At 36.4% G+C, this 70,432-nt stretch overlaps 7 protein-coding genes and 2 pseudogenes across 7 annotated transcripts; 2 read left to right on the top strand and 7 right to left on the bottom strand.

Annotated features, from left to right (window-relative positions):
• Positions 1 to 12,050: 12,050 nt before the first annotated feature.
• Positions 12,051 to 14,107, bottom strand: LOC132172647 (pentatricopeptide repeat-containing protein At5g46460, mitochondrial-like; annotated as a pseudogene).
• Positions 14,108 to 17,289: 3,182 nt separating this feature from the next.
• On the bottom strand, positions 17,290 to 20,161 carry LOC132171475 (pentatricopeptide repeat-containing protein At5g46460, mitochondrial-like). The gene has a single exon (XM_059582795.1). It carries the CDS (start codon positions 20,159 to 20,161, stop codon positions 18,083 to 18,085), a length of 2,079 nt encoding a protein of 692 aa, XP_059438778.1. The 3' UTR covers positions 17,290 to 18,082.
• Positions 20,162 to 21,284: 1,123 nt separating this feature from the next.
• Positions 21,285 to 22,703, top strand: LOC132172401 (membrane protein PM19L-like). The gene is made up of 4 exons (XM_059583888.1): positions 21,285 to 21,514; positions 21,962 to 22,181; positions 22,285 to 22,330; positions 22,423 to 22,703. The coding sequence occupies exons 1-4, from the start codon at positions 21,388 to 21,390 to the stop codon at positions 22,510 to 22,512; spliced, it is 483 nt and encodes a 160-aa protein (XP_059439871.1). The 5' UTR covers positions 21,285 to 21,387; the 3' UTR covers positions 22,513 to 22,703.
• Positions 22,704 to 23,401: 698 nt separating this feature from the next.
• On the bottom strand, positions 23,402 to 30,381 carry LOC132171869 (uncharacterized). Its single transcript, XM_059583280.1, has 4 exons — positions 29,835 to 30,381; positions 28,252 to 29,159; positions 28,066 to 28,164; positions 23,402 to 23,913 (listed from the first exon to the last, which is right to left on the bottom strand). The coding sequence occupies exons 1-3, from the start codon at positions 29,920 to 29,922 to the stop codon at positions 28,072 to 28,074; spliced, it is 1,089 nt and encodes a 362-aa protein (XP_059439263.1). The 5' UTR covers positions 29,923 to 30,381; the 3' UTR covers positions 23,402 to 23,913; positions 28,066 to 28,071.
• Positions 30,382 to 36,899: 6,518 nt separating this feature from the next.
• LOC132171706 (SH3 domain-containing protein 3) lies at positions 36,900 to 44,734 on the top strand. The gene is made up of 10 exons (XM_059583093.1): positions 36,900 to 37,122; positions 37,962 to 38,084; positions 38,720 to 38,789; positions 38,958 to 39,103; positions 40,069 to 40,170; positions 40,328 to 40,525; positions 40,610 to 40,672; positions 40,761 to 40,850; positions 43,452 to 43,526; positions 44,348 to 44,734. Exons 1-10 carry the CDS (start codon positions 37,063 to 37,065, stop codon positions 44,465 to 44,467), a joined length of 1,047 nt encoding a protein of 348 aa, XP_059439076.1. The 5' UTR covers positions 36,900 to 37,062; the 3' UTR covers positions 44,468 to 44,734.
• A 1,176-nt stretch (positions 44,735 to 45,910) lies between these two features.
• LOC132169386 (ABC transporter B family member 9) lies at positions 45,911 to 54,032 on the bottom strand. Its single transcript, XM_059580424.1, has 12 exons — positions 53,745 to 54,032; positions 53,205 to 53,259; positions 52,169 to 52,344; positions 51,824 to 52,045; positions 50,983 to 51,221; positions 50,119 to 50,644; positions 49,749 to 50,022; positions 48,404 to 49,067; positions 47,919 to 48,147; positions 47,501 to 47,767; positions 47,160 to 47,423; positions 45,911 to 46,717 (listed from the first exon to the last, which is right to left on the bottom strand). The coding sequence occupies exons 1-12, from the start codon at positions 54,030 to 54,032 to the stop codon at positions 46,070 to 46,072; spliced, it is 3,852 nt and encodes a 1,283-aa protein (XP_059436407.1). The 3' UTR covers positions 45,911 to 46,069.
• Positions 54,033 to 58,378: 4,346 nt separating this feature from the next.
• LOC132171115 (E3 ubiquitin-protein ligase AIRP2-like) lies at positions 58,379 to 62,049 on the bottom strand. The gene is made up of 5 exons (XM_059582344.1): positions 61,778 to 62,049; positions 59,725 to 59,887; positions 59,548 to 59,614; positions 58,977 to 59,211; positions 58,379 to 58,864 (listed from the first exon to the last, which is right to left on the bottom strand). The coding sequence occupies exons 1-5, from the start codon at positions 61,867 to 61,869 to the stop codon at positions 58,654 to 58,656; spliced, it is 768 nt and encodes a 255-aa protein (XP_059438327.1). The 5' UTR covers positions 61,870 to 62,049; the 3' UTR covers positions 58,379 to 58,653.
• Positions 62,050 to 63,491: 1,442 nt separating this feature from the next.
• LOC132172313 (oxoglutarate-dependent flavonoid 7-O-demethylase 1-like) lies at positions 63,492 to 66,388 on the bottom strand. The gene is made up of 4 exons (XM_059583790.1): positions 65,957 to 66,388; positions 64,746 to 64,993; positions 64,055 to 64,379; positions 63,492 to 63,962 (listed from the first exon to the last, which is right to left on the bottom strand). Exons 1-4 carry the CDS (start codon positions 66,206 to 66,208, stop codon positions 63,696 to 63,698), a joined length of 1,092 nt encoding a protein of 363 aa, XP_059439773.1. The 5' UTR covers positions 66,209 to 66,388; the 3' UTR covers positions 63,492 to 63,695.
• A 3,977-nt stretch (positions 66,389 to 70,365) lies between these two features.
• Positions 70,366 to 70,432, bottom strand: part of LOC132172312 (protein SRG1-like) — a 2,493-nt pseudogene continuing 2,426 nt past the window's right edge.

The raw sequence follows: 70,432 nt of genomic DNA, 5'->3' as shown, positions 1-70,432 counted from the left end.
TGAATCTTTGTCCTCTTTTTCCACCAAAACCAATATGTCTCACATAAATCTCTACTCTTCCTTTACCCTTTCCCTTTCCCTTTCCCTATTTGCCTAAAAAAAGAATTCTATTGTTCCCGCTTTTATCCAAGCATGAAAAAAAAAAAAAAAAACTATTTTATAGTCTATATTAGATTTTATCGTCTCGCTTACACCTTTGGAAAGATTACTTTGGTCCATAAATATCGCCCTTACTCAACCTTGGAAGAGTCATTATGGCTACAATACAATATTCAACTTGGTGAAGTTAGGCACCAAAACATCAAATAAGTGAAAGAAAAAAGATTGCAATCAACTTCCACCTCCCCCTCTCTTTTATTCTTTTGCTTATAAGCCTCCGCCTTCCATTGCTACCCACACGCGTATTTTGAATCGCATTGGTCAAGAGCCTCTGTACGTCGCCTTCCATATTGGTACAAATTTCTTCCCAAGGAACCGCCAAGAAGCTTGAAATAGAAAAAAGAAGATTACTGGTTTTCTTGAGAGAGTTGTTTGGAGGAATGGGAAAATGAAATGGGTTTGGTGCCAATAATAAAATGAGCTTTATAACGACTATGTATGGGCATTTTTGGAAAAAGGAGTGGACCAGAAGATAAACCATACAATAAGTTAGGGGCAAAAAGGCGGGTTGTTAACCGCTAACCGCCTATATATATATATATATAGGTGTATGTAGTATGATATTATTGTATTACCATACAAACGACATCGTTTTGGTTTTTTTTTTTAAAAAAAAAACAAAACTTAAATTTTTTTTCTTTTAAAAAGCGGTTAGCAGTTATTAGTGTTACTATTTGCTAACCGCTGGTTAACCGCCTAGGCAGTTAGCGGAGGCCGTTAGTGGATTTTACTAACCACCTAGGTGGTTACGGTTAGCGGTTTTAGCCAATGACCGCTAAACACAACTGCCTTTTCACCTTTACAATAAATGCAATTTGGTTTGAGTTCAATCTTTGTTTCGTTTGGACCAAGTCCGAACAATGAGAGAACTCGAGAAGCTCAGTCTGTAGTTTGTTCGACTACATCCTAACGAGGTAAAAATTGACTAAAAATCAAAAAACTCATTCAATAGAGTCGTTTGAACCACGCCTGAATGAGCTACCCATATTTTGAGAAAATATTACTTTTTTCGAGAAAAAATAACTGTTGAAAGTCTGGTAAAATCTTAAGACGCAAGAAAAGCTTAGAATCTAACAAATAATCATAATATAAATGTAGATGATGGACAAGGGCAATGATTTCTATCATTTTTCTATTTTTATTTGCTTAACCTCATAGATGGGTTAGTCTCTTAACCTCAAAGAGGTTACTACTTCACATAGCTTGGGTGAAAGATTTGAAATTTTGGACCTGTTATTTGAGTATAGGGAAAATGAAATTTGCCCCCTCTAACTATTGTCATTTTTGCAATGTTTTTCAATGTTTCAATTTGTGCAATGACCCCCAATTGAACATTGGGGTAGTATACCCCTCCATGACTCAAAATAACAAAAATATACTCTATAAGACTAAAAAACAGATCACAACTTATCAACAACGACTAGGCCTTGTCATCATGACGATTGGGCCTTGTTGTTGCTAATATTAATAATAATCAACTATGTGTCATTGCTGAAAATATTTATATAAGATTTTACCAAATGACATGTGGTGCGTTTTATGGTCAAACCGCATTTTTAAATTACATAAATAATATATTTTTATAGATTTTACCAAATGCTCAATTGAATTGAAAAAAGTTACATTTTCAAATTACTATTTTTTCAATTCGTACATCTTGAAACCACAAAACCAAATGGAGACTCAAACGTGATTACCTCTTTTTATTGAAAATCGAAAGAATTGGACTTCGGGGTTTTATTTTAATTTTCATTTCTTGTATGCATCCTGATAGGCAAATTTAACATTTTTCCACCTTTCGGTTTTCTTTTGCTTATAAGCTAAATTTGACATCCCCGCCTTCCATTACGGCCCACATGCCCCACCTAGTCTCCTCGGCATCTCCTCCACCCCTTGCACCCCCTTCCTCCGCACGTGCGACTTATGTGCAAAGCATTATATATGAAAATTATAAATATAATCTAAAAACCAAATTAAAACGAGTGGTGGGTTGGCCACTCGAGGCACCCCCATTTGCTTAGTGTGGCTATACGGTAGGTGTGTAGAAGCGGGTGGTTATTAACTTTCTAATAACTGCTAATCGCGCTACCACTACAAAAAATAATTTTTTTCTCACTAGAGTTTTCTAATGTGTCAGGGTGTCTGACACGTTAGAAAATTTTTCTAACGTGGTGCTTCTGACGCGCGTTGATTGTTAGAAGCATAGGTGTCAGTAAAAAAAAATTTCTGACGTGTCAGTAAATAGAACGTTAGAATTTTCTAACGTTCTACTGTCTCACACGTCAGAAAATTTTCTAACGTGGTAGAACTCCCACGTCAAAAAATTGAAAAATTAAATAAAAAATTAATTTTTTTTTCAATTAAAAAATTTATTAATTTAAATTAAATTTAAATTATTATTATTTTTTTTTTTGGAATTCCTCTGCATGGCAGCTCCCTCACACTGAGGGAGCTGCCGTGCAGAGAAATGCGTTTCTCTGCACCATGGCCACTCCCTCTCTTCTTTTCTCAATTTTCTCTCTCTCTCTCTCTCTCCCTCTTCTTTACTCCAGCTCTCCCTTTTCTCCATTTTCTCATTCTCTCCCTCTTCTTTTCGATCTCCATTTTCAAAAACTCAAACTGAAAAAATCTTCAAAAAATTAAAAACCCAAGTCAAAAAATCAAAAGCCCAAATCAAAAAATCAATCTGAAAAAACAAAAACCCAAAAAATCTTCTTATCTTATCTTCTTCTTCTTCTTCTTCTTCTTGTTCTCTTCTCCTTTTTTTTTTCTTCTTCTTCTTCTTCTTCTTCTCTTCTCCTTTTCTTTTTCTTCTTCATCTGCTTTCTTCGATCTGCTGCTTCTCAATTTTTTCTCTTCACCTTTTGTTTTTCTTCTTCCTCTAGAGGTGCTGTGCAGAGCGCAGAGAAGGGAGATTGAGACAGGAGAGAGAGTGTGTGGGGAAAATAAATGAAGAGGTAAAGAATAAGAAGAGGGAAAAAGTTGAGGGGGGAAATAAAAAATGGGAAAAAGTTCAAAATCCTGCCCATTTTCTGAAATTGGGAGGGATTTGAGGTGATTTCCTAACCTGCCAGGTGTCGCACGTCAGGAATCTACTCAGAAAAAAAAAAAAATGATCTATATATATATATATATAGTTATGACGTGGCAATGTGCCACGTCAGAAAAATTCTGACGTGCTACAGTGCCACGTTAGAAAAATTCTGACGTGCTAAATGTGGCCACGTCAGAAAATATATAATTTTTTTAAGTTGCTAAATCTGTAATAATTTTCTGACGTGATACTATTCACACGTCAAAAAATAATTTCTTGACGTGGTAAAATTCCCACGTCAGAAAATTAATGACGTGGCAACAAAATATGTACTGTAACCACGTCAGAAAATGCTATTTTTTTTGTAGTGTACCCTTATATATAATAATAATACTAGATGCTCAATGAATGCCTAAAACACTAGAATAGGCCTAAATGGTCCATTCTAAAAAAGTGGTTATGCGATACAGTGATAAGTTTTAGTAACTGTTAACCAGCGATGCTACAGTTACAAAAATTTGATAACTGCCTAAAACACAACTGATGGTTAGAGACAATAATCACTAATCTCAACCGCTTGTACACTTTACCTCGCGGACCACTCCCCAGAGGTGAGGGGTGGCCTCACAAAATCACCCCTATTTGGCCACTGCCACCAAATGGGGGTTAGCTACAAGGCCACCCTTAGAGATTCGGGTGGTCAATTATTTATTTATTTATTATTTTTTTTAATTTATATTCATTATTTATTATTTTTATATTAAAGGGGCACACATGTTGCCTTCTAATTCGGTACGATGTGGTAGCACCATAAGGTTGACAAAAAAATTTATTTGATATAACAATTAAAACCTTAGGGGAGAAAATTGGCAAAATTTACACCTTAGGATCTGATTTAATAAAAAAGTCATACTTGAAGATATTCACTCGGGATAAAACTTGATATTTAGCAATATTAGCAGCAAGCTATAGCAAGTGAGTTTGACAACTTTTAGGGGGGGTGTTTTTTACTTTCTATATATATATATGATGATGTTGGCCCAAAGTAAGTCAAATTAGGGTTAAGATTTTTGTCTCTCTATTTAAGTGAACTATTGTAATAGTTTAAAAATGAATGAAGAGTTACATTTTCTCATTGAAATACTCTTATTAGAGATGCGATTTCTTTTTTTGAGGTCCAACTTCTTTTTCTTTTTCTTTTTTTGTGGTGAGACTCTACCAAACTCTATTGTTGTTGGGTGAGACGCTGTTCATCATTGATTTATTTTTATTTTCTGTCATTTTCCTTTTGTGTTGCGTCACTTCCAAAAAAGCATTCGGTACTCTCTTGTCTCAGGATTGAAATCCTTTTAGAACTTGTAAAATTCTTCGGTCAATTCATGCTACTAGATAATAGATTGCTTTCAATATCAAACAACCACAATCAATCAGAAAACAAGATTGCTTATTCTGCTCCATAGCTAAAGAACATATACTCAAAGTTGGTCCCTGTTTGGAGTACAATTGAATTCTGTCTAAGAAAAACTAACCAAAAAGCAGAAATATGGCTATGAATCTTGACTTAATTAAAAACAATAGCAGACCTTTGATGGCGTCTTTGATTCTTTCTCCACTTCAACCTCCTCCCCTCCTGGTTCTTGCAAATCCACACCTTCATTCAAGCTAGGCTGTACTTCTACAGAAGATCTCATCTGATGATCAACATCATCTTCAACGACATCGTTTTCATCATTCATAGCAGTAACATTTTCTTCAAAGTTAGAATGTATTTCCATTTCTCTGGTTATCTGGTCCTATGAACATCCTGCTCTGATGAATCCAGTAATCCTATCCACAAATCATATATCTTAGGCGCCATGGAATTCAAAGCTTCCGCCATCTTTGCATCCTCGAACTCTGATTTGAATGGAAACATTGTCTGCAATGCAATGATATCCTGTCTTAACAATTCCACAACCGTCTCACAATGCTTTACATCATGTTCTATCATTGACAGCGCTTTTTTCAATCGCAACCCCGAATCGGGAAGTTTCCGATGACTTGTAATGAATTCTAAGCACAGAACTGCTTCAAGAAATTGATCAAAGATTTGATACAGAATTTGCTCGAAGAATTGATCGACGAGTTCTTTAACTCGAATTCTTTTGTTTGATCTTTCATCCCGATTGCTGCCCTCAATTACCAACTTTCCTTTATTCTTCCACTCCTCGGATCTTCTCATCTTCCTCACTTCCCTGTCAGCCATTTCCAGCAGATTGACAACCTTCTCAATCACCATGGAATCAAGCTCAGTGGCCCATTTGAATGCAGCCTTGAATTTTCCAATCTTTTCTGCCAATTCATCTCGCCTCGACATCATAAACACAAATTCAATAACCAGATTACTGAGCTGAATCCCAGCTTCAACAACTCGATCCTTCATTGCGATCACAGCCATGGAAGAAGATTCTTCATTGGATGTGTGAGATGCTTTCATCCACCCCATCGAACTCTTGTTTACAGAATCTCCAGCTCTTCTGATTAATTGCTCTCTACATTTATGCATCATTGCTTCCATCTTTGTTTCAAAAACCGAAATATTGGTCTGAAATTCAAGCATCTTTTTAATCGCGTTGGTCAACCGCCTATGTACCTCGCCTTCCATATTGGTAGAAATGTTTTCCATAGGAACGGCCAAGAAGCTTGAAATACCAAAAAAAGATTACTGGTTTTCTTGAGAGATCGAGAGTTTCTTGAGAGAGAGAGAGAGTTGTTTGGAGGAATGGGAAAATGAAATGGGTTTGGCGCCAATAATAAACTGAGCTTTATAACGACTAGAGTATGGGCATTTTGGGAAAAATGAGTGGACCAAAGGATAAACCACACAATAAGTTAGGAGTGAAAAGGAACGCAGTTAATAACTACCTGCTAACCGCTAAGAGCATTCACAATTGACGAGTCAAATTTTTATGCAAAATGGCTCTTCAAAACTCACTTTATCTAATTTAGCTAATGAATTTTTAAAGGCCCCCTACATCTGATTAGCTATATTTTTATCTATATCATTTAAATATTATTTTTTTACCTTTTATTGGGAAAAAGTTATTGGAAAAAAGTGTGAAAACTTTTGGGAAAAAGATAATACAAGTGAGAGAAACAATAAAAAATAAAATGGCTTCCTTGAAAAGTGTGGCTAAATTTAGCTTTTTTTTTTTTTTTTTTGCTCTTCAATCAAATATCTATTTGCTTTCTTTTTTTTTTTTTGCTAATTTAATGTAAGGTTTTTTTTTAAATTTAATTAGTCATTTTAGATAAAAGTAACATTTGACTCTTTCATTGTAAATGCTCTAACCACCTATATATATAATACATGAAATGATGTCGTTTTTGTGTTTAAAATTTAAAATATATATAACAATCTAGAAATGATGTCGTGTGTAGTATGATATTATCGTATTACCATGGAAACAATATCGTTTTTTTGTTTTTTTTTTTTTTCTTTTAGAAAGCGTTAGTGGTTATTAGAGTTACTAAGTGCTAACCGCCGGTTAATCACCTACGTAGTTAGCGGAGGCTGTTAGTGGATTTTACTAACCACCTAGGCGGTTACGGTTAGCAATTTTAACCAATAACTGCTAACTGTGATTGTCTTTTCACCATTATAATAAGTGCAATTGATACTAGATATTTCAGTGGATCTGAGAAATATTTACCAATTTTGGCAGTCCACGTGCTCGCACACGCCTCCCGAAGGTGCTACTATTCCGCCCAAGTGCCGCCACCTTCTTCCGATCAGGGTTGTTGCCGTGCCTTTTGAAAGATCCTCTGTTAGTCGTCTCAATTTCGTCCAGCACGCCGCCAACGGGGCTCATACGTGCCGCCACAGGTGGGCAGAAGGTTCTGCGCGTGGGCTTCACGCACCCCAGCGCCGCTCCACTTAAGCGCATGTACCACACATGCTAGCTCTTTTCCTTTTGCCACGTGTCACCCAAAGAGATTGCCACATCAGCCCTAGCTGTACATCAGCTCCTCTGCCATGTCAACGCACTCCAACCCGGTCCAAAACCGGTTTCTAACTGGGTCATTGGGGTTTAAAACCGATCCAAAACCGGTTTCCAGCTGGCCCAATCAATTCGGTCCAGTTGCCCAAGCCAGCCCACTCACGAACCGATCTAGAAGGCTCAGCCAAATAAGCCAGTCAGTCAACCGAGTTCACTCAGATTCGAAACAAATTGGATTCTACTCGGTTCAGTCAAGTAGGCCAACCGGGTCAATTCCTCCAACCGGGCCCAAAGTAGTTAATCGGGTTCATCGGGTTAGACTCGGGTCACTTCTTTTTGGGTATGACCATATTCAATGGTCCATGGATTTTGGCCAATATTGGCCCAATCAAACTGGCCAACCACTACCAATTCAACCCATCAAGCTCAATCTAATAATTTTCCAGGCCAAGTTCATGGCCCAAATCTTTCACAGCCCAACTGCAGCCACCAACAGCCACTACCGGCAACCAGCAGCCGCCATAATTCGGCCACCACTTCGGCGGATCCCCTTGCATTCCATAATTTTTCTTTCTTTTTTCCAAACTCAAGCTTACACCATGAGTTTGAGAATTGATGTTAGAATATTTTATATTATTTTCTAGGGTTTATCCTCCACCTTAATTAGTCTAGGGTTTTTTGCTTATCACTCATAGCCTCTCTATAAATAGAGGTCCCTATAACACTTTAATATATATACTACTCAATACAATATAGTTCTTATATGATTCCGCTCTCTCTCTTCTCTCTCCATCTTCCGCTCTCCAATATATATTTAACACAATATATTTAACAGGCCCAAAGTAAACCAAATTAAGGTTAAAGTTTTTGTCTCTTTTTGAGGTGCGACTCCTATTTCCTTTGGTAGAGAGACTACCAAAATTCATTGTTGCTCAATGAGGCTCTGTTTAATATTAAATTAATTATTTTTATTTTCTATCGTTTTTCTTTTGTGCTGTATCACTTCCAAAAAAAGCCTTCGGTACTCTTAGATTGAAATCCTTTTAGAAGTTGTAATATTCTTCAGTCAATTCATACTACTAGATAATACATTGCTTTCAATATCAAACAACCACAACCAATCGGAAAACAAGATTGCTTATTATGCTTCATAGCTAAACAACATATATTGAAAGTTGCTCCTTGTTTGGAGTACAATTGAATTCTGTCTAAGAAAAACTAACCAAAAAGCAGAAACATGGCTATGAATCTTGGCTTAATTAACAACAATAGCAGACCTTTGATGGCTTCTTTGCTTCTTTCTCCACTTCAACCACCTCCACTATTGGTTCTTGCAAATCCACACCTTCATTCAAGCTAGGCTGTACTTGTACAGAATATCTCGTCATTCACATCATCACTTTTTTCTTCTACAGAATAATCATCAATCGCAATTCTCCGCGATTGATCTTCAGCTTTCTCAACAATCTCAACATCCACTTCTCTCTGTATTTCCCTGATCTCCTCCATTATATTTCTTCCTTCTTGAACATCAAGGAAACCCCATTATCATTGTCATTATCCCAATTTACAACAGAAAGCAGAATTCTCCGGTGCAGATCGATAATCCTCATCCTCATTCTCATCACTTCCAGCCATCGAAACTCCACTCAGGGCTTCATTTTTTTTTACCCATTACAACCAACGGATCTTCCATTCTTCTTGACCCCTTCAGCATGTAACATCGAAAATCCCTACCATGGGCAATTGTGATCTTGGCTAATGCTTTCATTTTCTTCTGTCCGATGACCCATTTCCAGTCAAAAGAAGGATGAGTTGTATAAATACTAAGAGACCTGAAAAACACCCACAAAAAAGAAGAAGATTGATTACCCAGAAACTTAAAAGTGTAGAGAAAGAAGATGGTGATGGAGATGTACTTGCTTCAAGGATATTGGTCATGTTTCTCTATTGTGTTGTGTATTTATATAGGAAGTTTCCCTTATCTCCATTTTTCTACCTTTTGGTTTTCTATTATTTTTCTTTTGCTTATAAGCCATTCTCCGCCTTCCATCGCCGCTCACACGCCTCACCTCTAGTCCTCTCGGCATCTCCTCCACCCATTTCACCTTGCTTTCTCCGCTCTCCCACCGCCTCCATTTCCTCCATATGGCAAATTTTAAGCCCAATTTGTAGTCATTGTTCTCAACATAATTAGAGTAATGCTAGAAACTACATTACTATCGTACAACTATAGACAATCAACTAAAGACCAAAAACAATCAATCAGAAAACCAGCTTACAAATGATTTTCTTATTATGCAACAATTCATAGCTAAACAAACAGATTTTATTGAAAGTTGGTACAATTCAAAAGCTTAGGAAAACGAAAAAAAGCTGCAGAAATCTCAGCTTATTTACAACAACAACAGCAGCACTTCTTTGATGGCTTCTCTGCTTCAACCTCCGTCTCTGATGCTGATTCTGGCAAGTCCTCACCTTCATCATTCAAGCTAGACTGCACTTGCTCTACTTCCGCCCTCGTAACACCAGCTGATCTCATCTGAACATCTCCGGGCTTGGTCTCTGATGCTGTATTTCCAGTTTTTCTGACGTATCTGGTCCAATGAACATCCGGCTCTGATGAATCCAGTAATCCTATCCACATTTCATATATCTTCGGAGCCACGAAATTCCGAGCTTCCGCCATCTTCGCTTCCTCGAACTCTGATTTGAATGGAAACATTGTCTGCAATGCCATGATATCCTGTCTTAACCATTCCACCACCATCTCACAATGCTTTACATCACATTCTATCATTGACAGAGCCTTTTTCAATTGCAACTCTGAATCAGGAAGTTTCCGATAACTTGTAATGAATTCTAAGCTCAGAACTGCTTGAAGAAATTGATCAAAGATTTGATACAGAATTTGCTCCAAGAATTGATGGACGAGTTCTTTAACTCCAGTTCTTTCGTTTGATCTTTCATCCCGATCGTCATCAATTACCGACTTTCCGTTATTCTTCATCTCCTGGGATCTTCTCATCTTCCTCACTTCACTGTCAGCCATTTCCAGCAGATTGACAACCTTATCAATCACCATAGAATTAAGCTTAGTGGCCCATTTGAATACAGCCTTGAATTTTCCTATCTTTTCTGCAAATTCATCTCGTCTCGACATCATAAACACAAAATCAATAACCAGATTACTAAGCTGAATCCCAACTTCAACTACTCGAGCCTTCATTGTGATCACAGACCCGGAAGAAGATTCTTCATTGGATGTGTGAGATGCTTTCATCCACCGCATCGAGCTCTTGTTTACAGAATCTCCAGCTCTCTTGATTAATTCCTCCTTACATTCACGCATCAGGGTTTGTATCTTCTTTTCAGAAATCGAAATATTGGTCTGAAATTCAAGCATATTTTGAATCGCATGGGTCAATGGCTTGTCTGACCCGCCTTCCATATTGGAAGAAATGTCTTCCCAACGAACGGCCAAGAAGCTTGAACCAAAAAGAAGATTACTGGTTTTTTGGAGAGATCGAGAGTTTCTTGAGATTGAATGAATTGTATTACTATCAAATGTGTATATTTATACACGTACAGTGAATCAAATAATATCTAGCTATGTATACATTTGAATTTAAACTATAACAATAATATTTGAATAATTATCTTCTGCACTATATCAGCAACTGCAGTATATCAAGTAACAGAACAGATCTTTGACTTGGTTGTTGAGATAGTGTTGGAGTCTGATGATGTGGTAGAAGATATATTGTTAACAGTCTGGAGGAACGGGAAAATGAAATGGGTTTGGCACCTAGCTATGTATACATTTGAATTTAAAATATAACAATAATATTTGAATAATTATCTTCTGCACTATATCAGCAACTGCAGTATATCAAGTAACAGAACAGATCTTTGACTTGGTTGTTGAGATAATGTTGGAGTCTGATGATGTAGTAGACGATATATTGTTAACAGTCTGAGGAACGGGAAAATGAAATGGGTTTGGCACCAATAATAAACTGAGCTTTATAACAACTAGAGTATGGGCGTTTTGGGAAAAAAGAGTGGACCAAAGGATAAAACATACAATAAGTGCAATTTGGTTTACATTTTTAAAAGGAAATAATAATAATAATTTTTTAAAAAATACGAAAGTAGGTTGGCCACTCGAACCACCCCCATTAGCTTGAAGTGGCCACGCAGCCCATATCTAGAGGAGGGGGGTGGCCATGCGATCATCCCTATTTGGCCAAACCCAGCAAATGGTGGTGGTTGCAGGCCACACCTAGAGGTAAGAGTGGTCAATATTTAAAATGTTTTCTTTTTCTTTTATTGTTTTTGTATTTGTATTTGTATTTTATTTATTAAGGGAGACACATGTTGCTTTCTAATTGGGTGCGGCATGCTAGTACCACAATGAAAGAAAATAATAGAAACCATAGGGAGTAAATTGACAAAATTTACACCTTATTTCCTATGCCACATAAACATGGATCAATAGAACTCCAACTTGCCAGTTTGAGAACTCCCATTTCTTATCTCATAAGCATCACCATTAAAATGTCTATTTAACTGATGAAGAGGACCATCTGGAAACAAAGATCTAGAAGCAACTCCAAATATAGAGAAAGTTTTTGTGGACAAGACAAATCCACTTCTCTGTTCAAATTCTGACAAGGAAATCACTAAATGCCGCAGTATCTACATCCAGGAACCTTAAACTAGCTAAAGTGGTGTGCTTTGTCCTCAAGTCATGCCTAAAGATGGCCAATGAATTTCTCAATCTCATCAATCCTCAGATAGTTTCTGATTTTATGGGCATGATATGATATGATATGATATGCCTAAACATGCTCTACTGTAAATTATTTCAAGCATTATAAAGCCCCCCAAAACAATTTCACATAGTTTGTCCCACAAACCCATGAGTAGCACTACCAATAATCTCCACAAGAACAAATGCCATCCCTGAAGTGATGAAAGCGGCTAGAATGTCTTACAGTGATCTCCCGCCCAACAATCTTCGCTATGAGCTTAATAGCAGAATGAAAGTCGCCACATACACGAAGATTCTTCATTACTGTTATTGTACTCCCCTCAACAGTACTAATCAACCCAAATCCAATGGCAAGCCTCTCGCTATGATAAGACAACATCTCTTCCTTTTGTTCAACCTCAACATCATGCAAAGCAAACTGTTGATCAGGAATATAACCAAATTCCTTCAGCTTTCCTCCCAACCAGACCAGTTTTTTATATATTTTTTCACTGAGTGGATGGGACCTATCTCCAGAAAGAAATTCATACCTTAGCCCCTTATAAACAACCCAACTGGATCCTGCTTGTTTTACAATTCCACTATGTTTCATCTTCCCCCGTATCCTGGAGACATCACCCCAACTTTTTGCAGAAGCATATAAATTAGATAAAAAAACATATGCTGCACTACAATTTGGTTCTAGATCAAAAACGCATTTTGCAGCTCTTTCGGCCACATATAAGTTAGAATGCATCTTACAGGCACTAAGCAAAGCTAGCCAGACTCAGGAATTTGCTTTTATAGGCATGTTTCTTATGAACTCCCTCTGCTTCTTCCAACTCGCCAGATCGGCCCAAGACATCAACCAGACATGTACAATGTTCAAGCTTCACCTCAATATGTTTATTTTGACTGAAATATTTGAAAAAATACCTCCCTTTCTGTAACATCCTGTAATGGCTTCACGCAGTAAGCAGCCCTGTGAATGTGATTTCATCTGGTTCTACCCCTGCGCGTATCATTTGGTTAAAGAGAGTTAGAGTCCAGAAGCCACACCCATGTTGTGCACATCCAACAATAATTGAATTCCATGAGACAATATTCTTCTCCCAAATTCTTTTAAATACAGCAACCCCATCATTTATATTTCCACATTTAGTATACATGACAACAACAGAATTACCTACAAAGACATTGGTTTCCAAACCCAGCTTAATAGCTCTTGTGTGGACCTCTTTGCCTATATCAAGAGCCTCTAATTCAGAACATGAATTCAATGCACTTGTAAAAGAAGATTGATTTGGAAGGACACCCATCTTTATCATATCCCCAAAAACCTTCATTGCATCCTCATGCTTACAATTTAACCATATCCCGTTACAATAGATGTCCATACGGCTACATTTTTATGCATTACCTCATGGAAAACCTTGCCAGCATCCTCTATTTGCTTGCAATTTGAATAAAATGCAATAAGTGAAGCAGATATAAATTCATCAAAGCAGTACCCTAACTTAATAATCTGTCCATGACTCTGAACACCTAGATGTGAAGCTAATATATTTGCACAAGCTGTCAATACACAAACAAATGCAGTCGAAGTGGGCTCAAAAGGCACAAAGCTTCATTGCTCTTCCCATTCTGGTCAAGCCCTCCAATCATCGAAGTCCACGAAATCACATTCCGACAAGGCATCTCCTCAAACAATCTCATACCATCTTCAACCTTACCATTATCACAATACCCATAAATCATCGAATTCCAGGCCGCCGCATCCCTCACTGCATCTCCCGAAACAAGCGCTCGGCCATCTCAACATTCCTGAATCGTAAAAACCCGTTCACCATCGTCGTACAAGACACAACATTGCTCTCCGGCATTTCATTAAAAAGCTTCACAGCCATACCCAAATCCCCATAATCGAAACTCCCTTTTATCATAGAATTCCCGGAAACCACGTCTCTCTTCGGCATTTCGTCAAAAAGCTTCAAGGCCTCTCCGAGCCTACCATTTCGCGCATACCCATTGATCATCAAAAAGCTTTCTGCCGCCATAATCCGGCCACCACTCCGGCGACCTTTCCGTCATAAACCAGTTTCTAACCGGGTCATCCGGGTTTAAAACTGGTCCAAAACCGGTTTCCAGCTGGTCCAATAAATTCGGCCTACCTGCTCAAGCTGGCCAACTCTCAAACCGGTCCCAGAAGGCTCAGCCGAACGGGCTAGTCAATCAACCCGACTCACGGGATAGACCCGGTTCACTCAAATCCGAAACAAATTGGAACCGAGTAGGCCAACCGGATCAATTCTTCCAACCCAGTCCAATGTAGTCAACCCGGTTCACCGGGTTAGACACGGGTCACTTCTTTTCGGGTCAGACCATATTCAATGGTCTACGGGTCTTGGCCAATTTTTGCCCAATCAAACCGGCCAACCACTAGCAATTTAGCCCATCAAGCTCAATCGAATAATTTTTCCAGGCCAAGTTCACAATCTCAACATCCACTTCTCTCTGTATTTCCCTGATCTCCTCCATTTCTTCCTTCTTGAACATCAAGGAAACCCCATTATCATTCTCATTATGCCAATTTACAACAGAAAGCAGAATTCTCCGGTGCAGATCGATAATACTCATCCTCATTCTCATCACTTCTTGCCATCGAAACTCCACTCAGGGCTTCACTTTTCTACCCATTACAACCCACGGATCTTCCATTCTTCTTGACCCCTTCAGCATGTAACCTCGAAAATCCCTCTTCATAGGCAATTCTGATCTTGGCTAATGGTTTCATTTTCTTCAAGGATATTGGTTATGTTTCTCTATTGTGTTGTGTATTTATATAGGAAGTTTCTCTTATCTCCATTTTTCCACCTTTTGGTTTTCTATAATTTTTATTTTTCTTATAAGCCATTCTCCGCCTTCCATCGCCGCTCACACGCCTCACCTCTACTCCCCTCGGCATCTCCTCCCCTCCTTTCACCTTGCTTTCTCCGCTCAGGCACCGCCTCCATTTCCTCAATATGGCAAATTTTTAGCCCAGTTTGTAGTCATTGTTCTCAACATAATTAGAGTAATGCTAGAAACTACATTACTATCGTACAACTATAGACAATCAACTAAAGACCAAAAACAATCAATCAGAAAACCAGCTTACAAATGATTTTCTTATTATGCAACAATTCATAGCTAAACAAACAGATTTTATTGAAAGTTGGTACAATTCAAAAGCTTAGGAAAACGAAAAAAAGCTGCAGAAATCTCAGCTTATTTACAACAACAACAACAGCAGCACTTCTTTGATGGCTTCTCTGCTTCAACCTCCGTCTCTGATGCTGATTCTGGCAAGTCCTCACCTTCATCATTTAAGCTAGACTGCACTTGCTCTACTTCCACCCTCGTAACACCAACGGATCTCATCTGAACATCTCCGGGCTTCGTCTCTGATGCTGTATTTCCATTTTCTTTGCCATATCTGGTCCAATGAACATCCGGCTCTGATGAATCCAGTAATCCTATCCACATTTCATATATCTTCAGAGCCACGAAATTCCGAGCTTCCGCCATCTTCGCTTCCTCGAACTCCGATTTGAATGGAAACAATGTCTGCAATGCCATGATATCCTGTCTTAACCATTCCACCACCGTCTCACAATGCTTTACATCACATTCTATCATTGACAGAGCTTTTTTCAATTGCAACTCCGAATCGGGAAGTTTCCGATAACTTGTAATGAATTCTAAGCTCAGAACTGCTTGAAGAAATTGATCAAAGATTTGATACAGAATTTGCTCCAAGAATTGATGGACGAGTTCTTTAACTCCAGTTCTTTCGTTTGATCTTTCATCCCGATTGCCGTCATCAATTACCGGCTTTCCTTTATTCTTCAAGTCCTGGGATCTTCTCATCTTCCTCACTTCACTGTCAGCCATTTCCAGCAGATTGACAACCTTCTCAATCACCATGGAATTAAGCTTAGTGGCCCATTTGAATACAGCCTTGAATTTTCCTATCTTTTCTGCAAATTCATCTCGCCTCGACATCATAAACACAAAATCAATAACCAGATTACTAAGCTGAATCCCAACTTCAACTACTCGAGCCTTCATTGTGATCACAGACCCGGAAGAAGATTCTTCATTGGATGTGTGAGATGCATTCATCCACCGCATCGAGCTCTTGTTTACAGAATCTCCAGCTCTCTTGATTAATTCCTCTTTACATTCACGCATCAGGGTTTGTATCTTCTTTTCAAAAATCGAAATATTGGTCTGAAATTCAAGCATATTTTGAATCGCATGAGTCAAGAGCTTGTCTGGCTTGCCTTCCATATTGGAAGAAGCTTGAAATACCAAAAAGAAGATTACTGGTTTTCTTGAGAGATCGAGAGTTTCTTGAGAGAGAGTTGTTTGGAGGAATGGGAAAATGAAATGGGTTTGGCGCCGATAATAAACTGAGCTTTATAACTACTAGAGTATGGGCATTTTGGGAAAAATGAGTGGACCAGGGGTTAAACCATATACTAAGTCTCGGGGGTGAAAATGCGGTTATTAATAACTACACTAACTGTTAACCGCTACCTATTTTTGAAGGCGGTTAGCAAAAACGCTAACCGCCTAGGTAGTTACGGTTAGTGATTTTAGGTTTTTTTAAAACCCCTAACGCTAACCATATATATATATATATATATATATATATATGAAATGATGTCTTTTTTGTGTTTAAAATTTAAAAAATATATAAAAATGTATATATATATATTAAAATTTTTAAAGTTTTTTCTTTTAGAAAGCGGTTAGCGGTTATTGGAGTCACTAACCGCGGAGGCCGTTAGTGAATTTTACTGACCGCCTAGGTAGTTACAGTTAGCGATTTTAGCCAATAACCGCTAACCGTAACCACGTTTTCACCCCTACAATAAGTGCAATTTGATTTATATTTTTAAAAGGGAAAAAATGCTTCGGGATCTTTTTGTTAAGAAGAAACACACACACAAGATTTAGGTTAGCCACTCGAGCCAACCCATTTGCTTGGGGCAGCCACGCAAGCCAATCCCTAGAGGTGGGAGGTGGCCTCGCGATCACCCCTATTTGGCTACACCCAACAAATGGTGGTGGCTGCAAGGCCACCCCTAGAGGTAAGAGCGATCAATTTAAAAAAATTAAAAATTAAAAAAAAAAATCTGTTTTTTTTATTGTTTTTGTATTTTTATTTTTTATTCAAGGGGGCATGGGTTGCTTTTTGATTGGGTATGGCATGCTAGTACCGTAAAATCTGAAAGATCTATTTGATATCAATTGAAATCTTAGGGAGTAAATTGACAAAATTTACACTTTATGGAGTGATTTGATATTACCTTCTGAAGTATTTTTCCACTTTAAAAAACATAAAATTTTCACGTTTTCAAACTTCACTCTCTTTTCTAACACACACACAAAAAAATCACCTTCAAATGGAGGTCCTTGAGGAACATTCCTCTGGGCATCCACATTTTCACAACATGTAGAGAATGATTTGTAGCATAAGACTCTTCACTCCCATTGCTGATACAGTCAACATCCAAGGAAAAGTTCTATAATTCATAGTTGAATAACTTGAATCTCTCAACTATCTACCACATTATCACAATCACCAGAATTGGATTTGCTTCTGACCACTATGAATAGCGTTTTGCCCTTTGAAAATTCACTTTCTATCTACAAAACAATTCTTGCATACCTCCTTATGAGATTGCCACAGAAACATGGATCAATAGAACTCCGATTTCTTATGTCATAACCATCACCACTAAAATGTCTATTTAACTGATGAAGAGGACCATCTAGAAACAAAGATCTAGAAGCAACTCCAAATATAAAGAGTTTTTGTAGACAAGACAACTCCACTTCTCTGTTCAAATTCTGACAAGGAAATCATTAAATGCCGCAGTATCTACATCCAGGAACCTTAAACTAGAAAGTGGTGTGCTTTGTCCTCAAGTCATACCAAAAGATGGCCAAAGAATTTCTTAATCTCATCATTCCTCTGATAGTTTCTGATTTTATGGGCATGATATGATATGCCTAAACATGCTTTACTGTAAATTATTTCAAGCATTATAAAGCCCCCCAAAACAATTTCACATAGTTTGTCCCACAAACCCATGAGTAGCACTACCAATAATCTCCACAAGAACAAATGCCATCCCTGAAGTGATGAAAGCGGCTAGAATCTCTTACAGTGATCTCCCGCCCAACAATCTTTGCTATAAGCTTAATAGCAGAGTGGCAGTCGCCACATACACGAAGATTCTTCATTACTGTTATTGGACTCCCCTCAACAGTACTAATCAACCCAAAACCAATGGCAAGCCTCTCGCTATGATAAGACAGCATCTCTTCCTTTTGTTCAACCTCAACATCATGCAAAGCAAACTGTTGATCAGGAATATAACCAAATTCCTTCAGCTTTCCTCCCAACCAGTCCAGTTTTTTATATATTTTTTCACTGAGGGGATGGGACCTATCTCCAGAAAGAAATTCATACCTTAGCCCCTTAAGAACAACCCAACTGGATCCTGCTTGTTTTACAATTCCACTATGTTTCATCTTCCTCCGTAACCTGGAGACATCACCCCATCTTTTTGCAGAAGCATATAAATTAGATAATAAAACATATGCTGCACTACAATTTGGTTCTAGATCAAAAATGCATTTTGCAGCTCTTTCGGCCACATATAAGTTAGAATGCATCTTACAGGCACTAAGCAAAGCTAGCCAGACCGAAGAATTTGCTTTTATAGGCATGTTTCTTATGAATTCCTCTGCTTCTTCCAACTCACCAGATCGGCCCAAGACATCAACCATACATGTACAATGTTCAAGCTTCACCTCAATATGTTTACTTTGACTGAAATATTTGAAAAAATACCTCCCTTTCTGTAACATCCCGGAATGGCTACACACAGTAAGCAACCCTGTGAATGTGATTTCATCTGGTTCTACCCCTGCGCGTATCATTTGGTTAAAGAGAGTTAGAGTCCAGAAGCCACACCCATGTTGTGCACATCCAACAATAATTGAATTCCATGAGACAATATTCTTCTCCCGAATTCTTTTAAATACAGCAACCCCATCATTTATATTTCCACATTTAGTATACATGACAACAATAGAATTACCTACAAAGACATCAGTTTCCAAACCCAGCTTAATAGCTACTGTGTGGACCTCTTTGCCTATATCAAGAGCCTCTAATCCAGAACATGAATTCAAAGCACTTGTGAAAGAAGATTGATTTGGAAGGACACCCATTTTTATCATATCCCCAAAAACCTTCATTGCATCCTCATGCTTACAATTTAAACCATATCCCGTTACAATAGATGTCCATACCACTACATTTTTATGCATTACCTCGTGGAAAACCTTGCCAGCATCCTCTATTTGCTTGCAATTTGAATAAAATGTTATAAGTGAAGCAGATATAAATTCATCAAAGCAGTACCCTAACTTAATAACCTGTCCATGACTCTGAACACCTAGATGTGAAGCTAATATATTTGCACAAGCTGTCAATACACAAACAAATGTAGTCGAAGTGGGCTCAGTACCAGAACCCACCATCTTCCTAAATAGGCACAAAGCTTCATTGCTCTTCCCATTCTGGTCAAGCCCTCCAATCATCGAAGTCCACGAAATCACATTCCGACAAGGCATCTCCTCAAACAATCTCATACCATCTTCAACCTTACCATTATCACAATACCCATAAATCATCGAATTCCAGGCCGCCGCATCCCTCACTGGCATCTCCCGAAACAGGCGCTCTGCCATCTCAACACTCCCAAATTGCAAATACCCATTCACCATCGTCGTCCAAGACACAACATTCCTCTCCGGCATTTCATCGAAAAGCTTCACAGCCATACCCGAATCCCCACAATCCAAACTCCCTTTTATCATCGAATTCCAGGAAACCACGTCTCTCTCCGGCATTTCGTCAAAAAGCTTCAAGGCCTCACCGAGCCTGCCATTTCGCGCATACCCATTGATCATCATGGTGCATAGAGTTACATTTCGAACCGGGATTCGATCCAAAACTTCACGAGCTTCGTCTAATCTGTGGTTCTTTAGGTGATCAGAGAGCAACGATCTATAAGAGGGAGTGCTCGAATTAGAGCGTGGAATAGAGAATGAAAACGAAGCGCGTGGAAATCTAAACTTTCGAGAAGTGGCGCGAAATGTTAACATGGAAATTCGTCTGTGTAACGATAATAGATTAACGAGTACGAGAATTTAGAGGGAAAATGCATCAAAACGCACCGTCTTGTCCCGGCTTTTACACGTTTTTAGTTCTCAATCTTTAATAAATTTTAATTATTTTTAAATTTATCTTCTTCTTTTTTTTTTTTTTAATAATGGCCCAATAACCCAATTCCTTTAATTTTTGAGCTTTAGTTCTCTTTTTGGTTGTTTATGTTTATGTTATGTACCTCACCGATACCAGAAAGTTAGGCCCTTAAATCTATTTCATATTAAAGTGGTTCAATCTAGCGCTTATACCCAAAATTGGATCTCACCCAGATCCTAATAATTCACCATGCTTCTGTGTCAACATTCACGGTAACCTACTCTATGGTTCTTTTTCACTTTTGTGACAGCTTCACTCAGGCATTTAGTAACCCTTTTTATAGGTTATTCTTTCTGAGATTCGAACGTCTACATTGTGTCTGCTTGTAAATCAATATCAGGTACCTTATCAATACACCAAAAGCTTCAAGAGTTAATGAAATACAAAAAGTTAGGCCCTTAAACCTATTACATACTAAGGTGGCTCGGTTCTACTTAGAACTCATACTCCAAATTGTGCCTTACTAAAATCATAACAATTTACCATGATATAGAACAAATACTACTCCCTTGCAAACAAAATTGTAATTTGCAGTTAATATTTCTCATAAAGCATTAAAATGACACACTTAGAGTTGCAATTCTTATTGAAAGAGCATGTTTTTACACATCCATATCATGCAACATTTGTAGAGAGAATAGTGTACTAAATTTACTTGCTCTAAAAGACATAAGATTGACACCTAATTGATCCTATGGGACTGGCAAAGAATATCACTTTCCTCCCTGGAACAACTTACGGCACAAATCCCCTCTTAAGAATGTACCACTAAAAAAGAAAAGACTTTTAAATCTACGCCAAGCAAGAATCTTGCATTTTTGTTGGCTTGCCTTGAATATGAAGCATCCTCTTTACAACCCCCACAGAATCCTTTGTAGCCAACAGCCTTAAGCAAGAAAAGAACCAAAACCCTCAATGCCATGATATTTATAGGACCCCTTCTTGCACAAAGCACATACATCAAGTAGTAATCTTCCCTGCATTTCACTTTTAGGGTTTCCTGAAAAACTCCTACCTCTTTCCTATTATTCTAGCAGCTTTTCATTGTAAACCATATTGTTCATAGATGGCTGGTGACCAAATGAAATCGGCAGCTGGGCTACTTTTGATCCTGAATTTCTGCATGTATGTCATAGTTCTGGGCATTGGTGGTTGGGCAATGAATAGAGCAATTGACCATGGTTTCATCATCGGTACTTTTCCTCTCTTCCTCTCATTTCTTATCATTTTGCATTTGTTTGCTACTTAGGACGGGGTACTATAATCTCTCCTCTTAAATCCCTAACGTTCTCATCAAGGCCCCATCATGAGGTGCCTCAGTATCACATGGAGTTACTAGCTTGTTCCGATACCATTTGCGCTATCAATTTAAAAATTCCCTACAATCACTTATAAAGCTCGACTTAACACCCATAAACGCCTTTATAATTCGCTCTTTTTATGTAAACTATTCATCTTTTCAATGTAGAGCCGAGATGTGAAAGCCCCCCAAGCTAATTCCTCAAAAAGTTTATAAAAAAGAAATCCCTCAAAAACATATTTTTATAAAGTAGACCCTCAAATATCAATTTCCCCCCTCCCCATATAAAATTTCTTGTTCCACCCATCCCTAAGGTGCTAATCAAGTTTGAGCATTGCAGGATCTGGATTTGAGCTTCCTGCACATTTTTCACCCATATACTTCCCAATGGGAAATGCTGCCACTGGGTTCTTTGTCACGTTTGCTTTGCTTGCTGGAGTTGTTGGTGTTGCATCAGTAATATCTGGATTCAACCATCTTCGTTCTTGGACATTAGATAGCATGCCATCTGCAGTTACAGCAGCAACCATTGCTTGGACTCTTACTATCCTTGCCATGGGGTAAGAATAATTTTTCCTCTTTATATCTCCAACCAGCAATGACAAAAAGGCATCAGAAATGGGTGGTTTTTGTTGATTCTAATCAGCTAAATAAATTCTGCAGGTTTGCCTGCAAAGAGATTGAGCTGCGCATCAGAAATGCTCGTCTGGTAAGACACAAGAAAAAACAGCTTTCCTTTCTCTTTTTCTTTTTTCTTCTTTTCGTATGGGAAATTAAAACACAAGTGTTTTGTTGTTGCAGAGAACGATGGAGGCATTCCTAATCATCCTTTCGGCTACACAGCTTCTATACATTGCAGCCATTCATTCGGCTGCATATAGAAGACCTTGAAAGTTGGGTGACATGGTGTCTCTGTGAATTGTCTTCTTTTCTTTTTCTTTTATTTTGTTTTGTTTGTTCATTTTTTACCCCTTGACCGTGTACAAAAATGCCAAAGATTTGGCAGACTTCCGTGTGATTGCTGTGATTACAGTTTGATTTGATTTGTATGAACAAATAATAAGAGATTGTTTGCTAAAGAATTTGCTGTATTTCTATATATCGGTTGTTTAATAGTGATTTGAAATTTCCAACAAGTGAAACAACAGCACTTTTTCATCATATTGAAAAAGAAAAAAGAGTTTGTAAACTTCAATAAACCTTGCTGATATTACATTAACAAAACAGCTCCGACCTAGCAAATTAAGCTCACCTCGTAAGATTGGTCCCTTTGTCTCGGTCATTGTAGCACACGTCTCACCCAGGACATGGGGCATGATGACTTGACGTCATCCTCACCTTCCTCCAACTTATCACTAGCAATCTGCTCGGGGTTCCAAACTTAACGGTAGCAACTATAGATGAGTTGTACTCGTTGAACCTAATACAATACAGCACGAGCTGACAACAACCATACACCACATGCGTCCGCATTCTCAAAGGCACCCATCTTTCAAGAGGATTCGTGACATGTCCAGTCCTGATAAGGTTCGTTGAGTATTTGAATTCAACTATTACCTTCTACCAAGCCACCTAATTTCATTGCTCTGCCTAGACCAAAATAAGGCAGAAAAGCCCATCTAGCGTATGTAAGAATATATCAATCAAGACCCTGTTTCATTCAGATACATGTCAGAGCCAGCCACATCAAACTTTGCCCAATGGTTCTCTTTTAACCTTCCAAAAGGGAAAAATCCATTCCCAAAAGCACCCCAATCAATAAAAAGAAGACAGTCATGCGATGAGAAAGGCAGGATGTAGCATTAAAACAAACCCATATGCCAAAAACGCAAATCATAGATGTAAAATTAAATCTGGCCGTTGAAAAAACTACAGCACACATATTGTAGTTTTTTTAACAGCACCTAAACCCAATCCTCTGTCCATTAGAAAACACCATGACAGCAATCAAGTGAATATTGATATCACAGAAAAATGCTTGTAAAAATCCAGGTCGCACCACTGCCCTATCCATTGCAAAAGAAACTAAATACAGCACACCACCTAGAAAAAACACTAGACTACAGAAGTAAGCAAGCAATGTAATGAAAGCTAGGGACACTAAGCCGCCTACAAATATTGACATCACCACCACATATCTTAAGACTGTCTATATTATGGTCAGGGCTCTTGCCCGTCATTTATTGGGAAAAACAAGAACTCTAGTTCGAAATACCAAAAATTTCTCAAGACCAACTCCTCCTTCACTTTCACAAGCTTCACAAGTCCCTGGGGCCAATCCATACTCTGTTTCTGCATAAAAAAGAAACCATGAAAATCATCAATTGCAACTCCATTAAAAGGGTGAAAGAGATGGTGTTACTTCAATTACTTTCTTACACTGCAGCATCAACTAATTTCAAGGCATGAGTAAAATTCAAAAAACAGTCGAATAGTCTAAAACAAGAGGAAATTACATGTATCCCCCTCAAACTAACAACTCATTTGCAAAGACCTCTACAAACTACCATTTGCAACACTTAACCCCTACATACTACCATTTCATGTCAATTTGCACCATCCGTTAGATCTTGGCATTAAAATAAACAAAAAGCTGCGCATGTGACTTACATGTGTAAATTTTTTACTTGAAATGTTCAAGTAAAAGGAGTTGAACATTTCAAGTAAAAAAAAAGGAGTTGACGGGTTGGTTAGACCACCCCCTTAAGGTTTTGATGTATTTTATTAAATGTATAAATATAGCACAATGAAAATAAACAATATAAAGGGACAGCCACTTTGGTTTTATAATTTTGTATTTCTTTTATGAGAGACATTTTAGACAATAAATAAAGAATTATATAGTAAAGAACGATTGGTTTTGACCAGTAGATGTCTTTCACATCCAACTATAGAAATGATTACCATATCATAATGTTTTAATGACAATTCCAAAAGTTTTTGGGGTCGCCAAACCACCCATTAGGGATTTCGGGGGAGGCCCACCACCAAAGGGGTTTTGGAGGTGGCCAAACACTCCCTCGGTGGCCTTGAGGGTAGGTCTGCCTAGCCCTCCTCTTTCTGTTTTTTTGCCATCTAGAGGTCAATTACAACATTCCAACTCTCAAAATCGAGGCACTTTGGACATTTCAAGTAAAAAATTCATGCATGTGGATCAAGTGCACCATTTTCCATTTATTTTAACATTAAACACTTGTGAAGGGTGAAAATTGGAAGGAAATGATAGTTTCAGAGGGTCAAAGTGTCACATGTGGTAGTTTGGAAGGGATGTTTGCAAATGAGGTGTCAGTTCAAGGGAGCATAAGTGTAATTTCCCCTTAAAAAACAATTATACAAGTGCCTCATCCCTCGTGCTAATAGAGAGTAACTACCAACCAATACTTGGTTTAATTTGGGTGGATTGAATCTAAGGAAAATGAAAACAAAAAGGAACAAAAACCTAGAAAATCAACAAGGGAGATGTTCAAATCACAAGATCAGACAAGCTTTACTGGCAATTGTGAACCAATCAGGAAGAAAATAATCCCTCACTTTCAAAGTTTCAGATCACACCAGCACCACTGAGACAGCAACCTAATTCACAAGGCAAACAGAATCTAAAAGGAATTTGCTAGGAACAAAAGATTACTGCATCTAGTCTCCAAGATCAAACCCACAAGGTCATTATAGACAAAAGAACTGTGTGATGCAGAGTAGAATAGGCTCAAGAAATAACATAAGTTAAACAAAGAAGTTGGAACAAAGAAAGGAAAGCAACTCATGTAAAATATTCAGCAATGATTTCTCTAATACAAATTGAAAAGCCGCTATCTCAAGCAGTCATTACTTGCAGAATTTGCTACCCTATGAATAAATCCCAGATCATGAGCTAAAGCTCAATAACAATGAATTGAAGGGTGAAAAAAAAAAATAATCTCAACAATCTTGTAGTACCCTAGTTCAAGTTGAAGGAAACAAAGAAATATGCAGAAATCAAACAAGGACAAGAAGGAAAAGTTGAGCGAGCATGTGCAAGGTCAAAACTTTGTTGAATGGCACTAAAAAGTCCCTCGAGTCAATAGTAGCAGTAAAGTTGGAGAATATCAGATTTTTGGTAAGAGGGACCAAAAGAAGCAAGGGCATGGGCCTGATGATCTTATAGGACTTTGACATGGCATAACATATTTTGACTATAAATGAAAATGCTTTTTGCTCTCCCTTCATATGAAATTTTTGCTCCACTGCAACTAAGTGCCTCAGTAGCTTTCAAAAGAGTGAAAGAGAGAGGAAGAAGGGCAGTGTAAACATGAAATGAAAGATTTTCCATCCTTTATCTTGAATCTTTTATCATCAAGGGCAGTGTCTCAAACACCTCACCCTCAGGGGTAAAATCAAATTTGTAGGAAAGTGGTAAGGGATACACCTGAATATACTGCGTGTGGACAAGTGTGTGTGCGAGACACACACATACAGGGCTGACAATGGATGCTATATTACACTACATTATAATTGTGAGAGATAAAAAACACAAACATCTGACTAACACTCAAAGAGTGTCTGACGCATATAGCCATATGCATTATAAAATATGTACCCACCAGAAATACCATTACTCAATACACGGAATACAGAAGCAACCATAAAAAAGATGTCAAAGTTCCTGAATCAATCTCTGCAAGCAAAATCCTAAAACTGAAAAGTACAAGTAATTGACATATGACAGCAAATGATTTTCATTTCCTAACCAGAAGAGATAATAAAAAATAAAATAAAAGGAATCGGCTATGATATGGTGTAGGATATGATTCTTGAGACATCTAAAAGATTAAAAAAGTATTCCCATAGCAACCCCATAGAGTTAAAGTTTAAGCTCTGTTGAGTTGGGTGAAATATTTATGAACCACAGGAGAGTCTTGGCAAAGTTCAATATTTCATAAGCACATCAAAATACTCAACTTGAACTGTTATGCATCATGGAAAGAATTGAACAAATTTCTTGAAACATTATTCATTATTGACTCAATGCAAAACATTAAGATCCTACTTTAATTGCTTTGTGTAGATTAGCTGAATTGTGTCATCTAATTATGCTTTTTGTCAAGGGCCACTTTTTTAAATAAGTATCAACAACCACCAATACTTTTTTTTGATAATTAATCGAGCCATCATTAAAAACATAAGGCATCCCCATGTACACAGAAGGTATACAAGAGAAGCTACCTAGGTAGTAGGGGCAAAAATAATAAGAAAATTATGATAACTAATCATTAAATGAGAAATATAAGTAGTTGTCCAAAGATACAAGGTATTGACAATGCGCTGGGCGCCAATGGTTACTTTATGGCTTTCTTCCAAGCGTGTTAGGCTGTTTTGAAAGAGGACATCTTGAAGGTCTATTTTGAGTTTCATGCTAGTGGCAAGTTTGAGAGAAACCTTAATGCTACGTTCCTCACCCTCATTCCGAAAATCCCAGGGGCTGTCAACCCCAAGGATTCCAGCCCGATCAGTTTGGTGGGTAGCATTTATAAGATGATTGCTAAGATTCTAGCGAAAAGGCTAAAAATAGTGTTGGAGAGAATCATATCTAAGTCACAAAATGCATTCCTCCAAGGTAGGGAAAATTTTAGATCCTATTCTTATTGCCAATGAATGCCTTGATAATAGATTTAGATCTAGAGAACTGGCAGTCATTCGTAAAATGGACTTAAAAAAGTTTATGATCATGTTAATTGGGATTTTCAATTGTACATGTTGAGAAAATGTGGGTTTGGGGGGAAGTGGTGCTCTTGGTTGGATAGCTCGTTATATTTCCTCAGTGCGGTTTTTGGTTTTGGTGAATGGCTCTTTTACAGGCTTCTTTAGCAATTCTCGAGGCTTGAGGCAAGGGGATCCTTCGTCTCCTTTGTTGTTTGTTCTAGTGATGGAGGTGTTGGGTAGGATGATTTCAGCTATTGTGAGTGTTAAAAGTTTTCCAACAATTTGCACTTAATTTCCTCAAAATCATATTTTTACCGCATATCTCAAGAACCCTTTGATTTTAGAGCACTTGTCCAAACTTTTAACCAAGCAAAAAACACTATTCATATCTACATATTATATGTCACAAATGTGAAATCTACATCATCAAGCAATTGATATATGCCACAGGGCCATTTATCCTAGTTTCCCTAACGAAAAATGGAAACATGAATCACAAATCAAATGCTAGTACAAATTGCCTGGCAATAGATATTATATTTCTTCCATGTAATATTTACTAGAAAGACAAACTAGTTTTGCCAATCTTAGACCTTTTTTTTTGCTACAATAGGACCTCTTCATAAAAGAATGACTGTATTTCAAGGCATATGCACACAAGACCCTTGCATGACAAATTTGGAGAGAGAGAGAGAGAGAGAGAGAGAGAGAAAATTTTTTAGGGAGAGAAAAACAAAAATCTATTTAAACGGGATTAGAAATAACAACCTGAACTTATCTCCCAGAGCCTGTTAGCACATCAAACAATCCACAGCAACTCAGGAAGGAGGTTTTTTGCACAACTCGTGGGGCTGGTGCTACCAGAGGCTACATGTCAATTAAGCAAAAGATAAGCACATTTATTTTGGAGCATTTTACTGTAAATATACAATCAAGACAATATGGGGGCAATACCTGGTTTTCAGAACATTCAGGAATCTCAGAATCTTTTTCATTTGCTGCACCATTGCTAGTTGCAGCAACAGGAGCACTTGGTGATGGCAATATTTTACCCTCATATCCATTTGACACAGATTCCCCCACAGTCAAAGATGCATGAACATTTTCATTGGATAAAGGAAATACTTTTTCCTCATTTTTCTTCAATTCCAAATCCGCCACAGCTGCTGGAGCCTCTTTCAATTTAGGCGACAATTTTTCCTCACTTTCTTTTGATCCTGGTTCTATCATATCAGCAATCACTAGATTCTCAACTGGAGCACTTTCAGTAATGTGAATTGTCTCCTCAGAGACAGATATCAGTGACTTAACAGAATCAACATGTGGGGCACTTTCTGCAATTGAATTAACAGTCTCCCCAACTGGTGCATTTTCATTAACCCAAGTCACCTCTGCCAGTGAAGAATCAACTGGCTGAACCAAATCATCACATTGGCTTGCTTCCAAAACTAAATTGTAGGGCTCCTCCTTTGGTTTCTTCTCAGAAGCTCGAGACTCATCATCGGAACTACTACTGCTAGAGCTCCGATCAACCCCATCATGTGTTTCCTTGGCAGACTCAACATGCTCAACGCTACCATTTTTGCTCTCAGAACTCTCATCAGATTTCAGTTCCCTTTCCATTTTAACAACAGCATCATCCTCTGAACTTATTTTCTGGGAAACCTCTATATCACTAGATACATCCTCCATAGACTTGTCCTCAGCAACAAGTGATCGAATGGGTGATGCGTCTCTCTCCTCCAACTCCTCATTCCTATCATTAAATGAATTTTGGTCGCTATCTTGATCCCGAGAGACAGGGCTACTAACCTCACCACTATCACTTTCCTTCCCATCTAGGGATTTCACATCATCATTTCCTAACATAGTTTCAATCAATCAGAAGATTTCCAATCAAAATCAAGCATAACAAGTGACAACTAACAAATATTTATTAAAGCCAACCTGACCATAAAATCAGGAAGAAAAAAAAAACCCTTAAAAAATAGACTATGATTGAGTGACAAAGGATAAGCTGATTCAATCACAAGAACTACAAAAAAAGAAAAGAAAAGTAAAACAAGTTTTTATCAAACACCTATTTGGCCAATTCAACACAAGAAAATTAAAACACTTAAAAGCGTGATTTTAGTGACAAGAGACGTAAGCTGATCCGATCAGAATCAGAATCAAAACAAAAGATTGGGAAACACAAGTGTATAATTGAGTGACAGATTAAAAAAAAAAAAAAGAGATTGGATTGGTCTGATTGCGTTGAAATCAAGCAAAAGAGAAAGCACCAACGAACAGCCGAAAACCCAAATCGACCAAACATAAATAGAAACAAAGATTTAAAAAATACGTGTATAGCATGGAGATGGGTAACTATTGATTGGTCTCATAGAGTTAAAATCACGCAAAACAGAAAGCTTTAACAAAAAATCAATTAAAAAAAAAAAAAGTTGAGCGCATGATTGAATGACAGATGGGTAAAAAGTAGATTAATCTTGTGGGGCTGTATTCAAAAAAAGAAAGTGGAAGGAGAAAGCCTATACCTTGAGGATTGTTAGTTGAGATGTTGTTGTGGGCTTCATTTTCCTTCTTCTTTTTCGCAGCTTTTCTCTTCTTGGCACCTTTTGGCATGATTGGTGGCCTCTCGTGGGCAAGTTCTACAATGGGGTTCTCTCAGCAGATCGTGGGTTGTCTCTGTTTTCTGGTCCCCGATGCCCCCTCTCTCTCTCTATCTCTACCTTTTGATGTAATAATGAGCGTGTGTTGTGTGTGTTTGAAATCTAGAATATAGTACTACTTTGTACAGATGAGATGAGGACCTACTGGGATTTCCGGAGCAAATGGTCGAAAGGTGGTTTGTGGAAGCGTCTTAAGATTCTCTCTGTCTTTCTCTTTCTCTCACCCCATTTAGGCCATCATATACCATTTTGGCTACAGATCAGGGGAGGCTCTTATTTTTTTAGTGCGTGTCTCATTTTTTGAAGTGTGTGAAATGGATTTTCATGTGGGTTTTTGAAACTTTGGAATGTTTCCTGTAAACAGAGTCGGAAATTGGCTCAAAATTGGCTCAAAATTGGGAGAAAATGGCTGAAAATGATGTGGGGAGATGAGAACAGGGGAAATTGAGTGGTGCAGGATTTGCCAAGTTTAATGATGGGGGACAAATGCTATTTAGGGAGGAGTATGGGTCAGCATCCCAGCTCCAAATTATTATCTTGGGGAATTAAAGTTTGAGAGATGCAGTTCACATGATGTCGGCAGATTAATGATTTGGATCATCTTCTTTTTTTTTTCTGAAAATATAATTCTATAATTAGATAAAAAAAGAAAAAAAGTGTGCTGGATAATTCAAAAGAATCAAAACATGTGAGAATTGATGAATAATTATCCAAAATAGAATGTACAAATTAAGAAATTATAAATGGGTCAACTTGCTAAGTGTCACCCTGTTTTTCCTCTCTGGTGAGAGCCACTACTATGCTGCCCAGTGTTATTTGGATAAATAATGCTATTTTTTTACTATTATTATTATTTTTTTTTTCTATTCAAATAAAAAAAAAATGGTTACATGGGATCGAACAACAAAGGGGTGGGCGCCTCAACAATAAAGTCCAAACTGAAATTATAGTACAGATTCAAAAACAGTAACAAAGTATATGCAATGGTTTCATTCATAATTTCAAATGAACTATAAAAAAGACAGGCCTTTCTAAGGGTCGCATAAGGCTATAACAAATGGCAAAAAGACTCAGTTAAGAGTCTGAAGCTAACAATCACAATGAAGTGGTTGTTGCAGGAGAGGTACTGTAGTAAATTGAAGGCCAAACACCAACCACAAAAGTCTCCTCCACAAAATTAATTCGGGTTGGAGCATGAGACAATAACCCACAAAGAACAAAAAAAAAAGGCAACAAAACACAACAAAAATTACATAAAAACAATAAATAAAAAGAAGAGGAGAGGAATGCATTAATATCTTGCTTCTTCTTTTTTGTAACATCATTATTATCTTGCTGTTTTTTTTTTCTAATCATTATTATCTTGCTTTGTTTGTAGAGAAAATCGACAAAAAGGATATTCATATACCATATGCATTATTATCTTGCTTTATTATTTATATATAAATAATTCAATCTTATTAGAAAAATATAGAAATACACAACTAAAAAGACAAATTTAATTAATCTTTTGGCTTAGTGTATCTAATAATACAACATATTGTTCTGCAAATAAATTCAATATTAAAGCAAAATAATTAATATGTGGCATTAAATGATTAGGAAAAATAAATAAATAAATATGTGACATTAAATGAACACGTGGAAAGGACGAATACGAACAGCTTCTCCGCGTTATGTTTCCCTCCATTTCCGCCCAAAAAAGTGGCCCCGCGCGGAAAGGGACCCGCCTTTCCCTTCGCTTTTTTCTAATTCCCTCCTATTTCCATCCATCCAACCAAACCCACTAATACTTTGAAACAAAGACAAAACCTGCTCCTAAATATGATTGACTTTTTTACATACATGTATTTAAAATTAATGTTAGTTTATTGATTTGCTAATAAACATCTCGCACTTTGAAATTTGAGGGAAAAATAAAAATTAAAAAACTTTATCTCATGTACTTCAACAGGCCAACTCTAGTTTAGGGTTTAGGTAAAAAAAAAAAAAAAAAAAAACTAATTTGCTTTTTGGAACTCTAGTTGCTCTTATGAACTTATTAGTGAAACGATGTGAGATTTGAAATTATGAGAATATCTTTGTACTGATTGTAATTGATAAAATCAAATCAGAAATATTTAATACTAATTTGATTTTTTCAATCATATCTTTTTGTATTCTCTTCACATTTCTATAAATAGAGATCATCTGTATTATAAACAAATCGTTCAATAAGAGCCTAATGTAGTTATTTAGGCTTTATCTGTGGACGTAGATCATAGGTTGTAGTCACCAAACTTCATGGTATCAGAGCTATAGTTTACTCCGGTGTCCGATTCAGTGGTCTTGTGAATATTCTGCATATCTCCTCGCCATAGATCTTTGCATTGTATTTGACCAAAAAAAAAAAAAAATTGTTCCGTCAAATTCTAGTGGTTGTTGATGAAGTTTTCATCCAACACATGGATCCCATGAGAAGCAGAACCACGTGACTCCTTGTTTTGTCATGCATCCGAGACAACATAGACACTACAAATGAGCTGCTCCATCAAACCGTCTGTCGCGCCTCCGGTGATCTTCCTCCTGCCTCTAGTGATCTCACCCCCCAGACAGCCATGTTTTGCCATCCCACCTGCGCCTAGGTCGGCCATCCATGGCCCGTCTCAAGCAACGTTTCTCCAGCCATCCACTAGTCCCTGTTTATGTCGCTTCCTTCACTGCACCAAGTCGTCATACTTCTAGCTTTCACCGACGACCCACGTGTGTCACCTCGACCGATCTCACAAGCATTGCCGCTTTTTTCCTCTACTTAGTGGCGGAACCAGACAATTTATATTGAGGATGCCACTAAATTTTTTTTGAAGGTGCTGAATGGTAACTTGCGTAAGTAGGAGGGAATAATTTTTTTTTTCCTTTTTTATGGGAGTATGTGTGGAACTTGGGAGAAAAATAGCAAAAAAATAAAAATAAATAAAAAGCTTTGGGCACCCCCAAAGCATTAAGTGGCTCCGCCACTGCCTCTACTGGTGGAGATGCAAAGAAGGTTAATTTTGTCTTTTGGTTCAACAAGTAGTTCTTTAGTTTGTTAAAAAATAAAAAATAAAAAGTTGAAACTCTGAAAAAAAAAAAAAAAAAAAAAAAGAAGCTCGGTTGAAAGAAAAGAAAAGAAAAAAAAAAAAAAAAAATCTAAATCAAAAGAGGCCAAGTTGCCCATCCATTGGCCCATAATTAGCCTATTTTTGCTCGGCTCTATGTTATTGTTTAAAACCTAGGTCATTTACCTAAAGTTGGCTCTCACTTCAGCCCAAAGTTGGCTCTCACTCCAACCAAAAATTGGCTTTCTTTTTGTTTGGCATTTGTGGTATTGTTTAAAACCCAGGCCTTCTTTAACCCACAGTTGGCTTTCATTTTTTGCCCATAGTTGGCTGATTTCTTTTTCAGCCTTGGGGTATTGCTTAAAACCCAAGCACATTTCAGCCCATAATTGACTTTTCGTTTTGGCCTATAGTTGGCCTAATTAGTAATTTTATTGAAGGCGCATCTCATATCACGTCGCCGACCGCCTCCAACCACTACATTTGAAGAAAATCAAACTCAAAGTTTCAGCATCTTTCACCTTGAGTTTGAGGAAAAATGTTAGAATATATGATGTGAGATTTGATATTATGAGAATATCTTTGTATTGATTGTAATTGATAAAATCAAATTAGAAATATTCAATACTAATTCGATTTTATCAATCATATCTTTTTGTATTATCTCCACGTCTCTATAAATAGAGATCATCTGTATTGTAAACAAATCATTCAAATAAGAGCCTAATGTAGCCCTTTGGCTTTATCTGTTGACGTAAGTCATAAACCGAACCACGTAAAATCTTGTGTCTTATTTTATTATCCTGCAATTTATTATTTCATTATAAATTTCTTTAAAACCGAACCCTTTGAAGAAGGATTAATGATTTGCTAGTGATTTGGTAATAAGGAGAGTGAAGTCTTTGTTTGGACTTGCTTGAGCGATTGTTGAGTGAGGAATCAAGCGAAGTTTTTGTTTGAGGTTGGAACTAAACATTCGAATATGGGTTGAATGTGAGTCAACCGACATTTCGGGTTATGCGTGATACTTTCTCGCTTGAGCGTGGGTTGAATGAGTCTTCACAAATTACAAGTTTTAAATTAAATTTCAAACAAGACTCAACTCTAACTCAATTACTAATTTATCAATTTTAACTTAAATGACTCATGTTTTGATACTGGGATTTGCAAACACAAATACAAAACCTAAAAGGGTTTCATCAAACCATTTCCTAGGTAGTGGAACGAGATCAAAATCAAATCAACTTCTTAATCAAAACACAATGGGTTGACCGTCAATGGCGATGGTTTAATAGTCTCAAGTTAATTTTCATGTGGTTAGACACACACTAAAGAGTAAATTCAAAATCCGAAACGGGAATCACTTACTTCTAATTAGTGTTAGCCATCTTGAGTTTTACTAATGTTCTAGTAGGATTGGGTAAAGCTATAATTCAATTGTTTTGAGGGAATATTTGCAGTTCTTTGTTGTCTAGGCCTATCTTGAACAATTCTCAGTGGATAAATGCTATCATAGTCACACCTAGATAATATAATCACAATTGGTCACTCATTCTATCCTTTTTAATTAGAAATAAATAAAACACAATCGGTTGTATCATGTATGCTAGTTACACATATGCCCTAAGATCTCTCATGATATTATATATATATATATAGTCGGCAGAAAAAAAGAAGAAGATAATTTCTTGTTGAAATCAGCCTTCAGACTCGGTCAATAAAGATCATATATTGCTTATCTAAACCCTCATAATGGGAAAACAAGAAAAAAGAAAAGAAAAGTAGAAATCCTTTTGGAAAGCAAAAAATCATGAGAGACGTAGACACATCATTCCATTTAAAGCTAAATCCTTTCCAATGATGTGGCACCACTTCACTTTATTAGGGATTTGGCCCATCTCATGCTTATTTGTTTGGGCGTTAATTATTCAGCGAGGAAGTGACGGAGGCTGAGTTTACTGGACCGATCATCTTCAGTTCATTTTGGGCCGGAGAATATTCAGTTAATGGTTATGATTTTCAGTTCATTTTTAAGTTTTTCGGCAAAAGCTTCACTTTTAACCTTTTGCCAAAAATGCGTTTTTACTATTTTTTTTTTGTTTTTTTTTTTATCCTTAAAAGCATTTTCAATTTTTCTTACCAAACGAGTACTTATTCAAATGATTTTTTTTAGTGTTAAACGCACTTTTATGCCACTCAAACGCACACCCAATAAGGTTGTAATAGACTTTTGTTGCCCCCAAATAGTAAGACTTTTATTTTATTTTATTTTATTTGTATGTATGTAGTTTGAACATAAAGAAAAACAAAAGGTCACAAACTTTCACGGCTACATGGCGGAGGACAGGGGTGACGGTGGACCATGGTCCCCTAAAGGTGAGAAAAACTCTTGAGAAAAAGTCAAATATTTGAAAATATTACTTTTTTTTTTTTTGACATGTCCACACAAGAGAGAGATGGGGGTTTCGAACTAGTAACCACCGCTTCATGAGGTGTGGTCTCTAGCCGATTGAGCTACCTCTTGAGGACCAAGTAATTTTGAAAATATTACCTAATTTCTTTTCAAAATCTAAAAAATACATCTCTAGCTCTCCAATTTTTTTACAATAATGTGTGTATGTAGCTTTTATTCCATAATTTTATTCTTTCCAAACTCTTAGAATAATTATTAATTTAATGAATTATAGGTTAAAGATAAAAATGATGATTTTTTTTAGAATGAATCAACGTAAGAAGTATACTTGGACCGACGGAGACCATATTACAGCCAAGAGTTTTATTTATAATCATGCATGTACAATGAGGAATCGCAAAAGGAAATTACAATGAGTTAAGAAATAAATCTGTGAGATTTACAAATAGAACAACTAATGCTCAAAATCATCAAGGTTGAGAGTGTGTTTCCACGTACCGCTCGCTCAGCATCCAAGTTCGACCAGCCACTCTCACCTTGAACTTCTACCTTGAGGGCTTAAATCGCAACAACCCGCAATACGGTGCCGCTTTTAGGTAAGGAAGACACAAATAATTTTAAAGGAGTTATCCTATAAAAACATATAATTTTTGGGAGGGATAATGCCTTCCATGCTTGTTGAGGTTCCGCCCCTGGGTGTTAGGGCATTTTTAGCTTATTTTAGTGTTTTGAGCATTTTTTGGACCTATTTTTAGGGCATGTTTGGTGCAACGGCCTTTTAGGCATATATTTAGTATTTTGAGCTTTCTTTGTGTATTTTTTTTGGGCATATTTTACACGATTTTAAAACTGTTTTTGGCATATTTTAGTGTTTTAAATGAAACCCATATCTTGATTACACATTCCGCTTAAAAATAACAAAGAAAGTACAAATATCCTATGATTGGTTCATCCACCTTAAATTAACAATAAAGCACTCGAAATTTACTTCCAACCGAACAAACATACGAAGAATTGTTGTTCAAATGTAAATTCAACAACATTACAAATCTAGTAAACGTTTAAAAAAAAAAAAAAATACAAATTCAAAACATAATATTTTATAAATTTATAATTGTTATACGTTATATATTTTATTATGAATGATATGTGTCGAGATTTCATTGACTTTGAGATGTGTCACACCAATAAAAATTTCATCAAGATTTTTATGTAATTTGACAATATGAAGTAATTTGTTATTTATGCGTACCCGTGACCGTGAGAGCTGGTATTTTGATACCATGAAACTTATTGTAGGTAAGGTAAATTATATTTTTCAAAAAAAGAAAAAAAAAAAAAACCAGATTGATAGATCGATCACCAGCGACCATCCAACGGCCCAAAAGTCTTGGAATTCCTACACCTGATAACCACACAAACCTTTCCCAAAGAAAAATTGTCGTTACGACAAACCCAGCTACGACGAAATCGCAGAGCTTCTATCGTTTACGCAGCTGGCAGATCTCGACCAACGCTCTCCGATCCACTCGCGCTGCCTCCGATCATTCGAAACGCTGTCGTTGCGAAGTCAAGGATCGGAGACGGAGCAAAAGAGCAAGCCATGGACGCTCTGAGAAAACAAGCCAGTAAGCTCAGGGACCAAGTCGCCAAACAACAGCAGGTTTAGCTTACTATAGTCTCTCTTGTTACTTCTTGTTCTCTGCTCGTTTGGTTTCTGAGAAAATGTGTGCGAAAAGGTGAATAAACTTCGTGTTCGGGCTCACATTAGCGGAGATTCTTCAATTTTTTATTTTTTTTATTTTTATTTTAAATTTGCTTTTGGTTCGTTATTCATTTTAATTGATGCTCCGTTTGGTTGCCGAGGAGAAATTATAGGATATCAAGAAAAGAAAAGGAGAAGAAAGTGGTTGTAATTTTAGGTTTTCAAACAAATAAAGCTAATTTAATGCTTGGCATTTAGGCTCGTTCTTCATTTTAATTAATGCTCCGTTTGGTTTCTGAGAAAACGTATGAGCGAAGGAGAATAAACTTCGTGTTATGGCTCACATTAGTGGAGATTCTTTAATTTCGTGGTTCTTTTGTTTTTGTTTTTGTTTTTTTTTTTTTTGTTTTTGTTCCTTTTGGTTTGTTCATTTTAGTTAATGCTCCATTTGGTTGCCCTGAAACGTTAGGATATTAAGGAGCAGAAAGTGGTTTTAATTTTGAGGTTAAAACAAAGAAAACTGATGAATCAGGCCTCATTTTGTGCTTAAGTTATTCTAGTGGAGGGTTTTGTTATGGCGGGGTCAAGAATGAAAATTTATATATTCTATTCCTTTTTCATACGGTTTCTCTGGGGCCAAACAGTGTTTTGAATTAACATTCATTATTTGTATTTGCATTTTGAATTGAAGGCTTTCTTTGACAGTTTTGTGTGTTCTAGAAAATGGAAGATTTTTATTTTAATGTAAGATAGTAGAAGCGAAGTATATAATTTTTCTTTATTATTTGGATTTGCAGGCTGTGATAAAGCAGTTTGGTGGAACTGGTTATGATAGCTCAGATGTAATGGTCATCGATGAGGTCGAGATGCACAGACATCAACAGCTAGACAAACTGTACAAATCCACTCGCTCAGGAAGGGTAGAGATGTTTTTGCTGTTTCACTGTTTATTTAAAAATTGAGCTTGAAATCTTTTATTATCTCTTATTTTTGAAAGTAGCGGCAAACTCTGCTTCTTGGTTGATAATTAGATGATGGTTTGGTCTTCTATTGTTTTCTCATGAATGAGCTGCCCTTAAATTGCTCATGAACTCTATTAATACTTGAAGGGAATGTTTGAGCTTTGTTTAATTTTCTGATGAAGTTTCTGGTTCTAAAGCTTCTAGCAATTGGAAGGAGATTGTATTAGTAGGTTGTCTGTAGTTGGTTTTGTGATTTCTTTCTTAGAAAATATATTAAAGATAGTGGTCTACATAGGTTTTTTAGAAACTCAAGTATTCAGGTATGTTGATATTGGAGGGCGAAGCAAATGATGAAGGAGAACATCTAATTTTGGTGAACATGAGTGTTGGCTTTGTTAATCATCCTTTTGCTGTTCACAAGCATGGGGCCATGATTCTTAAGCTATTCTACACGACTATGTAACATTTATGTTGAACATTTTTGTCATACTGTCTGTAGTTCATTAATTCTCTGGAAGTAACTATCATGGTATTCTTTAATTTCTACTTCTGATTGCATGTAATGATCTTTTTCGTCACCTTTTCTTTTTCAGGATTTCCAAAAAGATATTGTTAGAGCAGCGGAAGCATTTACTGCCATAGGTTATAAGCATATAGAAACAGGTGATGAACTAAGTATACTATCTGCACTACTATATATGTATCACATGGGTGGGATTGGAAGTGATATGCAATTGGGTTTATTAGATATATTTTACAGATAAAACATGATTTGAAGAAAATGGTGCCTTTATGCTTGTGCTCACTATTTATAATGTTTTTGGTAGTTAGGAACCAAGTTGTCTGAGGATTGCTGCAGATATGGAGCTGAGAACATAAATGATAGTGTTTTAGCTAAGGCTGCATCTATATATGGAGATGCTCGTAATCATGTGGAAAAGGAGCAGGAGGACTTTAATAAACTGTTATCTTCACAGGTTGTCTTTTTCATTGTGCTAATCGAAATACTTATTAAAAAAATTGTATTAATTGAAATGAGAGCTTTTTGGATAAGTACTAGTTGGACATTTTTAAATTTTTATTACATACATGTAAAATATTGGAGGGTTCTGAATGAAACAATGAATCTGCCGTATCCTGTTGGATGTTATTGTCCTAGATGCTGCCTAATTGCACATTGACTATTTTAGTTCCCAACTCTCCCATCTCGAATTGATGCTTTGGCAAATTTTAGAAATCCTAACTTCAATCTTATTAGTCAGTTCTAGAAATTTGATATGCTTTCAACGTCTCTTGGTTGATGCATATCATTCTTGCCTTTTGATTTCTGGTATCAGCACTGAGAATTTTATTTAGCTTCCATGTAGGAACTTACACACTTACGAGGACAAATGATAGCTCACAAAAATTGTTACTTTAATTAAAAAAAAAAAAAAAATAGTTGAGATAAGTTTTGAGTGGTTGACCTGTCAGCCACAGAAGCCAGAGGTTTGTATTTATAACATGGAAGGGAAAGAGTGGCTTCTACTTGGGTTACATGAGTTGTGGAGTTCTTAGGATCCCTAGCTATGTAAGATACTTTAACATTATTTGGTGTGTATTTCAATGACTAGTAAGCATTGCAGCAAGCTAGTTTTGTGGTGCGGGGTAGTGAACTCTTATATGATGATTATTTATTGGGGAAACTTCACTTATCCTCCCTAATCTTTCATTGCTTTTGCAATCACTCCCCCAAAACTTTAGAAGCTCTCAATGTCAGGTATCCAAATTTTAAAATAATTGCAATGGCTAGAGCTAAAGTTTTGGAGGTCAGGATTAGTCTACCACTCTCATGAACTACAAATAAAGTTGAATATAGTGAAGCCCTGTTCATTTTCTACAGGAACCCACATTCATCAACAAATTAAGATACAAGTGTGAACCCTAATGTTTTTTTCCACAGGTTTTAGATCCCTTGAGAGCAATGATCATCGGCACTCCTTTGGAAGATGCTCGTCATCTTGCTCAACGTTATAGTCGAATGAGACAGGAAGCAGAGGCACAGGTAATCAAAACACTGGCCATCCTATGCATCAGTAGCATGCTATATTAGATAATCATTATACTTTAACTCACTTTTTTCTCATATTCACTTCTTCCCTCCTATTTTGAATGTAAGCATTGTAAACTCATTCTTCATATTGACCACAAAAAGTAAACAGGCAGCAGAAGTTTCCAGAAGGCAAGCACGAGTAAGGGAATCTCCAACTCCTGAAAATGTTGCAAAGCTGCATGCAGCGGAAGCAAGGATGCACGAACTAAAAGCGAACATGGCTGTACTGGGTAAAGAAGCTTCAGCTGCAATGGCAGCTGTCGAAGCCCAGCAGCAAAGACTGACTTTACAGAGGCTTGTTTCAATGGTATATGCAGAGAGTTTTGGGTGCTACAAGTTTCCCGGCATGGTGATTTTGGAGTCTGATTTTTTTGAACTTTTGCTTTTGAAGGTTGAAGGAGAAAAGAATTATCATCTAAGAATAGCTGCTATTCTTGGTGAGGTTGAAGCTGAGGTTTGTTCCTGGCTCTGTTGTTTTCATAAGAGAATTCTAGTCATTTTAAGCTATATAAAATTATTTATTGGCCTGGAACTTGTGGCAGATGGTCACAGAGAAACAGCGGAAAGAGTCTGCCCCCCCTGTGATTATGTCAGATATCTGCTCAGATAAAACAACGTACTTCTTGGCTGAGGTATGCAACTAGTACCTAGCCTTGGAACTTTTAATGGTTGTTTTAGCGAGGAGTTCAAGGAAAAAAACTTTCATTTTTCGGTAAATTTCAAATAAGATTTAGATATTGTCTCAATTATATTGCATCAATACTCAAGACTTACCAATTGAAGTTTTAACTAAATAATCCAAGACTCTTAGCGGTTTGATCAGAGTGACAGAATGTGGAAATCCCTCAATTGTGTTCTTTTAGAGGAAGATGCAATCAAGTGATTAGTGGATATCAATTTCGTGAAAACTTCCCCTTCTGTGCGCTTAATGGATTACCATTTTGAGTTAATACTTAACCGTGAGTGATTTTTAGACCAGAGTAGAGATTGCTTCTGGTAAGCGAGAGGACTAGATTTTTGCCCAAAACTTTCGTGCGAAGTGGTCTACATGGACTTGAAGATATATCTGATTGAGTTCTATGTTTAGGCATTTTCTGATCTCTAGTGTTGCCAGGAACTTAATAGCTCCTCAACAGGATTGAGAGTTGTTTGGAAATCTGGAGTCAGGAAAGAGGTAAATTTTTCAGTAGATGATGAGCTTAAATTGGACAACTTATTGGATTATTCCTTCAAGGATTAGGTGGAAGACTAGAGTTGGAAAGGTGGTTTAAGAGGCGGGCAGATTATGGTGATAAGAATTTGGAGAAAACATTTTTTGTGTATGGCAACTTCAACTGTAACACCCACGCTCGATCAGTATTCTTTTTTGCCTTTCTTCTCTTGAAGAGAAGTAAATAATGAATGCTTGTGTATGGCACAGAATAATGAATGCTCAAATTTTAGGATGGCTGGATAATTGCACATGGAAGATTTATGCCAATGAGCTCTAGCTCAACTGCACGCCACCCCCCCCTCCTTCCTTGGGATGGGCAGAGGGTAAGCTTGTGAGTCAAGACCCACTGGCTGCATCTGCAACTTATAAAAAAAAAAATTGCACATGGAAGAGTTATCAATAAGTGTATTAAGGTGAATGCTTAACAGAAAGAAGAGGAAGGCGAAATCATAAAAGTTGCAGACTTCCTTTGATTCTTTATGAAGCAGCCATTTCTAGAAGATGAAGAGCTAATGGCCTGAAACTCTATTACATTTGTTATCAGGAGACACAAGTTACGAGGGCCTCTTAAAGAAGAGGAATAGCATCGCACTAAGGCTATATGGACAACAGTGGCATTTTCTAGGAATAGTTGAAAGATGATAAAATGATGAGCTCCCTTTAAAGGTTTTAGCATTCCTTAGCTTACCAAAGCTTTTACATAGCAACATGGAGGGGCTGCTTCTTAGCCATGACTTGCGTTGGGGTGAAGAGCCTTAATGTGCAAGAACCAATGACAGCCGAATTATCTTCCAAAGAAGCTTGAAATACCGTTGATATCCCAAATCAAGAGTTTCTAGGATTAGAGAGGCAAATTGATGGTGTATAAAATGATTGCCTGTTTTTAGAGCCTGGGTTCATGTGCCCTGACGTTCTCTGTTAACTTCCTATATCTCTTACTATCAAGCTGATTTAAGTTATGTCCTTAGAACTTATCTATAAAAGCCAGATGTTGAAGGGAATAAGAGCAGGGGAAAACTTCTAAGAGGAGAGTCTTACTTGGGGCTGTAAGGTGTAGTAGAATGATCTGACTGAGTAGAAATTTTTTAGAAAGGCAGCTACCACCTTAACTCTTCATCTACATCCTCAAATGAATGGAAGAGCAGCTCAATGAGTCTGAAGACTTGAGATCTCCCAGTCATGATTTCTTCTGAACTTCAAATTCTAAGAGCTTGGACAATCCTTGGATTTGTATGACGGCCACATTTCATCTCTATCCTCTGCAATGGCATAAAGGCATTACACCATTGTCTGTCTTTCAAAATTTATCATTTCCTATCCATTCCCCATTTGGTATTCAGTGAGATTTCTTGCAATTCTCTATTGTGCCTTTTCAAACAAGGGGAAGAGAAAGGAAAACCCAACCAAAAAGAAATGGAAATAAAGCTACAATAAGCTACAATAAGAACAAGTGACGTTTTGCAATGCCAATCATTTCAGAGACCATATTAGAAAATGAAAGACAAAACTTGTGGCTCTCATCCTCACTAGAAACTTTCCAATGCCATTTTTTGTAGTAGATGCCAAATTATAATTCCATTTTTAAGGGCAAAGTGTGTGCCAGTTCACGTTGCGTAGTGTTTTTCTACTCCTTTATGTGTAAGGGTTAGCTCTCAGTTCACAGGGTGTTACTCTTCTCTATAAAAGTTTCCTCTTACATGAAGTGATTTTTTTTTTTATTAATGTGGAAAAGGATACTGTTGAAGTAAAATTTGGACATAGAATTGACACATCCTTATGAGAGAAATTGGGATGGTAAACAACACAGCATCTTAGAGTGTAGGATTCTGATGTGGATATACTCTCATTTGTCTTGTTACCAAGAAATTTTGCTTCTTCTTAAGAGTATGCCATTGGAAATTGATCCAGTAGCCACTGTAACTTTTAAGCCATTCTTCCTTGAACTGACTCCTTAGAACACTTTGTTGTTGAATAGATATCACAGCATCATTTCACTAAATTTTTTATTTACCTCTTGCAGGCAACACATCCTTTTAGTGCTGAATCTGAGAAGGAACTGAGCTTGTCAGTGGGTGACTACCTTGTTGTGCGGAAGGTGCTTTATCTCCTCCTTGAGACGCATATCTTACTTCTGAGACACATACTTGCATATAGGCAGCATCTCCTTAATGGATAAGCACACTGTGACATGGTTGGAAGAGATGGAAATATGCTGGATACAATTTTATAGCAGTAAAATATGGAAGTCCACTTTTCTTTATAAATACACACACATACACGTACATGTATATTCATTTTGGCTTGCTCTACATCCATCTTAGCGTTCCATGACATGTCTCTATGTGGTGGGATACTCTCCTTGCGAGTCACGGTTCTCATTTAATGCACCTCTAGTAGCTGGAACGAATGGAATACTTAATTCTCCTGATGGTCCTGTCCTCTTCATTCTCATATAATAGGTTTACTTTTAGGTTTTTGAATCATCCTCTCCTGTTTGTTGGTATCACATGATCCCTATGTATTCTATTCCCCTTCTCCATTTTCCTGTTTCCTTGCATATATTTTTCTGCTGAAACTGTGACAACTATAAGACATCCAATTGATCATGATGTTATTAAAACTTTTAAAAATTTGAAAAAGTGTGTTCAATGTTTTTATGTTTTTCCCTAATGTAAAGAAGTTGACGTCTAACCATCAATTTTAGTTCTTATTTTCACCAACATCATTGAAATGCCCACTTTGTTGTCATGAAGGAAATAGATTCATCGATGAAGCAAACAGAGGCCATGCTTTTGTTTAGATGCTAAAAAAAGGAGGAAAACAACTAAAGTTTATGGATCTTGTATTTTTCAATGTTTGGGTTTGACACCTTATATTTGCTTGTTCGGTAACTCTGAAACTTCACTTGTTTTCCAGGTAAGCCCATCAGGATGGTCAGAAGGTGAATGCAGAGGTAAAGCCGGGTGGTTTCCATCAGGATATGTGGAGAAGCGCCAAAGGATTCCTACGAGTAATGGGGCTGGTGAAGTTTACTAAGTGGTACCCAAATATTCAGCTGGTTACTTAGTTTGTCGTGCCTCCAATTTGAAAAAAAGAAACACTGTTTTAATCATATAATAGTAGGGGTTTCATTGCTAGTTTTATTGCTGCAAGGGTTTCTCAAATTATGTTGTTTCCTTTTCTTATGCATTCTGTTGTGAAGGCATAATGCTATGAATGTCTTGTGTATGTGTGTTTGTTCATATTTACTTAAGGAGAACAGTCATTTTTGCATAAAGAAGGCTCGCTTTTGTGTAGCATATACTCATTGTTGTCTATTGTAAGATTATGCTTCCTTCGGAAACTTGAGGTTGTTTCTGAGTTTCTTCTCTTACTCCTTTATTTTGTTTTATTGAAGGATTTGGCTTACATCCGGTTACTTTAGTAACCAGACATCTCCTGTAAAAGTATTCAATGGTCCAGATTTAATATTAAAAAACCTTTGGCAAACAAACACCATTTGTTTTCAAGAGTAGCACCTCGTTTGCTCCGACCTTTCCATCATCTTTGAGTTTCGGAAGTAAAGTGTGCAACGGAAGATGTTGGAGCAGCCATTGAAGGGTTGGAGCAGGCATGGAGTTCTTGCCGGTGTCTTCACTTATAAACTCAGGAAGATGATGGAGGGATTGGAGCAACCATTGAAAACGAGGTGTTGCTCTTGACCGGCATGATAAGTGTGTAAATTTTGGTCACCCACGTGTTTGTGTAAAATTAAATCTTTTACCATTGTTTTGGATGTAAGCTGGATCCTCTATTGAAATCATCTAACTCGACTATGTCTTAATTCCAACTAAGTTGGATTGGATCCATAAATCATGTTTCAACTAATGAGGGGTCAGGTACATGTCTTCTTCAACAAAATCATCTTACTGAACAAAATAACAAAATAGTAAAAATATTGTTGTTTTACAGATAAATTAAAAAGTTACTCAGATAAATTTAACAAATAATAATACAATAACGGCATAAAGCACATTAAGATGAGTAATGTTACAAGTCCTTATGTCTCTCTTGTATTCATCCAAGGATGATGTGGTTCTTAAAATTATTATTAGGCTTATGATTGATCACTATTAGATTTTGATCGAATGATGATTTTAAAAGTCATCTCATTTTTTGAGGGACACAAAAGTGACTTTTAGAATTACTCCATAAAGATTGATATGCTTGTACATATGCACTTTACATGAGGTAAACTAGGGGAAATAATTTTTGCATGAACTGTAAATTCGATATGAACCCAATATAAAAATTAACGAATTAAAGTTGATGGATTCAATTAAGTGCGTCGAATTAAGTTTGACTTATAAAAGTATATATCTATACTTTGACACAAGCCAAGCCTGAAATGTGACATTTACGGTAGACAATTTTTGACACGATCTTATCTGGGAACCCGACACAAATATAACACGATATTAACGGGTTAGAGTTATGGGATCCGACTGTTTCTACTGTATAAACAACTTCCCATTTACATTTAGAGCGAAACCGGTTTTTTTGCTAGTAAAGCTCTTCTTACATCACCTAAAGTTATCCATGGTTGCAAAGCAAGATAGGGCTTGTCCTACTGTTTTATTTTTGGTTCTCGTTTTCACCTTATGCTGAAGAACTCATATGAAGTGCTACTAAGGAGGCATAGGACCCATCACTGATCTTCATCAGCTCATCATGGCTTCCCTTCTCGGCGATTATGCCGTTCTTCACCACCGAGATTATATCAGCTCCTTTGATCGTGGTAAGGCGGTGAGCAACAATGACAGTCGTCCTATTTACCATCACTCTATCCAGAGCATCCTGTACTACTCGTTCAGACTCGGCATCTAGTGCACTTGTGGCCTCATCGAGCAAAAGGATTCTTGGGTCCTTTAGTATAGCCCTTGCAATGGCAATCCGTTGCTTTTGGCCGCCGGATAACTGCACTCCTCGTTCCCCTACAGAGGTGTCATAGCCTTGAGGCAGAGAGGATATGAAGTTGTGTGCATTTGCTGCTCTTGTGGCTGCAATGATCTCTTCCTCGGTAGAATCCCCTTGGCTGCCATAGGCTATGTTGGTACGAATGGTTTCATTGAAGAGGATAGGTTCTTGACTGACCAAACCCATCTGTTGTCTAAGCCAGCTTATCCTGAAAGTTTGGATCTTCACACCATCCAACAGTATAGTACCTGAATCAGGATCATAAAATCTCTCTATGAGGCTGATTATTGTTGATTTCCCACTGCCACTTTCTCCAACCAAAGCAACCGTCTGCAAAAAGAATTTCCAGCTCAAATGTGTTTTCATAACTAATTTATCAATATATGCACATAGACAAAGCAGAGCTACATGCTAGATAAGATAGTTGAAATGTGTTTTGAACTCTTATGATTACTAGGGTATATGTCAAGTGGAAGAGCAGACAAGTTTCAGACAAATGCAGAGTTGGCAATTTTTACATGAACTGCGAACTCGACATGAAAATAGTTGGTTAGGGTTGTGGAGTATGATCCATATAATTAAATGGATCGGGTTCTAGTTGATCTATATATATTTATACTAATATCTTGACATGATCTGAACCCGACACACGAACAAGAATTGCCACCCTTAGCTGAGCATACAAACATCAGAGTTTTTCAACAACTTGAAACATTACCAAGAAGAGATCAGTAAGGGAGAAAAAAGAAAAGAAATGGTCCTGATGTTATACCTTTCCAGAGGGGATATTCAAACTCAGGTTTGTGAAGATTGGAATATCTGGACGTGTGGGGTATCTAAAGCTGACACAAACTAGCTTAATATTCCCAGTGACAGATGGTAGTGTGATGCCATCAGTGCTGCTTGAATCTATCTTAGGTCTGCTGTCAAGAATATCAAGTATTGAAACTGCTGAATCCTTGGCTTTGTTGCTGTCTGGAGCCAAGGCACTACTCTGGGAAACCCCTACTGCTGATATTGTCAAAGCAAAGAAAACCTGCAGAAATTCTCATTGGTTAGAACTAGAAGGAAAGCAACCCTACATGGAGATGAGAGGAAAGAACCAAACAGTACCTTGAAAACTTCCCCAAATGTTGCTTTCCCATGTTGCACAAGAACAGAACCAATGTAGAAACAGAATGCGTTGGTGCAGTAGAGTGCAAAGAAAGAGAAGCCCAAACCTATCCCACTTATCAGTCCTAATCGAACTCCTTGTTTCTTGGGGCCATCACACTTCTTCTGGTACAAACCCATCACCTTCTCTTCAGAGCAAAATGATGCAACAGTTCTGATGCTACCGACGGCATCATTTGCCACTTGACTCGCTTCTTCATACATCACCTGAAACGGTTAACCTTTTGGGATAAGTTGTGAGATAACATTGTCTCCATCATTCACCATTCCTATTAGCTTAAGCTTTTGAGATAAGTGATGATTTATCCAACACATTCCTTTCATAAATTTGCAGAAGAAGTTTGAGGAGGAAACCGACCTTGGCATCCGCACTAAACCCCTTGCTAAACTTGGCCTGAAGGGCTCCTTGTATTAACACCAAGGGCAACACAGCTAGAATTATAAAAGCCAGCATCCAGTTTGCTGTAAATGCTATGACTAGCCCTGCAATGACTGTTGCTATATTCTGCACAACTAGAGCCAGGGTATCACCAACAAGACTTCGGATTGTGGAAGCATCAGTAGACAACCTTGCACCAATTGCGCCGCTGAAAAAGTGCAAACATATTACATCGTAAAGGACACATGGCAATTTTCCTCCAAACAGTTTGGAGAAAATCTTTGTCTATGGGTTAAAGTAGTTTTTGTGATATAAGTAGTAATTTAGTATGGTATCAGAGCAGAGATTATGAGTTTGAATTACCATATGTTTAATTTACCATTTTCTATAAGCTTAAGCGATATGTGGAGACTTAAGAGTTTAAGTATCAAAAACACATAAGAATTACCATATGTTTAACACACCTTGAGTTTGCAGGATCATCGAACCAACTTATTTGTTGGTGCACAATCTTCTCAAATGTCATGGAACGAATTCGCAGTATCAATTTCCCACCTGCAACTCCAAAGAAGTAATTCTGTACAGGAATGGCCACTAGAGCAATGCAACCCAAACCTGCATACACACTTGCCCAATATTGAGAATCTTTTCGCAGCTGGCTTGGAGGTTCAAAGAACATTCCTATTGCTGATGAGAGTAAGAGGCCAAAGATGGGGAAGATCACACCTTGTACGGCTGCACCAACAGATCCCAACAGCAAAACTGGAATCTCAGGCTTGTTCAGGTAGGCCAACCGTTTTGTGGAAGCCTTTTTACGCTTCTCAATATCCATATCTGTTATTTCATAATCCTTCTCATCTATATCTTCAGTCTCAAGAAAACTGATCGGGACGCCGGGGACTGCATAATTCATTGCGAAAGACCCCTGGCTACCGGATGAACCTCTGCTTAAGGACCTCGCCAGAGATCTTCTTTGGCTCCCAAGTTTGGCCATGCTCTTATCTAAATTTGTATCTGCCTTGTTATCTGTGTCAGAGGTTTCAGTGGTTTCTGCTTTAGCTCTTCCTTGCAGACGAACCAGCTGGGAGTAAGCCCCATCTGAATCTCTTATCAACTCCACATGAGTTCCTAGAATTCAAATTTTCAAAACACTTAATAATTTTGGTGATTGATCACATGTGTAACGCCACGCCTCCGGCCTCTTAGAGCACTAGCAGCAGCTTCCTAACTATTTTTCCTACATTTAGGGAATAAAACTACTTTTTGATTCCTTATAAAAAAACACTTCACAATAGATTCTCTTATTTTTTCTTATATCAATCAAATACTATTTTTTACTCTTATCTCTATTTTTTTTTCTTTTTTATTTTTTTTTATCATTACACTGTTTTCATAGGGATGCGTGAAGAAGAGAGGAGAGAGAATGATTTGTTTATAATTTAATGAAGTATTGTGTAGCTACAGTGTTTCCTAATGCATTGGGAAACATTGTAGCTACCCATTGATATAGGTTAAATATGAGGATTCTGATGTGGGTGTGTTTTAATGTTTTATTTTTTGATTTTGATTTTTAATTTTTCCTAAACATAAGGAAGGAAATGAGCTATAGAGTATTGTTGCTAGTGCTCTTAGATGCGCAAACCATTATAAGGTTTACTGAAACAATTAAATTTAAGTTGGTAGTGGTAATTAAACCTTATAATGCTTTGCGCCTCTACGATAACAAGTTGACAAACCTCACCCTAACGGGCCAAGGGCGTTGCAACAAGTTTGGCAATTTGGGTATAAAAATAGCAGGTTGAGTTTTACCTTTCTCCACAATTTTCCCTTGCTGCACCACTGCAATAATGTTAGCATTCCTAATAGTTGTCAAACGATGTGCAACAACCAAAGTTGTTCTATTTTCCATAATGTTCACCAGTGCATCTTGAACTATGCGTTCAGACTCAGCATCCAATGCACTTGTTGCCTCATCGAGGAGCAGGATTCTAGGGTTCTTCAGAATGGCCCTTGCAATTGCAATTCTTTGCTTTTGTCCACCAGAAAGCTGAGTTCCATGCTCCCCTACCATTGTGTCAAGGCCCTGTAAACAAAATGCAGCCAACCCTCTTCTTGAATTTCAATTACTAAAAGACTTATGAAGCACCAAAAACACAAAGGACTAGGAATTTAACATTACCTTGGGCAGTTTGTCTATGAATTTTGCTGCATTAGCAAGCTCAATTGCATTTCTAATCTCCTCATCAGTTGCATTTTCTTTCCCATATCCTATGTTTTCCTTTATAGTTGTTGTAAACAAATTAGGTTCCTGACTAACAAGGCCAATCTTGTCCCTTATCCATTTAAGATGCAACTTCTTCAAACTCACACCATCTACAAGCACTTGACCCTCATCAGGATCATAAAATCTTTCTACTAGGCTGATCACTGTAGATTTCCCACTTCCACTCTGCCCAACTAGGGCAACAGTTTTGCCACTTGGAACATGCAATGAGAATCCAGAAAAAATCTGCACATCTGGCCTTGCAGGGTACCTGAAGTGCACATCTTTTAGTTCTATCTCACCTCTTATGTCCTTCAATACAATCCCACTTGTGTCATAGGCATCAATCTTTGGTTCTCGTTTGATTGTGTCAAACATTTTATATGCTGCAGCTTGCCCTGATGCAAATGCATTCATACAAGGGGATGTCTGGCCCAATGACCTAGTCCAGAAGATCACAAACAAACATATGGGAGTAAGTACCGGAGCCAGAAAATCATTATTGTAAGAACCGGACTAAAAATACGATAAATATAATTTAAAACACAAATGAAGTAATTTATCACACAATACGAGTATCACTAAAACAAAAAGTATCTAAAACTGCATTCTACGTTCTTTCATAAAAACAAATCATCAGTATCGAATCTTATGGCAATCTGGATCAGATTTTTGGGTGACTGAATACCGATTGAGACCGTCCCGCTTGTTTTTTCTTTGTTTGTGTAAATCTATAAGTATATATAATATTTGTAATGATATGATATGATGGGTACTTACATTCCACCAGTCATGATGGACATGATAACATTGATGACTTGTCCCCCACTGTATCCTTTTTCAATGATAAGTTTGGATCCATACCATACCGCGAGGGCATAACTGCAAAATATAATCACAAGAACTAAACCTAGCCCTACCCCTGTGGCCAGCCCTTGTTGAACTGTAGCAGCGTAGGCGATTTTCAACTTCTTGTTATACTTTTCTATTGCTTGCTTCTCCCCAGTAAAAGAAGCAACCTTGCACAAATTAAAAATATATTCAAGAATCTGGGATTTCGGTGAAGCAAGTAGTACTTATAAATGTCCGGTCGACTTGCCAGTGAAAATTAGCCTTTTTGGATCAATAAGTTTCTTTGTAAAAAAGAAAACTTCACTAAATCTCCCTGAACTTTCATCGCTTTTGTAATTACTTTCCAAACTTAAAAAATCTCTCAATTTAGTGATTTAAAAAATTTACAATGTCACAAATCCTAGCGAAGACCTTAAAAGTTCATGAAATACCTTTTTTTTTTTTTTTTTAATATATATATAAAAAAAGATATTAATTAAGGTAATTTTGTATTGTTATAAATTTTAAGGAGGTATAAGGGTTGTTTCACCCCTTTACCGTCTGATTAAACCCCAAACCTTAACAATACGAGTGACATTGCATATTTTTTAAAATTGAATACACTAAATTGAGAGTTTTTTGAAGTTTGGAAGATGATTATAAAAGCAATGAAACTTTAGGAGATTACGTGAAATTTTTCCAAAGAAACATTAATGACTAATTTTCACTGTCACGTCATCATAGTCGTACTAGTCATATAGCGTTGACAACTAACATATAGATGACTTACTGTTCTTATGGCTCCAACGGTCTGTTCTACTATGTTCCCAGCATCAGCATAAGCAACTTGTCCACGGCCTGACATTTTAGCCATGAGGATAGACATGGCTCCACCAGCAATAACAATGGGAGGTATACAGGAAAGCAACACTAGAGAAAGAAGCCATCCTTTCGCAAACGCAATCACAAATCCACCCACAAATGTAGAAACCAGCTGTACGAACTTCCCTACCTGTCAATATATATATATATGTTAAACAAATTAACATGGAGAGATGGAACTTCTTGCATACATGCATGGGAAAGTAGAGAAAACCCAGATGAAGAAAGAGAATGGTGTTGAATGAGAATTTACCTTTTCACCCATGGCGTCTTGAATCAGCACGGTGTCGCCGGACATCCTCCCGATGACTTCTCCGGTTGTTGTTTCAGTGTCAAAGAAGCCAATGTCCTGCCTCAGTATCGTTTTCAAGTACAAACTACGAATTCGAGAGGCCTGTCTTTCTCCTGTAACTATCCAACATGCCACCTCTGCAATATATCAATGCAAGCGTAAATGGAAGCCATCAATTGTTAAAAAGTACTCCTTAGTGATCGACATGTGATCTTTGAAAAAGATTTGGAATAAATCACCAATTATATAATTATGAAAGCGTAAATGGATAAGAAGAGGTAAATTCAATTATTTAATAATATTTTAAGACTTCTTTTAACGTGTGGAACTGGTTGATTGAAATGTAGGGTAAATTGTAGGAGCGAGAGTTTAAACTCATAACTTTAATTCTGATACCTAGTAAAGATTTGGAATAAAATATGAAATACGAGAAAAATAGCAGGAGCAAGAGAAAATGGGTACAAAAGAATTTTGGGTTTTAAACATCCACATCCACCACTACCCTAGGAATTGCTCTAACGGTTACAATACAAATGACTCATATTTATAAGAAAAATGTGGTAAGTGAAAGCCATACAACTAAGGTTTTTTATTTTATTTTTTTATTAAATAAGGCTATCAAATCTGAATGCGATTTAATTGCAATCAAATCTGAACATAATTCACATGGTGAAATTTGATTCAAATCAAAAGCCAGTTATAGGAAAATTAGGTGTTTGATCATTAGATGCTTATAGAAAAGGAATGCTAGGTGTTCTCTTAGTGTTTTCCTGATATCTTTATAATCATAGATAAATATTATTTTTTAAAAACCAAGTGAGAAAAATAAGTATTGCTTTTTTTTTTTTTTTTTCTTTTTCTTTTTCTTTTTCTAAAATAATATTCATTTAGAACTAAGTAAACACCGGAATAAGACTTCCCAATAGAAATTATGCTCAAGAAAGAAAGAAAACACGCATGCAATCATGCAAGAGAGAAAAGGAACATTTGCACTTACGTAGAAATGAAGCTATGCCCGCACCAATAGCCAAGTATACAAACTCTAGTGACATCTGAAAATCAAACACCCAAATATAATTAGTAATTCAATTGTGCCAAGAAATAAAACCCTAGTCATTTTGCAGTCAAATTGTGCCATTTAGCTTCCAAGAGGAGGTATATTATTATACATATTTTCATTTAGACTGCGTTTGCGAGTACCTGATCTTGTACGCCAAAATTGTGATTTTGAATCCTGTAGTATTTTAAAGATAGAAATTTCCTCCAAATCAGTCTGGAGGAAATATTTTCTAGACTGAATTTAATGTGCATTTTAAATATTTATAAACATTTGACACTATTTTACATGAGTTGGAGGATATTTCTTCCAGACTGATTTGAAAAAAATTTTTGTCCATATTTTAAAAGCTGAATAGATTTTACCAAACGTTTAACTTTTGGTAAAATTATGTTGTATTTCTTAATTCGTGCAACATTACTTGCAAGCCAAGAAAAAAAAAAAAAAAAAAAACCTGCAAAATATTGCAAGAAAACAAACCTTAGAGACTTCTTTAACGGCCTGGGATGGATCGGAGCTGCCAAAGGAGTTGATGAGTCCGCCGAAGATGACTGTCATGAGCGGCTGCGACACCCCATTGGCCGCCGCTGATATCGTCCCCACAACCATCAAGATCACGTCGAGCCGGTCGGCGAAGGTGAACAGCTTATGGAACGATACCTTTTGTTTCTTCACTACTTTTGCCGCTCCAACGGCAACAACTCCTCCTCGGCCTCCTCCTCCATGGCTGCCACCTTCCTTCATTTCCTTTTCCTTTTCCTTGTCCATCTTTATGGTTCTACAGATTTATAAACACATTAATTAATTAATTATATACAAAAACATTAATTTGTTTCATAGGATTAGAAAAAGAGAGAGAGAGAGAGAGAGAGACGTACCAGCAGAAGATGAGTATCGAAGAAAAAAAAAACAGAGGATGTGTTTAAGAAGGAAATCTGATGGGAATTGAAGAGGTTTCTTTATAAAAAATTTAAACTTAAATATGAATTATTAAAAAAAAAAAAAATTATAGAAGTTTTTCTGTATTTTTGTTTATTTCAGATTTAATTTCAATATCTATTTTCATAAAAAAATTTAAAATTAAATCTGAATAATGAAAACAACTACACAAAATCTTCTGTATTATTTATTTATTTATTTATTTTTTATAGCACGTACAAAGGCTAAATCCAGATTTTTTAAATTTAAATTAATGTGAGATTTTAGTGGCTAATACTTCTGAGCTAGTCGTGTCTGTTGACAACTCCTATATAATTATATTACCAATCATCTATTTATGGTAAAATCATCAGTTAACTAATTAAGGCTTGCCAAAAAGTATGTGATCAATTCTGAATCCAAATGTCCCCCCTATATATATATTCGGATTCTTTTAGAATTGTTTTCCAACTAAAAGCAGGGGCTCTCCACTCTCCAAGTGTTTTTCTAGTGTTCTTCTCCTAGTCATAGTAAATATTATTTTCTAAAAATCGTGTAAGAGAAATAAGAGCCATTTTTTTTAAAAAAAATTTAGAAAATAATATCCACCTAAGAGTATGAGAACACCAGAAGAGTACCATCATTTCCCTTTTAGGGTATAGACTGAGCTTGAGAAATTTTCAACTTACTTAATTAGAGAAAATATTTTTTCTTTGTTTTTTTTAATATATATATAACAAAGAAAAAAGAGTTGATTTAGTATATGAGTATGATATGTGGGATCTATGACTTGGGTGACATGATGATTAACCCAATAATAAGCATATATAACACTTGTTTCTTAACTCTTTTTCATTGGTTTTTGTTTTCAAACCAAAATATTAATAAATAACCATTTAAAATAATTTTCACCTTTATGTCACATTAATATATATATATATATATATATATATATAAAGCAAAGAAATAAAAATTGAATAACTTCAATTAGGTCGGGTGTAAATGCACCCTCCAATAGGAGCAGATAAATAAACGAAAGTCAAACCTGAACCTGAAATAAGCATAAAAAAGAAAGAAAAAAAAAAGCAATAGATCATGCCAATCTTAAAAATTAGTAAATAAACGACCTCTCTAAAAGGTAATTTTTTTTTTCTTCCAATTAATACTAATTCTTATTTGTTGGATTCTTGGTCTGCCCTACAAATTTGACTACTATTGGATGGCATAAATTAAATATGCTACCCTCAATTTTTTTCTAGAGAGAGAGAGAGGGTTGAAGTGAAAGAATGATATGCGGTTGAATTTTATTAATGTGTGGGATCTATGAATACATTGAATAGGGTGACATTAACCCAATAATAAAAATAACAATTGTTTCTTTTACAGTTTCTGATTCCAACTCTGACAGTATTTAATTCTATCTTCATTTGTTGTTAAAGCTGAAGCGATAGAATTACTGTTAGTGTCTGAATCAGACACTGTAAAAGAAACAATTATTATGTCTACTACTGATGGTTATTGTTTTCAAGTGGGGGTCAGATATGTTCGGCTTAATCTATTATTCTTTTACTTTTTTAAGATCTCACACTCTCTCTTTATTTCGGATTAAGAATGATAAATATTTCCTTGTAACCCTTTCCCAATTTTAATTAGAAACAAGAAGCATAACAATTATTTCTTAATGCTTTTTCATTTTTTTTTCTTTCTTTCTTTATGTCAAAATTGAAAATGTCTTTGGCCATTTATCTTTTTTTTTCCCTCCTCTTTCCTAGTCATAATCTAAGTACTTTCGATATCTCTTTTGTTGTACTTTCTAGGAAGTAGGTCTCCACGCACCAATGCTGGACAATGACTTTGGATGACGTATTCACATGGTGACATATTTTCTTTTCTATGAGAAAATATGAAAACATTTTTTTTAAAAAAATTTTCAACTGAAGCAGGATGTGGTCTTGTAGTTGAACTTGAATCTTCTCACGATTTGCCTCTCAATCAACCCATAAGGCCGCCAAACAGGGACAAAAAATAATAATAATAAAATAACTAATAGTCAGGAAAAACCTACAAATAAAAGTAAAACTCAAATGCAAAATAGGCATATCAAAAGAGCAATAGATCGGACCAACTTTGAAAATAAATAAATAAACGATCTCTCTAGAAGGTAATTTTAATGTGGCCAACTCCATTCAAGTCTTTGCGTTAGTTATTAATTTATTTGGTGACACGCTATGTTCTAACTAGTATGGCGATAATATCTCTTTTTTAAAATATAATGGTGATGAATACACAAATGCATAGGCGGAACTAGAATTTTATGTGAGAGGGGTAAAATTATATATATATATATATATATATATATATATATAAAATTAGGGAGTAAAAAAAAAATAATTTTAAGGGTTCATCTCATAAAAAACATAAAAATTTAAAGGGCTTTTTAAAAATTTAGTAGCCCCCAACCCAAAGGGTAGTTCTGCCTGTGTGCAAATGAGACTAATTACTTTTTTTTTTTTTTTGGATTAAAAATCATATTTTAGAATTCTTGAATATTTGCACTACTTTTATAATTTATTAGCAACCAATTAGAGTTGGGTAAGATCATAAAGTTCAAGCTGATCACAATCCCAATTATGACCCAATTGCATGAAGCAAACATGTAAATGAGGGAACCGAATTCTCTCAATTTCATTTGAAATGGAGGGAATCTTGTTCTGTAAATGAGACCAAAGTAGTTAACCGCTTGAATGTTTTAGATGCAAGCAGATGAATACAATGACAATATCACCATTCAATGCTCCAACCTTGCATAATTTATTGTTCTCAGTAGGTAAAGGATTCACCAAAAACACTGAAAGTATCAAACTAAGGGCCTGGTTGGTTTAGCTGTTTCAAAACACAGTAAATGAGAATTGCAGTTCGGCCTTTAAAATAATGCTTTTTTTAAAATGCAATCCCTTGCAATTTAAAAAGGTAAAAAGTTTAATGTTTTCAAACCACTATTTTTTTTTTTTTTTTCTTTCAAACATACTCCCAAATGAATCACTTTCAGCATGACATGACATTCAGGTTGGGCCTAATTTATGTTTTGGCTGTATTAGGTGGTTGATGCTTATATTTATGTTTTGGCTGTCTTTGAAGGATACATGTTGGATCCAACAGATTACAGGGTGTACATGATGGTACATAGAATGATAGAAAAAGCTTTGTATGAGATCAATAGGCATAAGTGGAGTAGTCATCAGCAAACTGGAAAGTTCTAGATTCCTCAATTTAGTCAGATTTTGTTAACAAAAGAACTGGGAGCAAGAAAGCAGAGGAGAAAACTATTTGATTTTTCCTGTTTAAGCTGCAAGGCCAAATTTGTTGAAACAAAACAGAGTTAAAAAAGATCAAGAGGAAAACTAGCACCAGTCACAGAGATAGAAAGCAAATCATATGTATTCTAAATTTGCCAAGGAATTTCTTAGTTCTTTCTTAGAAACTCTCAATCTTAATTTCTCTCTAAACAATTTTTTTTCCCCACTTTCTAAGCACCTCGAGCAGGAAGTAATAGAGGCAACCAAGATTATTACACATAAATCCCTAGATTACACAGGTAATTTAAGCAATCAAGTCACAGCAACATGAAGCTTCAGAAGACTGTCAAGAGTACACTACAAACTACAAACTACAACATTTTATCAAGTACTAACTTGACAATATGAGATGAAACTTTAGAAGAAGGATTGATTTGATGCTGAAGCAGTTATTCTGAGAATGGACTAGCTTCCTGCAGGTGCTGCACACGTACAAGGCACTCTTTTCACAGAAGAGGGCAAATATGGAGAAAAAGAGAGGCACAGGGAGAGATCATATGAAAGTTCCCCCTTTCTCTAATAGTATAGATAATAATAATAGAGGCACAGGGTTAAGAATAGAATATATAGCACATGCTCAAATTGCAAGTATAAATCAAATTGCAGGTGACACTTGAAAATGTGTTCACTAGCACATGTTTAACATATAAATACTTCAACAAGGTAACTCATCCTTGTGCTGTGATACAGGGCAGCACTTACACAAAACATCCAGAGTCACTCTCAGAGAAAAGATTTGTACCACCAAAGCTAGTAGCCTAATCAAAAGAATCAATCCAGTTGTTTCATCAGCATCACTTGGTACACTTGGTAATAATCCATTCATCAAATTCCAAGAAATAAACTAAGACGCATACATTGCTTCAACAATACAAATGGTCTTCTCAGTTTAATGCAAGATATCACATCAGACCTCTAGTGAAATCTCAACAAATGAACACCCAAGCAATATCATGCCGGAAAGAAGTGCATTTCAATATCAGCAATTGGGTCTCTTACACAGCATATACATTATTCTGCAAACTATGAACTGGGAGTGAAATTTTTTATGTGACAACCTCAGCAGATTATGTGCAAATGGCTTTTTCTGTACACCATTCTTCTTATCTATTAGATTAAAATAAGTACTCATAATACATTAAAAATAAAGCATCTGGGATATCCTCAGGGAGGCTGTTTATAAAAAGATGGAACCGCAATACATCCTCCTTCAACACAGTTTGAGTCTCTACCACATCATTACTGCATGTCAGAACCCATAAATCCCCTGAATTAACTCTCTTTATTGTTCCCCGGCAGAATGGGCAAGATTCTGATCTTGTGTTCCTGTGAAATATAAAAGGAAGGGAAGGGTGCCAACTCTTAAGAATTGCTGCTTCTCGCTAAAATTCACAGTGAAATAAATTGAAAAGAAAAGGAGGAAAATAATAGGAAATACCAGTTATGGTAACAATTGATGCACATGGCATGACAGCAGTTTGGCAAAACCATTTTGGTGCAAGGCTCCAAGCATATCCCACACTCATCTTCTCTCTCCAAGTCCAAATCTGAAAGCTTTCTCTTATCCTCTAATTTCTTACGGACAACCATCTCCAAGCCATGGACATCCTCATGAGTAGTTTCAAATTCTAATGAGTCAACATGGAGACGCTGAAGAGATGGTAATATAACAGCTGCAGTTATTGGTAAGGGGGGAATATGAATAAGTGAAGAAAAAAGACAGCACATGAATAGTATGTTATTATACTCCAAATTTCACATGATCTAAATTTTGAAAGAATAATGTATCTTTCTGAATAAATTGGTTTGAAACAAATATTAAACATAGCAGGCTAATTAGATTCATAGAGATTAATAATTAATGCTCAAAATACTAAAATGGAACCATTAAAATTTTGAAAAATACACACTCATTTTGTAAATTATATAAAACAAAGGAGCACTTCAAATCTTTGTATGATGTCCAAATGCCATCTAGTACAACAAAGGATTTAAGATGGTTTACACACTGTAGAATTCTCTGATGGTAGCTTTCCTTCCGCATGAAGAGATATTTGGCTTCCCATCCGCACACACCTAAATAAGAAAGAAATTAACAAACATACCAAATTTCCCAAAAAAAGAAAAGGCACCATCTAATGGTCTGATTTGCATAGTAATGCAAACTTACAGAAGTAGAAACTAACCTTAAATACAACTACTTGAAAAAGGTTTAAATAACTTGAAAGTAGACATGTACATGAGCAATCAATCCATTGAAGCAGAAACAAGAAAATGGGTGCCAAGTGATTGTAAACCAATTTCATTTGAAAACAAGCGCCACCCTTGCCTCTTGAAATAGAAGCTGCCCTGCATACATATTAATCCAGACAATAAAAAAAATTCCTCATTTTTAAAAATCATAAATTGGTCTATCAATTCGGTGACCATGCTAATGCTCAATATCTCACTTGTAATTAAATAAAGTAACACATAACAATATTAAGAGAAAGTAAGGACACGTCGAGTATGCACGGGTGAGTAAAACAGGGTATGTCCCACATTAAAAAGTTGTCAAAGCGTGAATAATTAATGTAACATAATTGAGTCCAAACCCATAGTTTTAAGTTTTTGAATTGAATGATGTTTCAATACGCTATATTATGGTTTTACAAGTAGACTCCCTAGAATATTAATCTCCCCAATGGTAGTATCCGAGCTGATGGGTCGGTAGGAAATGTTCGTTGCAGCATCTATATGGTGTCCTCTATAGGGTGATTGATATGTTCTCACCCATTGTAGAATGGAGTGTTGCCCTCTTGGTAATGAGCATGATACTTGGTAAAAGACTTCTATTTGAGTGAGAGTATAGTTGATGTGGTGATGGACTTTTATGTGAAAGGATGATTGTCGAGTATATGTGTATGAGTGACAAAAGGTTAAGCCTCATATTGAAAAATTATCACAAGTTTGAGCAGTTATTATAATATAACTGGGTCAAAACCCATGAACTTAAGCTTTTGGCTTAAGTGGTGTAATCAAGTATAAGTGTATGAGTGACAAAAGGTTAAGCCTCATATTGAAAAATTATCACAAGTTTGAGCAGTTATTATAATATTACTGGGTCAAAACCCATGAACTTAAGCTTTTGGCTTAAGTGGTGTAATCAAGTATAAGTGTATGAGTGACAAAAGGTTAAGCTTCATATTGAAAAATTATCACAAGTTTGAGCAGTTATTATAATATTACTGGGTCAAAACCCATGAACTTAAGCTTTTGGCTTAAGTGGTGTAATCAAGTATAAGTGTATGAGTGACAAAAGGTTAAGCCTCATATTGAAAAATTATCACAAGTTTGAGCAGTTATTATAATATTACTGGGTCAAAACCCATGAACTTAAGCTTTTGGCTTAAGTGGTGTAACAATATGTTATACTATAGATATCGTCAAAAGATTATCCAAGCTGTTAATGTCCTCAACAGAAAATCTCTATATCTGTTAAAAAAATTGATAGTATACACCATTAAATTTGAAAGGGGTCCAGTCTAACACTACTCTCACTATTGACATTGCGCCTCCCGCATTGCAGATTTTCTGCAAAACCTAATTGGTTTACATAAACCAGTCATTTGTGACCAATAATGGAAATTCAGGATGAAATCATAGCCAATATAGCAGTTTTATCCTTACTAACTAATCAGAGGAATTGCAGTATTTCTTGAAAGGGTGACCATTACTCACATGAACATTAAAATGCACGAAACGAGGGAAAGAGATTCAACATAATCAAGCATGACTAAAACAGTATAATGTACAGGTATCACGTACACATTCCATATAAACCGAAATTGGAAATTCTTTCTAAAATGCATTAAAAATCAAATTTCTTTTTAGTTTTATTTTTATTTGTTAGAGATTAATCCTTTAACAGGAGAACTAATATAGAAAAAAGAGAAGGAAGCAAACTCCTAGTAAGTCATGCGACCTTTCTGGGATTTCCAGCGCATTATAAGTAAGTTTCAGCATCAAAAAAGGGAGGTAGAAATGGAAAACACATTATTTGAAAAAAAGAAAAGAAAAAAAGAACCCACAACCAATTCGCGAAAAAAACGAAAACCCATTAATGCCAGAAGCCCCGTTACTAAAATTCACAGAAACCCAGTTAAAATTCGCACTTCAAACAAGCCCCAATTACAAAATTAGAAGGAAATAACGAAAAATAAACATAAACAGAGAGCGAGAGACAGAGAGAGTACTCACAGTACGTTGGCATGCTGAATATCAGCCTCAAGAACCATGAGGGACTCTTGATAAGAAGGCCCAGCCGCAAGCTGCTGATAAGAATCAAACATACTTCTTCAAAGTGGAATATACAAAACCAACGCACAAAGAGAGAGAGACCCAGAGAATGGGGAGTTCTATACTTCTATATACACAAAAACCACCATGGAAAACGTAAATGAGGTGTTTGAAGAAAGAGACCAACGAAAAGGTCGTTGCAGTCGAGAAGAAGACGAAGAATTAAAAGGTCCTTTTTGTGTTGCCTTGGAATTTGAATATGATTTCAATTTCTTTTTGTTGTCCAATTTTTAAAGTTGACTTTGTTGCTTTGACCGCTTTCAATGGGGTTTGGTTATGGTAATTAATGAGTAGGTGTGTCTGCTTCCTAATCACTAATCAAAACCCATGTACATGTATTTGGTCAGATAATAAATGAATGAGTAGGACCCTTTGCTTACTTACTACTATAATCAGAAATGCAGGGTCAATTCCAATTCAATAAATACATTTTGCATTTTTCCCATATTAATTTTATTGTATATTCTTTTTACTATATACATGGTATACCCAATTACCATGGGTGGTTTGGGCTCAACCATAGGTCAATTGGACATGATTGTTACAAGGCAATTTTCTCAAATGTTTTGACATGATTTGCAAACTTGACACGAAATTATAGGATTTGGGTTTGTAATAAATAAATTGACAAGTTTATACGATTATATATATTTTTTATATAATAAATACATGTTGAAATGGGTCAAACGGGTTGTGTTCGGGTCGAACATGTTGCGTTTTGGTCTAACTAGGTCAAATATGTATGAACAAATTCATCAAAATGATGTTGTTTTGAACCATTGGCATAGGGTTTAGTTTATGTTATTTGTGATGATGCAAAAGATAGGAAGTTTTAGAAATGAAATAACCATATAGAACCCTAGAATTTAAATATTGGAGGCTGTAAGTTTGTTGAAGGGAGATAATGAATTAGAGTGGAGGTTGTGTCATGTAATAAATCTGGGAGTTTGAAAGTGGTAACACACAATAACCATACAGTACCCAATAATTACAGTACTGAAGATTGTATTAAGCATATTCAAAGCCTAAACTTTATAGTTTTGGTTGAGCTTTGTTATTTTGCTAGTGCTACTTTATTGGATTTGGCATTCCTGTTGTGTTTTGGGTTGCTGGAATGTGGAGCCATTTTGGAGCTGGTGCTTGATGCTTTGCTGAGGTTTTGGTAGTTCTACTGATGCTCTGTTTCTTTTGTTGTTTTGATGCAGATTTTGGTAGCATGCGGCTGATGTCTTTTCTTTGTGAGTTGTTTGTTGTTGTTTAGCCAGAAGTAGTGTTTTGTACTCTTCTATGTTCTTTCCTTTGAGAGATTTTTTGTTTTGGCTTTTTGGCTTTGTAGCCTGTTGGCATTGAGTGTTGCTTTACGCTTGGATTACCTGCTAAAATAGCACACATTTGCTTTACCCTAGTGTACTTGTGTATTGTTGAGCACTTCTATTTATATATGGGCCTCAGCTAGCCCAGTTCAAATCCAGCATAATTAAAAGAAAATCTACTCTTAGGCACAAGGGAATAAGAGCCCAGTATGACTTGAGCAGCTTAGGGTATAGGCTGCCGAAACCAAACTCAACTTAGGATAATGATCATATTAAGGCTTCGTTTGTTTCGACGTAAAATATTTTCCGTTGGAATCATAAGTTCTATTAAGCAAAACAAGCATTTTTGTCATGAATATGTGTTTGTTTAAATCTGGCTTGCATATAATCCAACCAGATTGAGCATAGGAGCCACAGGCACTCTTTACACAATAACTTTCATGAAATTTATTTCCTTAATTATAAAGTACTGTAGTCATTGAGTTTTTATGATGAAAGGGTTAGTCTCAAGAGCCATTTTGTTCTTCATTCTGGATCCTCAATGCATCAATGTAAGACTTCCCATCGAGTTTGCGTGTGAAAAGCCTCTTGAAGTAATCTACAACACCTATTCTTTGGAATAATGCTGGTGTTTCTGGGGTAATAAGGCTTGGGGCTGGACCCAAATCTCCTTCCAGTCTGGGGCTGTAAAATGTGGCCATAGAGAGCCTTTCCTTTACTGAGTTAACAGTAGCCCTATGCTCAATGCTGCGGTATATTCCATTGGTCACAATCTGCAAAAACATACATGGAAAACACATAAGAACAAGTCTTGGTAACTCAAACATATGTTTGATTCTAGAAATCACATAAAAAAGAGACTTACCTCCAAAATGTCTCCTATGTTGACAATAAAAGCATTAGGGAGGGGTTTAATTGGCATCCACATCCCATCTTTTCTGATCTGGAGGCCTTCCATTTCATTGAGTTGGAGAAGGATTGTTAGGCCGACGGCGTCGGAGTGAGCGTTGAGGCCAATGGCAAGCTCCGGTTGCGGACACGGAGGGTAGTAGTTCATCCTAATTGACTGCCACCCATCTTCAAACAGGTTCTTCATGTCATTATATTCCATTCTAAGAGCTTTTGCCATAAGTTCAAGGATTTTCATGGCAAGGTTTTCAAGCTCTGCTGCATAAGCTTCTAAGTCATCTCTGCATGAGGTGATGATTTAAGATTAAACATGCAGTTCTTCTTGTCTTTATTTTCCATTCTTAAACATAACAGTTCAAGAATTTTCATGGCAAGGTTTTGAAGCTCAGCTGAGTAGGCTTCTAAGTCAACTCTGCATGTGATGATTTAAGATGTGCCTCAAGTGTTTGATCATGGCAGCTCAATTCCAATAGAATGCTATTTATTAGACTATTATACGACTACTAGACAACTAGAATGATGTACCAATGAAAATCAATCATTAATCTAAAGATTATTTTCACTGCCAGATCATCAATGTATTTAATAAAAACGCTTCATGGGAATCGTGTGTGTGAATGTGAGGGAGAGAGAGAGAGAGATGGGACCTGAATGGGAGGGGGAGCTTGGGGAGCAAGTGGGGCTTCCTCAAATGGGTTGGAAGGGTGACAAGGGAGAACATGTCTCCCCAATCAAGCTTTTGCTCATCAGAAACAACAAAGGCCTGACCAAACCCCTCCAACTCTCCTGGTTGTTGCCAGTACTTCTTCTTCTCTTCTATTGGCAGCTTAAAAAATTCTTGAATGTCTAATTTCACCTTCTCCAACAATGAAGTGCTCACCCCATGATTTATTAACTGCCAAAAAAAAACCACATTTCCAATTTTTACTTTTCAAAACAATTATATCAATAGTTTCCATAATTAAAACAAAGCTTATATATATCCATCCATTTAGGATGAGGGATTGACCAAATTGCAGCCAACCAAGCAATTAATAAGAGAGCTCCAATGGGATTCATTTGCTTGAGCAGCCAATCCCAGCCAAATCAATTGCAATGGCTGAAATATCTTTTCTATGAAATAAGATCCCCTTCAGTTCAAAAGAACGGGAGAGGAGCCGGTTAATTATAATAAGAGGATAAAATGATCCAAATAAAAAGTTAAATTACTATTTTACCCTCATGTTATTTCTGAAAATTAATTGAAGAAAAGACAAGTCGAACAAGGAACTTTTTGGTTCAAAAGAACGGGAGAGAAGCCAGTTAATTATAACATGAGGTTAAAATAATCCAAACAAAAAGTGAAATTACTATTTTACCCTCACGTTATTTCTGAAAATTAATTGAAGAAAAGACAAGACCAGAATACTAAAGATCCAATCCGCATATTGGTTGAACGGGTCGGTCACCATATGTTGGACTCTCAAATCGTTGACATGCTTTATGGAGTTTGGGAATTTGATTCAATTGATCACTTTCGTCAGATTTTAAAGATTAAAAAATATAAAATGATGTTTATACTCTTAATTTTTTTTATTATTATAAAATTCTAAATTTACCGTTAATTTTAAATTAAAAATTTTTTTAAGAAAAATCGAAAGGTAGTTTAGTCTTTTTAAGCATTTTTGTTAGAAGTTAGTAGCTAAAACTAATCAATGGGGTAAATTAATTGAAATTGAAAATTCATGAGTATAAATTAAAAGTTTTTGAATTTTAAGAGTTTCCCAAAAACTGTAGTTCATGATCTAAAATAAAGTTTCGAACGTCAAAACATTTTTACAAAGACAGAAGTGGCAGAGAGTGAAAGAGAGATGATGACCTGGAAGAAACCCCATTCTTTGCTTCCATGGTGCAATTTCTCCAGCTCGGAGTCCATAAATTCCGGTGAGAAAAGCTTTTGCATATCGATGACCGGGACTTGGGGTAAAGAAGCTGTGGAGTCGGAGATGTTTGGAGGGTCCTGATCGGAACGCACATACCGCGGCGGCACTGTCGCCGTTGTCCCCTTCGCCAGCTCCTGAACACAGGGAACGGGGATAGAGCTCCCTAACCATGTTTTTTCTGATTCCATAGCTCCAATAAAGAAAACCCACAAGGCAACAATTCTTGAATTCTACCTATTATCAATGAATACACAATTGCTTCCATATATATATAACGTGGCCGATCGAGGCCATGAATAAACAACTCTGTTTTCAAATACCAGAAAAAGTTAGACTTCCTTGAGCCGGATGCAGTATGTCAACAGAGAGTTAATTGGGGGGCTCAATTATTCTTCTTATCTTATCATAAATAGACTATTTAAAATAAATCATAAATACTCTTATAAGTTTCAATAAGTAATTTTATAAATTACATTTTTACTCTACAATTATTTCGTAATGCGGCTAACATTTAAATTAGTCATTATTTTAATATATATATATATATATATATATATATTTTTTTTTAAGAGTTAGTTGTCACATCAGTATTATGAGATAAAAATGTAATATATAACATACGAGTAACGTTAGGTACATATGTCTCCAAGGAATAGTTCAATCGGCAGTAAACCATGCATCATGAAGCGGAGATCATTAGTTTGAATCCCTTCTCTCTCTTCTCTTGTCGGATATTTTTGTTGTACATAAAAGTTATATAGCCAACTAACTCTTAATTTTTTTTAAAAAATTAATGTTTGATTGATCGTGATGTAAGCACGGCCCCCTTTGCATCTGCCATTGGGTCTACATCAATAGAATGGAATAAAGTAGAATATGTGTGTAAACGCAATTTAGAGTTTGACCCTAAATTTAATCTCTAACAATCAAATAAACAATATAAAGAAACCTTAAAAGTCTACTAATTCACTAGATCCAATTAGTAAATAAATCGATCCCAAATTAATTATTCTCCAATGATCAGCATATATAAAATATAAATATCAACTCGAGGGACACCTGCTAATTTTAAAAATTATATGGAGGGTTGAATTTAGTGAAAGAATGCATGAAGTTTCATGCACCGCACTTACATATTAACATAGCCTACTTGCCCTACTCCTACGAAAAATTGCATTTCACTTTCAACTTCTTTCCTTTCTAGAAGAGGGGTCTACCACCTTCTAGAAGTCTTGTCCCATCGGAATATGACTTTTCGACTAAAAATTATGAAGTTTTTATTTTTTATTTTTTTTACTTTTATGTGTGTTTAATTGACTTAAGAGAACGAGTGTACAAGCGGGTTATGGTTTTGGTTATAATTTTAAGGATAGATGAAAGCGGTTAATAATTGAGGAACCAATTACTAGAATTTTAAGGATTGATGAAAGCGGTTAATAATCGAGGAACCGATAGCCAGTAATCGGTTTATAATATATGATATATGTTAAAAATTAATTAAGAATAATAATAATAATTAAAATTGGGTTTTAATTTTGGTAAACATTATATAGGATTTGCTTGTTTGCTGTTTGATTGCAAATACTGCCAAATGCGATGGTACATATTAGCAGTAAAACATTTGTGGCATTTTTAGTTGTTTGACGTAAGGATTTGTGGATGCATTAATTAGCATATGTTTGTGTGATTATATAACAAAAAATATTTGCTTATAGGCCTTAAAAATAGGCTAAAAACATTAAATAAGGCCCAAAAGTTTATTACTTGAAAAGTTATAGGGCTTTACAAGCGGTTATTGGTTAAAATTGCTAACTGCAACCGCTTAAGGGGGTTATTGAATTTTAATAACTGCAACCGCTCCACTTAGGCGGTTAGCCGTTATTAAAATCAATAACCGGCGGTTTTTTTATATGCAAAATAATTGCAACAATTTATGAGTTTTTTCCTTACTTTCTCAACAACTACAAACAGGGCAGTCCATAAACTAAAAAATATAGACAAAAACTCACCCAATTGTGATCATCAGCCATTCAGCCTATGAGACAGAGATGATGAGAGAGAGGAGAGACAGAGGGAACAAGAGAGAAGAGATACAGAGAGAGAGGGACGGGGACGAGAGACGAGAGAGAGGGACGGTGCCGCGTGAGACTTGAGCCATTAGAGAGAGTTTGAGACAGAGAATATGATGATATCCTAATGTATAAATCTGACTGAGTGAGTGAGTGTTTGATTTCCTCCAAAACGACGCCGTTTTGGAGAAAAAACCAAAACGGTGTCATTTTGATGTTATATTTTAAATATAAAATATAAAAAATATACATTTATATTATTATATATAAGGGTAGGCGGTTAGCGGTTATTAACCGTTTTTTCCTATCCTTAAAACAGCTAATCGCCCCACCCTAAGCGGTTATCAGTTTTTAATAACCGCCTACCAAAGCAGTTATGCGGTTAGCGGTTATAAGCGGCTAGTAGTTAGTGGAGTGGTTATAACCGCCCCGCTTGGACACCTCTAAAAAGCGGTTAGCGGTTAATAACCAGCCTTCAATAACTGTATAACCGCTAGTTGCGGTTAACCGCTAATCGACCTAACATTTGTAGTTACTTAAAAATGATAACCGCCTAAAGCAGTAGCAATTAAGAGAGAATAACCGCAACCATATCCATTTGTATACCCAAACTTAAGGGTATTGTGTATATGTTACATTAAATAACGTAAATAAACTCACAAGAACACCTTAATTTATGTAGTTTCTTCAATGTGATGTATATTTACAGTGGGGGCAATTGTGAAGAATTCACTAATTAAAGATGGAATACAAAAAATAGTGAAGAGAAAGTTACTCAAAACCTAAAGCCCTAAGACGCACACTCAAATCTCATTTTCTTACAAGAGATTCTTCTTTAAATGAGAAAACAAAAATAAAATCTTCTCTTTTGGTGGGACAAACGACAACTCTACTCCTCTTACTATGTGGTTTTTTTCTACCAAAGTCGCTTTTCTTCTACAATGGGACATTCCACCAATATCAATTTCCACCTTGACTTGAATTCCCTAAAGTCTAATAGTATGAATTTCCTCAAGATGTCTGTGCCAAAGCCTCTAAGGGCAATTACAATCTACAAGTACCACTCAAGTTCAAGCATTTCTTGAACTTGAGCATAGGACATGGTTTAGTCATAACGCAAGGCTTCTCTACTAGTCCCATTGGCCACAAAGCTTTCTTAGCTAACCTTGTTTTCTTGTAGACCTATTTGCAACTCATAGCCTTCTTTTACTTAGGTAATTCTACTAACTCCTAAATCCATAGAAATTTGGTACTTTTAGCCCATGTTTCTCTCTGCGTTTTGCTAAAAAATAAGGCTTTCTTGGTGCTGGAAGTCTTTAGAGACTGTTCATCATTACTCTTATCCATGGGTGAACTTTGATAATCAAGCTCTACGTCCATGACTTGATTCCAAATATGGATGTCAGTTATGCTTTATCTTCACCTTTTCTTAAGATATAGGTCTAATCAAATACCATTTCTCTTAAGAATTATTTTCTTTGAAACCGGATCACATAACCTATAGTCCTTAATATTAGTCTCGTTGATTTTAGATTTAAATTCTACTGTTTTCCACTTTGCACATGAACGTATTTAGGACAACCAAATATTTTCAAAACAGAAAAATCAACCCGTTTACCTATTCATACTTCATTTGGAACCTTGAAATCAGTTGTTGTAGATGAAGATTGATTTGTGATGATAAAACATACATAATTAACTGGCAAACCAATAAATTGTTTGGCAATCCTAACATTTAACCTCATGCATCTTGCCTTTTCCAACAATGTTTTATTAATCCTTTATGCAAATCCGTTCATTTGTGGAGTCGTTTTAATCGTTAAGTGACAATTAATACCTTATGTTTTGCGAGGCTTTAAAAATTCAGCTTCCCTATACTCCAATTCATTATCAAATCTAAAATACTTCACTTTTCTTTCGGTCTGATTTTCCATTTGTGCGTTTCAATAATGCTTGAAAATGGTGAAAACTTCTAACTTGTGCTTCATATAACAAACCTATATCCTTTTTTATTTTTTATTTTTTTGAAAAAAATTAATAAAGTTGACAAAATAATATGCACCTTTATTTGAAGATATTGTCACTGGTCTCCAAACATTTGAATGAACATAGTTGAGCACCTTTGCTCGTTGAGACGCTACCTAAATCCGGCTTGCATAAAATCAAACCAGATGGAGCATATACATGAGCCACAAGCACTCCTTACACAGTAGCTTCCATGACATTTATTTCCTTATAGAAAGTAGAATAGTCAATGAGTTTTCAAAACGAAAGGGTTAGTCTCAAAATCCTTTTTGTTCCTCATTTTGGATCCTCAATGCATCAATGTACGCCTTCCCATCG

The sequence above is a fragment of the Corylus avellana genome, chromosome ca2, assembly GCF_901000735.1.
Source record: "Corylus avellana chromosome ca2, CavTom2PMs-1.0".
In the NCBI taxonomy this organism is placed as follows: domain Eukaryota; kingdom Viridiplantae; phylum Streptophyta; class Magnoliopsida; order Fagales; family Betulaceae; genus Corylus; species Corylus avellana.
Note: the sequence above shows the minus strand (reverse complement) of the source record. Positions and strands in the feature narration are given on the sequence as shown.

Excerpts from the sequence above, each read along its gene's own strand:
- LOC132171475 (XM_059582795.1), bottom strand. The coding sequence starts at position 20,161 with ATGTTAACATTTCGCGCCACTTCTCGAAAGTTTAGATTTCCACGCGCT.
- LOC132172401 (XM_059583888.1), top strand. The coding sequence starts at position 21,388 with ATGGCTGGTGACCAAATGAAATCGGCAGCTGGGCTACTTTTGATCCTG. Across the intron at positions 21,515-21,961 it reads TGACCATGGTTTCATCATCG|GATCTGGATTTGAGCTTCCT; the intron begins GTACTTTTCCTC and ends TGAGCATTGCAG. Across the intron at positions 22,182-22,284 it reads CTTACTATCCTTGCCATGGG|GTTTGCCTGCAAAGAGATTG; the intron begins GTAAGAATAATT and ends TAAATTCTGCAG.
- LOC132171869 (XM_059583280.1), bottom strand. The coding sequence starts at position 29,922 with ATGCCAAAAGGTGCCAAGAAGAGAAAAGCTGCGAAAAAGAAGAAGGAA. Across the intron at positions 29,160-29,834 it reads CTCAACTAACAATCCTCAAG|GAAATGATGATGTGAAATCC; the intron begins GTATAGGCTTTC and ends AAACTATGTTAG. Across the intron at positions 28,165-28,251 it reads CTGAATGTTCTGAAAACCAG|CCTCTGGTAGCACCAGCCCC; the intron begins GTATTGCCCCCA and ends ATTGACATGTAG.
- LOC132171706 (XM_059583093.1), top strand. The coding sequence starts at position 37,063 with ATGGACGCTCTGAGAAAACAAGCCAGTAAGCTCAGGGACCAAGTCGCC. Across the intron at positions 39,104-40,068 it reads ATAAACTGTTATCTTCACAG|GTTTTAGATCCCTTGAGAGC; the intron begins GTTGTCTTTTTC and ends TTTTTTCCACAG. Across the intron at positions 40,673-40,760 it reads TTGGTGAGGTTGAAGCTGAG|ATGGTCACAGAGAAACAGCG; the intron begins GTTTGTTCCTGG and ends AACTTGTGGCAG.
- LOC132169386 (XM_059580424.1), bottom strand. The coding sequence starts at position 54,032 with ATGGACAAGGAAAAGGAAAAGGAAATGAAGGAAGGTGGCAGCCATGGA. Across the intron at positions 52,345-53,204 it reads GGGCATAGCTTCATTTCTAC|AGGTGGCATGTTGGATAGTT; the intron begins GTAAGTGCAAAT and ends GATATATTGCAG. Across the intron at positions 52,046-52,168 it reads AAGACGCCATGGGTGAAAAG|GTAGGGAAGTTCGTACAGCT; the intron begins GTAAATTCTCAT and ends ATATATTGACAG.
- LOC132171115 (XM_059582344.1), bottom strand. The coding sequence starts at position 61,869 with ATGTTTGATTCTTATCAGCAGCTTGCGGCTGGGCCTTCTTATCAAGAG. Across the intron at positions 59,615-59,724 it reads TTCAAGTAGTTGTATTTAAG|GTGTGTGCGGATGGGAAGCC; the intron begins GTTAGTTTCTAC and ends TTTCTTATTTAG. Across the intron at positions 58,865-58,976 it reads ATCAATTGTTACCATAACTG|GAACACAAGATCAGAATCTT; the intron begins GTATTTCCTATT and ends TATATTTCACAG.
- LOC132172313 (XM_059583790.1), bottom strand. The coding sequence starts at position 66,208 with ATGGAATCAGAAAAAACATGGTTAGGGAGCTCTATCCCCGTTCCCTGT. Across the intron at positions 64,994-65,956 it reads AAGAATGGGGTTTCTTCCAG|TTAATAAATCATGGGGTGAG; the intron begins GTCATCATCTCT and ends TTTTTTTGGCAG. Across the intron at positions 64,380-64,745 it reads AAGCTCCCCCTCCCATTCAG|AGATGACTTAGAAGCTTATG; the intron begins GTCCCATCTCTC and ends CACCTCATGCAG.